The 72,089-nt window shown below is 35.8% G+C and overlaps 1 protein-coding gene across 1 annotated transcript; it reads left to right on the plus strand.

Annotated features, from left to right (window-relative positions):
• Window positions 1-21,989: 21,989 nt before the first annotated feature.
• LOC114256368 (GDSL esterase/lipase 1) lies at window positions 21,990-48,184 on the plus strand. Its single transcript, XM_082907198.1, has 5 exons — window positions 21,990-22,534; window positions 23,305-23,423; window positions 44,746-44,976; window positions 46,231-46,492; window positions 47,428-48,184. The coding sequence occupies exons 1-5, from the start codon at window positions 22,222-22,224 to the stop codon at window positions 47,724-47,726; spliced, it is 1,224 nt and encodes a 407-aa protein (XP_082763324.1). The 5' UTR covers window positions 21,990-22,221; the 3' UTR covers window positions 47,727-48,184.
• Window positions 48,185-72,089: the final 23,905 nt, after the last annotated feature.

The following is a 72,089-nucleotide window of genomic DNA, read 5'->3' on the forward strand; positions in this document are numbered from 1 at the left end:
TGGCAAATCATCTTGTTTTCTAAGCCCACCTAAGGGTGGCAAATCCATATTTTTGCCTACTTTCGAGTAGCAAACCGTTTTCAAAACAAACATGAGATGTTTCGTTCCAATTCAGACGATCCAGTCTATACTTGTATGCTGTGCGCATCACATAGTAAATCTAGGCTAATAACCGGAATAAGAACGCATAATGTTTTCAAAACTAGATATCATGGTTAGTAGAGGCCGATCTTTGATCGGGCGAGCGGGGGTGCTCATGAAGTGACCTTTCCCAATCGTACCCAAGTTCCCGAGCCGAGGCAACTTTGGTGATGACGGACACGTGACCTTAGGCAACGAGTCAGGGTTTCCTAAATTTCTCCAAAAAATAAAATATTTAGGTGGCGACTCTGTATCTGGCAAAGCAGTCCATGTTTGGCACTTCTTTCAAAAAAATCTGTTTTCCAAAAACGATTTGCCGGATTTGGACTCTTTGACGATGCATCGGTCTTGCATTGTACTCTGCGAGATTAGATACAAGACCGTGACTTTGAGTCTTGAACTGTAGTGAGCCTCAAATGAACAAAACGGGGGATTTCCCTCCCGGGACGTTCGGGGACGTCTACATCATGCTGCAGTTTTACCCTTAGAAGTGATAGTAAAGTTTAGTAAGGTGGCTAAGCACTATGACATTGATGAATATTTAAAGGCCATGTTCATGGAATTACAGGATGTAGAATGCAAAAGGATTGATGCCTTTGATTGTATGATGGCTTAAAAGAAAAAGATTGAGAGAGTTTATAACAAGAAGGTTAAATTGAAAATCTTTAGAGTAGGTGATTTGGTGTGGAAAACCATTTTGTCATTGGGAACAAAAGACCCTGAATTTGGCAGGTTATCACTGTAGCTTGCTTTTTCGTGCTCCTTTCGAATATGATAGCCCTACAGTTCAGACTCCCGTGGTTCTGAATCTGATTTCACAACTGCAATGTGAAATAGATAAACACAAATGAGCCTAAATTCGGCAAATTCTTTTAGAAAATCAATTTTGAATAAAAAATGCCAAAAATGGACTACATTGCCAGATTTTAGAGTTGCCATCTAAATATTTTGAAAAATTTAGGAAACCTATGACTCATGCCAAAGGCCACGTGTCCGTCATCACCAAAGTGTCTCGGCTCGGGAACTTAGGTATGAGAGAGGAAAGTCATGAATTGAGCACCCTACTCACTCGATCAAAGATCTGCCTCTACTAATCATGATGTGATCCTTATATATAATATATGCTCTTGTTCTGATTATTAGGCTAATTTTACTATGTGATGCACACAAGTATAGACTAGTGTGCTCAATTTAGAACGTTTTGATTTTATGTTTGTTTGGAAAGAGTTTGTGAATGCACCATTTGAAAAAGTGGGCTCGTATATACATTAATCAAATCATCTCAATTTAAGCAATTAGCCTTCATCCACAGGCATTCAAACAGGTATATCACTTAAGCACTTAGTTACATGGTAATCATGCTTGACATGGCAACAATTGCACGCATGAAATATGCTAAAGCGAAAAATGCTCACGTAGTACTCCATGGCAAGCCAAAGAGAATAAAATAATTAGAAAAAATGCATGCTCCTAATCAATGCGACATGACTGATGCAACACATACAATATGCAAATAATAAGCTTAGCTAGTAACATGGTATGTGAATTGATTTGATAGTATGCAGTTAAGCACGTTTTCCTGGATAATAAACAACCACAAGGTTAGAATGATGCGCCGAACCAAATGTATGCAAAAATGGATACGGTAAGCATGGCAATGATATGAAAAATGTAAAGCATGATGCTACCATTATAAGCGGTTAAATAAAAGACAGAAAGAAGTGGGGGTTGGAAGACATACGTAACACAATATTACATATTTGCCCTCACGCAGGAGGGTCCGAATAAATGTCCTAGCTAATTGCCGAATTAACTAACTACTACAATACCAAAATGAATTAACTACACTAGCTAATTATTACAAACTAGAATTGAACTAACTAATTAGTTACAATACGAAATTAATTAACTAAGTAATTAATTATTACAAAATTATTACAAGTTCACTACTTTAAGTACGACATAGTACTATTAAACATAATTTTAACGGGCCCCGAGAAACAAGGGATGGTTCATGCATGAATGCGAATTTCCACCTAAAAATGCCTCTGTTCTGTTGCCAGAATGGTTCTGTTATGCAGTCAAATACTGAACTGTTTTTACTCCAGCGTCTGCTTTGTTCTGCCATGAAAATGGCATTGCTAGCCTAAAAAAGAGCTGGCAGATTGGCCATTAAAAGTGGTCGGCCGTAGAAAGAGGTGGCTAGCTGGCCACTAGTTTTTGTCACTACCCTACTGCAATAGACATGAAACAGAGCACAAACAAAGTATTTTTAGGAGATGTTTGTCCACCCTGCCTCTCCTTATCATCAAACAGATCAAATGAGGGGTAAGCTTGATTCACAAGCCATCAATCGACGCAAACTCATTTTGTGATGACTTATGAATCATGGGACACAAGCTCAATAAATGACATTGAAAGACCCACAAACCTCCTCTCTATCATGGAATTGATCAAGGAAAGTGGTAGACCTTGAATCTTGAACCATTTTCATCACTAAAAGTATGAAATGACTCAAGACTTAATGGGTTCAATTAACATCCGATTGAACCCAAACCATTTTTATTATCTTGTTTCATTCTGCAATCCAATTTTATTGCCTCTTTTAATTACCTTTCCATTCATTAGTTCTTTAGTCCAAAAATGAGAATTAAATCCACTAAATGGAAAGAGTGTCAAACAAGAAGTTGTTTTGGGCATTGAGAGATGTAATGCCTTGGTAATGAACCTTCGAAGAGATTAAGCCATTAAGCATGGAAGGGTCTCTTTCTCAAGCTTAAACAACACTCAGTTAAAACAACTCTCAAAGAAATAAAAAGTCAAGAAATGAGGGAGGTTACAGAGGTAATTATATGTGAACACAAATATGAAAAGCATGAAATAAATGCTATCAACTCAAATAGGTTGGTGGCTAAAGCCTAAACCACCAAACCTATGAGGACCACTATACTACAAGCCTACTATACAAAGAATAAACCAAATGAACAACCTAAAACAGTCCTAAAATAGTTAAAAACAGTACTGGAATTTACATGAAAATGCTAGAAAAAGTTAGCTACAATAATAAGGAAATGAGGCTAGTAAATAAGCATAAGGAGGAGTGGCTAACCCCTCCATTTTTGGGACCTCAAAACAACATTTTCAGTCTCTGAAAACCTCTGAAAATCAATGGTAAAAAGTTGAGAAAAAGATGGGAAACACAAGGGCAAAAGCTTGGGAAACGAGGTTCAAAGAAGGGTGATTAACTATCTACCTTTAATAGCTTTAAGCCACAAGTTTCAGCCCATAAAAAATTGTTGAGAAATAGTCCAAAAACAGCAAGAAAGGATAGGAAAGAAGTAGTGTAAAAGAGCTAGGAGTTATACCTCTTGAAGAGGAGTAACACTTTGATTTTCAAACCAACAAATTCCCACCCTCAAGAGTTGAAATTCAAGCTCAATAACCTCAACAAAGAGCCCTAAAAATTTGGTTTAGGGAGTCTATGTAATGTATATATAGGTTGCAAGATAGAGAGAGAGAGAGAGAGAGAGAGAGAGAGAAATATTTTCAAGAATTTTGCTTCACAAAATTTTTCTAACCTAATTTCAAGAGGGATGCTCAAGTATTTATAGAAAAATATGTTACTATCTCGGAAATATCAATATAGAGACAGCCGGTACAATGTATGCACCTGTGGGAACAATTGGCAACAAAATATCTGTTCTACCAGAACAACTAGCCGGCCAGCCACTCATTTCTGGCCAGCTGGCCACTAGTTGGCCTGTAGGCCTCTGAGTGGTCAGGCTTGAAAAAATACTATTTTGGTCCAAAAGTGGTGCAAGTTTTGTAAGCTTCTGAGACTCCAAACTAAGGCTTCTTGCTGAGGAAATTGGGCGTTTGTACAGCTTATAAATTCATCATTGGGTGATCAATCAGAGGCGCCCAAGTCTTAAGAGCGGTTAAAAATGGGGTGTCTACAATAACCCAATTGTGAAGGCCCCTTTAGGATTCATAAAGTCCTCAAGGGAGGTGCATATCAATTGGAGTCCTTGGAAGGGCAGCCACGTAGGAGGAATATAAATTGGAAATACCTTAAGAGATATTATCTAACTATGTAGGAAGCTTTTAAGGAGAATTTATTAATACATACATGACAAAGCAATGCACAAAGAAAGAAAATTAGCACAAGAGTACAATAGGCCATTCAAGACAATTTTGTTGTATTTTGTATTTTTTTTTTCTATTATATTTATCTTTATATTGTTGCAGAGTGTATATTATGCTGCTATAGAAACCATAGTTTTGTTTTTTCAAATCTTTTTGTATTTTGACTTCTATACATTTTTTTAAGCCTCTTAAACATAAATACTATTCTAGGTCCTATTCTTAAGTCTCCCCTTATATTTACTTCTCTTGTGACTATTCTCGCTGGTAAAGTTGTATAATAGATTGACCATTGATTCTCTATTTCTCTTCTTAGTTCTCTAGGTAACTTTCTAAAATATTTATTCCCTATTTCTTCATCAAAACTTGTTCCTGTCCTGGCTGCTATGGCTAGATATTCTTTACTAAAAGATACAATATATTTCCAACTCCCTAGTGTTATCTAATTTAGTTCAGTTAATGCTATGCTTTGAGTATAATCATTTCTTCTAGAGGGATCATATCCTATAAGCATTTCTTTTATAAAACTAGTAAAACTCTATGGATTATCTCCTAATCCTTTAAGTTGTCTAATGGTGTCCTCATATTTTCCTTTAAAATTTAAATATATATTAAAAGCTGAATCTCCTAAAAGTGTTTCGATGTATTCTCATATATCATTTCCTTCAAAGGGATTATTCATCCATGTTTTTACTGCGTCTTTTTCCCATTTTTCTATCAATTTTTGCTATATCTATGGGTCGAAGCTAAGTCTAAAAGGGTTAGTTAGTAGCTGGTTGTAATTTTATGCTCATATCTGGTTGTCTACGTTTTCCATGAAACCTGTACTGTTTACTGGGATCTGCTTTACTACGTCTTATATTGGTTAGTGGTCGTCTTCCTCTTACTTCATATTACATTGGTTCTGCTAGATCTTCTACTGTAGGCTATGGATTGCTAGTTCATGTGCTTTATGTTGTTTAAGTGAATGTTTGAGTACTCATATAAAAGGTGTCTTCTATTTTAGACTGTTTAGGTGTTTTAAATATTTTACTAGGATGTATCTTATCTTCTAAAATATCATCTACATATTTGGTATGAAATTCTTGGTCTAAAAATGAAACTGCTTCATCATAGGTATCTCCCCTAGCTATATATTCATAATATTTGCTATCTAATATTTTATTCATATCCATTAGAGTAAAATTATCCAAGTCTATCTCATTGATATTAGATATCTTATTTTGTGATGTCGTTTTTTCTTCTGTAATTACATAAAGCTGATTTATGCTACTATGATTATCTTGATTTTTTTCCTTATCTATGTTACTGAATTCATCTTCTTCGAATCTTTTAGGAGCTACTTATGTATAATGAGTAAATCTTACTACATAACTACCGTCTGCTTTTTGATATAGTAAGCTATCTTAAGGGGCTAACCTCTTTTATCATAAGAAATCTCCTAAATTCCAATCCAGGGTTGCATTATCTTATAAACAATATTTTTTGATTGGAAGTGACCTTATTCTTTTTGCTCCTAATAATATAATTATTTGATCAAAAACCCTGTACAAATTAATAAATTCTTTGCTCAATTTTTCATTTTATATCCTCTACTTTTTATTCGTATTTTTATCTTATTATAATAGGTTGAGGTTGGTAAAAGAAAATCTGGTGTGAAATAAACTATTCCTCTTTTCGAATTCATAACTTCCTAATATACTTTGTCTTACATCATTAAACCTATCATCATAAAGACATACAAAGACCTTAGCTCCTAAATTTTCTCTGGTTAAAGTCTTAACTTCTGTTACAACTAGTCCTAAATGGGTCATCTTGAGATGTTCATTTACAGTATAATTGTAGCTTTCTCTATTTATTAAATTTAACTATATTTTTTCATCTTCTTGGGTTACGCTAATCATTTGTTTGCCATAATGTTTAAATAAATATTGTTTCTTATGAATTTTTCCTAACTTATATACATACTTAGCTGGAATTAACTCTAATTTTTCCTTTTTAAATTTCTCAGCTTGGTGTTCGACATCTATGAACTCTTCTAGCTTAACATCTTCATCTTCATTATGTTTTTTACTGCTACTTCATTTTACTAGCTGTTTGAACATTTTTATTTTCTATAAGTTCTATAAACAGGATTTCTTATTGATAATCCTAATGGTAATTTAAGCTTTTCAAAATATTTAGCTATATTTTCTTCATTTATTTGAGAATGAATCTTACTTGCTTGTCCTTCAACCTTTTTCATTTTGATGTACTAATCTTTTTAAAGAAGCTATACGATTTTCCAAACTATGTAGCTGTTTTGATAATTCCTCAAATTTTTCACACAACCTAATAAGAAATAAAATTTCTATATTATTTTGTCTTACAAATATTTTATCTAACTAATTTATTCTTTGATGGCTATTAATTCCTTCTGGGTTATTATGAAAATCTTTTGCTTGTTTTAAAATGGCCAAATAATCTCTGTTAGGTTTCTTATCACTGCTCATAAATTATGATCTTATTAGTTGCTCTAATTCTTCTAGCTCTTGTTTTAAATTATCTTGAACTTGATTGACCTGTTCAATTTGTCTAGTTATTTGATTTATCTGAAATGGGTTTTTTCTATTAATTGCTTAGATTCTAATTCTTTTTTTCTTATTTCTAGATTAGTAGGAACTTTTTCTAAATCTAATCTTTTATGTAAAATCGAGCTACACTGATCTTGAATATAATCTAATTTTTTTTATCTTACTCCTTAATTATATTGTGAGTATTCCGAAGATGGTCTATGAACAAGTTAATGAGATTATTTATTTTACCTACGTCTTTTTTAATATTTTCTGTAAAATTAATCTGATGGTCTATAATACTATTTAGCTGAAAATTATGTTCACTATAAAGCTGATGTGTAAAAGTACATTCAAAATTACAACGAAATCTATTTTTATCTATATTAAGGCGATGGTTATTATAATTGCCGAGGTCTAAATCTAAGTATTCAACTTTTTTTCATACACAAAATTAAATCTTAGTTTAAAATTACTAAAAGCTACCATAACATGAAACTTATAACTAAATTTTTCAATAATAAAAACTACTCTATTTCCGTAAGCAAAATGCATACACTAACTTAAACTGTCATAAAATCGAACACTGCTCTGATACCAATTTTGAGTAGGAGTGTTAGTGGTTTACCACTATTTTGGTGTTTGGGCTAAGAATTATCTAGTTAATTCAACAGTTATTCTACTTATTCTACTATTAAGTTCTTAAGCTGTTGTATTAATTGTTCTAAATCTTCTTGTTTTATTGTTAGCTGTATGTCAATTTGTGTGATTCTCAAACTATAGTGTGCTAGAGATCTACCTGTAGCTAATTATAGCAGAAATTGATGTCTTTGTTTCTGATCTTCTAATTCTTGTATATGTTCAGTATTGTATTTAATTTTAACTCTAAGTTCTTCCAAAAGCATGAAAATTTGGCTTTAAAAGATATTATATTGAAAATATTCCTTCGGTATTTCTACTTAGGTTACTCTCTTTTTATTCTAAAATTCTTTTCTTTACTTTGAAAAACTACTTTTAAGAGTGTTTGTTTCCATTATATGTACTCTTACCTTGAGACTAAGCCTTATTTGACATAGTATATTTTTATTTTCCTATTACTTACCTTTCCCTTTCTACTTACAATTTCCCTCTAATGCCTGATCACGGCTCACATAGGTTCTTCAACTAAGGTCACTCAGTAATGGAATAAATAAATAAATAAATAAACAATAGATACTATGAAGTTCAAAGCAAGTAATATTAATGAGCAAGCAAGCATTTCATAAACTTAGTTTTTCAAGAAAAAAAAATAAATTTTAGAACAGAGGAGTGACCCTTTCTAAATACCCAAGGAAAAAGAGAAATTATTCACACTTCATATTAATATAACAAAATACTTACAAGGATTATGTTACAGACTCTGGGATACTTAGAAACTTGGAAGACAAAAGTTGAGACACTTGAAATTGGACAAAGATAAGTACTTGAGTATTTTTTCTTGTTTTCCTTTGTGAAGAGTGTTCTCTATTTATAGTGGTGAATACCCTTAAAGACCGACTACCGAAAGAATCAGTCAAGGAGTAAGATAATGATGTCGGGTACTACTCTGGGCCCCATCACACATCATTCAATCCTTCCTCTCTTGGTTTTTTGTTTACAAAATATTACAAAAAGAAAAGAAAAAATAAAATAAAACACATGTAAGGATTCTCACAGCTTTTCTTTAATGGAGTAGAGTAGGGGTCGTCTGCTCTATTAAAGTAGTGAATGAAGGAGAAGCTTTACTATTGACAGATGCTAATAATTACAATAGTTTTTGTCATTTCTTGGCGTGAATTCTGACACATATTTTCAGGCATGAAGGAGAAGCCTTATCTCTCAAACAATTATGCTAGTTGTTGTCATTTTTGGGCTAAGTCCTTCTTGGAAAAGCTCCCTGTAGATGTCTATTGATGTAGATGCTTGATGGTAATCTTGGATGCTCTAGACACTTGGCTTTTTTCTTTTTCTTTTTCTTTTTCTTTTTTTTTTTTTTTTTTTGACCTTCACCCAAACATTCTATTCGAAAGGTCATCAAGGTGTGCTGCTGAAAGTTGATGATAAAAATCTACTTCATTATCTGGTTCATCCTCCCATTGATCATCATCTTAAGATATTGTGACTCATGGGAAATACTATGCTGATAGTTAGAATACTGACTTTTATTGACAAATGTCTTTTTGCTGAAGGGAAAACCTCGAATAGCCAGGTTACAATAGATCTTATGGCTTTTATCTTCATAGACAAGGTGTCCATAGTTTCCATTATAAGCTAATAGAGGGTTATTAGCAAATTTCCTCCATTTGTTAAGTTGTTCTTTAAGTTAAAATTTCTTGCATGGCCAAGGTCTGGGTATCCTGGAAAAGTTGAGGTTCTTTTGAGTTACATTTCATATTTGGCGGGAATGCACCTTATTTCTTTCTATTTTGGTAGCTTCCTATCAATCAATACTTCAGCAAATCAATGATGTTCTTTCATTATGCAAAATACGGAATGAGCAAGTTTACTTCCAAAACTATTAGTTTGGGCTGGTTCTGAAAAAATCATTATGGAAACAAAACCATAATCCAACAATTGTGCAGCTATTAGACTACAAGTTTTGCCTTTTCACTCTATCTCTAATGGCTCAAAAGTGGATAAATTTATCTAACAAAGACAGATGCAGAAGTTGAGATTACACTGGCATCTTCCAAAACATTTTGGCCTTTCTCTACATCGTCTTTCTTGTGTGCATGGTTGTTCTTCAGCATCGTAGAGATAAGTCCATCGACAACCCATACCAGGGCACTGAACTCCTGCTATAGAACAGTCCTTGAGAAACTATTGTATAGTAATTAGCTCATTATTTCTACTATCTTCGACTAGGGTATATATAAGGCTTAATATCCTCAATTTTTTGGCTTTTCTCACAAAAAGATTGAATGATAAAATGCTTGAAGAAATACATTCTTGCACTCAATTGATCAAATTCGTCATTGGTAAGTTGCTTGATTTCTTGGATTTGAACGGGAGTGGGTGATTTATCTAGAGTTAATATTTTAAGATGGTTGGTTAGGGTTCAAATGGTTGCTCTCAATTCTTTTTCTTCGTTTTGGAGCTGGTCTAGCTCTTCACTAACTTTTTTGCCCTTATCCCTAATTTTCTTGAAGTTTCTAGTAAGGCCTTCGCAATGTTTGCATAATTGAAGAGAACTTTGTGATTCTGTATTAAGATGTGTGTTAGTACTACAACTTCATGTTATCTGATTAATTGGAACTCCACTTGTAGCAAGAACAGATGACTGCATCTTGCCCAATGTGTCCAGATAATCTTTGGCTGCCTGACTAATTATATAACCGGTTCCTATTTGTTTGAGAGAATATGTACTAGATTACTCAAATCATAAAATTCTTTAAACTGGGGTGAAGGAAAATTTTTGACCAAAGGTTCAATTTTCTATCTAGTCATAGTAAATACCAAGTTTAGCTCCTTAAGCTACTACATACAAGGATAAACTTTTAGACAAGGTTTTATTCTGGATTTTTGAAAAGTATATACTGAGAAAATTTAGGACTGACAGACGTTTAGCTAGGTGATTAAGGTTATTCCAAAGGTTATCTAAAAGACACTATTGAATCGGATCTAGCTGGATTCTTGTTAAAGGTTTGAACTTGGCTCTGCCATCATATATAGGAAATGCGCATCCTCTAAAATTCATTGTCTTGTTGTTTTCCATTATCTGCACAAAAATTAAACTGGTTATCTTCTTTGTCTAAATATATTTTCTTACTTAGCCAATCTGTTAAATTATTATCACTCTCCTTAATATATTCAAATTCTACTTTATATCCATGTCCTACTATACAATCTAAAAAAATTTCCCATCTTCTACTAGTAAGTTTATGCTCATTAAGTTTGTTGTGAAATTTGAATATGACCTTGCAATCAGTTCTAATTGTGAAAGGCTTGTGTAAGAACAATCTGAATTTATTTATTGCATATACTACCCCCAATATTTCAGAGTCTAAACTAGTCATAGTTGCATCTTTTTCTTTAAATTTTCTAGAACTGTATCTACAAATACGTTCTTTATTCTTACTATCATATTTACTAGGTTTAACTAGTAGTACTATTCCCCATCCTTTCATCTTAGGACTTAATTTTATACTCAGTCTACAAGGTGGCATGTTCATCAGCCATAATAGCATTAGTTTCCTCAAACGAATAGTGCATACACTCACAACTTATGCCCTTAGCACCATCACCCATTCATCAGAGTTGCATGCGAAGCTTGGTGGTACAGTAGAAGTAGATTCAGTTCCTACTAGTCTTTTATTTCCTAGTAGAAATATTTTTCCTGAGTTAGTCTAGAAGTATATACCAGGTGAGGAGATAGCTAATAATTATTTAGAAGGAGAAGATCTAGAATTAGAAGTTTTGGGACAAATTGACTCTTGGAGCTTCGAAGAATTTAATCAAATTGTTAATTTATAATTAATTTTCGCAAAAATAGAAAAGCTGAAGAAAAAATCAGTATACAAAAGAACAGAAAAAGATTTAGATGAAATAATAAGATTAGTTGAAACAACAAAAAGTTTGGGAGAACAGCCCATGAAATATTGGAAAAGAAATAAGTGTTAGCTAGTTTAGATACAAAAAATAAAGACTACAGGATTGCATCAGCACAAATAGATCATACACCAGCAGATATAGGAGAATTTAGAATACAGATTAAAGAATTATTAGATCTAGGTGTAATTCGATCTAGTAATAGCTCTCGTCGAAGTGCCATATTTATGGTAAGAAATCATGTAGAGATAAAAAGAAGGAAAGTTCGAATGGTTATAAATTACAAAAACAATAATACAGAAGATGATAAGTACAATATACCAGATAAAGATTAACTTATAAATAGAATATAGACAGCTAAAATATTTAGTAAATTTAATTGTAAGACAGTATTTTGGCAAAGAAAAATGGATAAGGAAAGCATACATTGGACAACCTTTTGTTGCCCACAAGGATAATATGAATGGCTAGTCATGCCTTTTGGACTTGAAAATGCACGTTCCATATTTCAGTGTAAGATGGATAGTATATTTAATAAATATAAGTTTGTGCATAAGATGGATAGTATATTTAATAAATATAAGTTTGTGTTGGTATACATAAATGATAAATTAGTATTTAGCCTAGATAAAAATAGTTATATAGATCATTTATATATAGTATTAGCAGAGTTTATAAACAATGGAATCATAATTAGTAAAAGAAAAATGGTCTTAAATAAACCTCATATCGAATTTTTTGGAATGGAGTTAGGAGATAAAAAAATAAGACTACAACTACACATCGTGAAGAAAATTTTAGAATATCCAGATAAATTAGAAGATAAAAAACAACTTCAGTCATTTTTGGGAATTTTAAATTATGCAAAAATGTACATATCTAACCTAAGTAAGATAATAGGACCGTTATATATCAAGACCACACCAACAGGACAAAAAGTATTTTAACCAACAAGATATATCTTTGGTAAGAAAAATTAAAAATATATGTAGGAAGCTACCCGACTTACAACTCCTATTCGAATCAGAGTATATAGTCGTAGAAACAGATGCAAGGCCAGTTAGGATGGGGAACAGTACTATTAGCTAGAGCTAGTAAATATAATAGTAAGAATAAAGAGCGTATTTGTAGACATAGTTTTGGAAAATTTAAAGAAAAAGATACAACTATAACTAGTTTAGACTTTGAAATATTAAGGGTAGTATATGCAATAAATAAATTCATATTATTCTTACACAAGTTTTTCACAATTAGAACTAATTGCGAGGCTATAGTCAAATTTCACAATAAACTTAATGAGCGTAAACTTAGTAGTAGAAGATGGACCAAATTCTTAGATTGTATAGTAGGACAATGATATAAAATAGAATTTGAACATATTAAAGAGAGTGACAATAAGTTAACGGATTGGCTAAGTAGGAAAATATATTTAGACAAAGAAGATAACTAGTTTAATTTTTGTGTAGAAAATGGAAAACAACAAGACAATGAATTTTGGAGGATTTGCTCTTCCTATCTATGAGGGCAAAGCCAAGTTCAAACCTTTAACAGAAATCTAGTTAGACCCGATTCAACAGTGTCTTTTAGGCAATCTTTGAAATAACCTTAATCACCCAGCTAAACATCTATCAGTCCCAAATTCTCTCAATATATACTTTTCAAAAATCCAGAATAAACCCTTGTCTAAAAGTTTCTTCTCATGGTAGCTAAAGGAGCTAAACCTAGTATTTACCATGACTGGATAAAAGTTGAACCTTTGGTAAAAAAATTTCCTTCACTCCAGTTTAAAGGATTTTATGATTTTGAGTCAGTCAGTACATATCCCTCTGACAACTAAGAATCAATTATATAATTAGCCAGGTAACCAAAGATTATCTAGACACAATGGACAAGATGTAGTCATCTATTCTTGCTACAAGTGGACTTCTAAGCAGTCAGATAATAGGAAGTTGTAGTACTAACCTGTAGCTTAATACAAAATCATAAAGTTCTCTCCAATTGTGCAGACATTGTGAAGGCCTTATTAGAAATTTCAAAAAAATTAGGGATAAGGGCAAAAGAGTCAGTGAAGAGCTAGACCAACTCCGAGACAAAGAAAAACAATTGAGAGCAACCATTTGAACCCTAACTAGCCAACTTAAAATATTAACTCCAGATAAATCATCCACTCCCGTTCAAATCCAAGAAATCAATCAACTCAGCAGTGAGGAATTTGATCAATTGAGTGCTAAAATGTATTTTTTCAAGCATTCTATCATTCAATCTTTTTGTGAAAAAAGCTAGGAATTCGAGAATATTAAGCCTTCTATATATACCTAGTCGAAGATAGTGGAAATAATGAGCTAATTACTATACAATAGTTTCTCCAAAACCTTTCTATAGCAGGAGTTCAGTGCCCCGACATGGCTTATCAATGGACTTATCTCTACCATGATGAAGAACAACCGTGCACACAAGAAAGACAATGTAGAGAAAGGCCAGAATGTTTTGGAAGATGCCAGTGTAATCTCAACTCCAACACATGTCTATGTCAAATAAATTTAGCCACTTTTGAGCCATTAGAGATAAAGATAAAAAGTAAAACTCGTAGTCTAACAGCTGCCCAATTGTTGGATTATGGTTTTGTTTCCAAAATGATTTTTTTCAGAACCAGACCAAACTGATAGTTTTGGAAATAAACTTGTTCATTCAGTACTTTGCATAATGAAAAAACATCATCCATTTGTTGAAGTATTGATTGATAGCAAGCTACCAGAATGGAAAGGAATAAAGTGTATTCCCGCCAAGCATAAAATGTACCTTAGAGGAAACTCAACTTTTCCAAGGTACCCAAGACTTCTCAACCGAAGACCTTGTTCATGCAAGAAATTTTCACTCAAAGAACAGCTTAACATATAGAGGAAATTTGCTAATAACCCTCTATTAGCTTATAATGGAAACTATGGACACCTCATCTATGAAGATAAAAACTAGAATATCTATTGTAACTTGGCTATTCTAGGTTTTCCCTTCAGCAAAGAGACATTTGTCGATGAATGTAAGGTCCTGGTGTCCCACATCGGGAATAAAAGGGGAGTTCCTAGGCTATGAAAGTAAAAATCTGGACCCTTACACAGTGTCAAGGCCTTTTCCTGAGTGGTGAAATCCCTAGCAGAACTCTCCAGTTAAGCGTGCTTAGACTGGAGTAATTCTGGGATGGATGACCTACTGGGAAGAACAAATCCGTGCGGACGTAGCCCAAAGCGGACATTATCGATAACATGTGAAGGGTTGGGGCATTACAAATGGTATCAAAGCTGACTCCTCAAAGTACCGAGTGTGGGCCCCTGGCGTCTCTCGGTACATGTGGACAGGCTTGTGAGCTGGATGGCTACTACAAGGGAACGTGCAGCCTTAAGGGAGGTGGATTGTAAGGTCCTGGTGTCCCACATTGTGAATGAAGGGGGAGTTCTTGGGCTATAAAAATAAAAACCTGGACCCTTATATAGTATCAAAGCCTTTTCCCGAGTGGTGAAATCCTTAGCAGAACTCCCCAGTTAAGCATGCTTAGGTTGGAGTAGTTCTGGGATGGATGACTCACTGGGAAGAACAAATCCGTGAAAGTGTGACCCAAAGCGAACAATATCGATGACGTGTGAAGGGTTAGGGCGTTACAATGAAAGTCAGTATTCTAACTATCAGCATAGTGTTTCTCATGAGTCACCAATACTTCAAGATGATAATCAATGAGAGGATGAACCAGGCAGACTTTTATGATTAGCTTTTAGCAGCAGACCTTGATGACCTTTCGGATAAAATGTTTGGGTGAAGGTCAAACAAACCAAAAAAAAAAGGACAAGGCCAAGTGTCTAGAGCATCCAAGATTACCCTCAAGCATCTACATCAGCAAGCATCTATATCAGTAAGCATCTACAGAAAGCTTCACCAAAAAGGACATAGCCCGAAAACGACAGCGGCTAGCATAATTGTTTGAGTGATAATGCTTCTGCTTCACGCTTGAAAATATGTGTCAGAATTCATGCCAAAAAATGACAAAACTATTGTAATTATTTGCATCTGTCAGTAATAAGGCTTCTCCTTCACTCGCTACTTTAATAGAGCAAACGACCCTTACTTTGCTCCATTAAAGAAAAGTTATGAGAATCTATTTTATTTTTTCTTTTCTTTTCTTTTTGTAATATTTTGTAAACAAAGAACCAAGAAAGAGAGGATTGAATGATATGCGATAGGGGGCCTAAAGTAGTACCCGACATCATTATCTTACTCCTTAACTGATTCTTTCGGTAGTCGGTCTTTAGGAGTATTCACCATTATAAATAGAGAACACTCTTCAAAAAGGAGAATAAGAAAAAATACTCAAGTCTTTGTCTTTATCCAACTTTTAAGTGTCTCAACTTTTGTTTTCCAAGTTTCTAAATGTTCCAGAATCTGTAACATAATCCTTGTAAGTATTTTGTTATATATTAATATGAAGTGTGAGTAATTTCTTTTTTTTCTTGGGTATTTAGAAAGGGTAACTCCTCTGTTCTAAAATTTATTTTCTTTTTAAAAAACTAAGTTTATGAAATGCTTGCTTACTCATTAATATTACATGCTTTGAACTTCCATAGTATTTATTGTTTTTTTGTTTATTCCATTAATTAGTGACCTTAGCTAAAAAACACGTGTGAGTCGAGATCATGTATTAGAGGAAAATTGTAGGCAAAAAGGAAAAGGTAAGTAATAGGAAAATAAAAATATTCTATGTCAAAAGAGGCTTAGTCTCAAGGTAGGAGTACATGTAATGAAAGCAAGCACTCTTAAAAGTAGTTTTTCAAAGTAAAGGAAAAAATTTTAGAATAAAAAGAGAGTAACCTAAGTAGAAATACCGAAGGAATATTTTCAATATAATATCTTTTAAAGCCAAATTTTCATGCTTTTGGAAGAACTTAGAGTTAAAATTAAATGCAATACTGAACATATACAATAATTAGAAGATCAGAAACAAAGACATAAATTTCTGCTATCATTAGTAACGGGTAAATCTTTAGCACACCATAGTTTGAGAATCACACAAATTGACAAACAACTAACAATAAAATAAGAAACTTTAGAGTAATTAATACAACAATTTAAAAACTTAATAGTAAAATAAATAGAATAATTATAAAATTAACTAGATAATTCTCAACCCAAACCCTAAAATAGTGATAAACCACTAAGCCTTTTCAAAATCCGTAAGTATAAAGTCTACAGTCCTTTTAGTGTGAACGATATTGCTCTTTCCGTTATTGTCCTCATGTACGTGCCTTATTTAACTGGCAAAATACCCCCTCACATCTAACTGCTTTAAAAATTGTCATAATTTGTCTAATTATTCCACACACGTAGTGGGTGTTTGGAAAGTAGATTTTTTTGTAGGTTTTTTTAATTATAAAATATTATTGGATAATTTTTTTTTTTTATGTTTGGGAAGATAATTGAGTTTTTTTGTGATTGGATATGATGTTTGTGAGATAAAAAATGAAATGATTATGGGACTTGATGTGATATTTTATTTGGATTAGTTTTTTTAGTTTTATAACCAATTTGTCTTTTAGTGAAAAAAAAAAAACCAAAAATCAAACGTCCCAAATAGCGCTGTAATATAGTATGTGCCTACAAAGTTTTAATACTCTATATATAAAATTTTGTAACTCAAATAAGTATTGTTTGGTGTAGTTTTAGAATCGTGATTTTAATAAAAAAAAATTAAGATGTGGTTTGAGATGATCTAAATAAGTGTATTTTTTGATTTTTTATGAAATATGGGTTATGTATGGATTGGGTTTGAAGTGATGTGATAGAGAAGTGATGTGACTTAAACAAGATGATGTGACTTAAATAGGATAGTGACTTTTTGACTTTTTTAGGAGATGTCGAACAAGGCCTAAATTTTTTTTCAAAACTCATAACCAAACATATAATTGAAAACTCAATTCAAAAATTATTTTCAAAATTCATAATCAAACACACAACTCAAAACTCAATTCAAAACTTTATTTTTAAAAAAAAAATTCAAAACTTTTTTTTTTATTTTGTTCTTTCAAAATATTTTTTATTTTATATTTTTTTTGAAAAAAAATTAAAATTTCAGAAAATATTTTTTTTATTTTTATTTTTGAAGAAAAATATTTTTTATTTTTTTTAAAAAAATATTTTGTTATTTTTTTAAGTATTGACCAAATAATTTGTTATGATTTTATCAAGCTGGTTTTGGCTTCTTGACTTTTTTCGATAACATCACCTATCTGCTTTTTTTACACCCAAAAAAAAAATTACAAAAAAAAAAAAAACCAAAAAGTTAATTTTTTACTATCTTTCCAAAACACCACTTAGATATATATATATATATATATATATAGGTGATTCAAAAATTTCTACAATTAAAAAAAAAAGTAAAAAAAAATATTTAGAAGCTAGTTTTAAAACTCATTTTAAACTAATTCAAAACTCATATTCCATCCGTCCCAAAATATTAGTCCGTTATTCTATTTTTTATTGTCCCAAAATATTAGCCTCTCTTAAAAAATCAAGTACAAAAATAATATAAATTTTCTATTTTGCCCTTCTTTTAAATTCATAAACAATATAAAAAGTACAATAATGACATCAATATTCCCCAAAAAATGTACCATCAAAGGGTAATTTTAGAAAATTAACTTTTTTAAAGTACAATAATTGTACTATAAAAAAAAGTTAGATTCCTCAAAATAAACCATTATTTTGGAACAGAGGGAGTAACTCAAAACACAACTCTAAACTCAAATTATTGTTCTAAAACTAAACCAAACGGAACATTTATCGACTATATCTCACTTATCATCTCTCGTGCCATGTTTGTTACCAATATAATAGTAACACGTGACATAATAAATAAATACGATTATCATAGCATTAATAATATATTTTTTGTTATAAATTTTTACACCACACTATAAGTTTAGGAATACAGAATCGAAAACAGCAAATTTAAAAACACAGATCATGTCCATCAACAGTGCAGATCATTGAAATCCACCATAATATAGAATTGGATTTTGCCTCAGGTGAGAAATACTCATGGCAACCAAAGCAAGAGAGCAAAGTAGTCCCTGAAGGCTTCTTTGCTGATAAAGTAGCCATCTTAGTTCTACCTTCTTGATCTAATCTTCTATTTCTCAACTCTTCGTTACCATTTTCAACGGACGCTACTGAATCCATTTTTAGTTCCTTCAACTCAAGATGAAAATGATGAGAACACACACCCCCAAATTCAAAGGTGTTTCTAAGCTATTAAATAATTCACTTTTAATTGTGTTTTTTGATTGAAACATTGGTCCAACTTATTTATATTCTATTTTTATCATTTATTCTCTCGAACTGTCAACTGAAAACTGATGTGAATAACTAATTCCATTGAGAAGAATACAGTGGGAAGCATATGTGGTGTAAAATGCTTTTTATGTGGTGTAATTATTTGCAAGTGACAAAGCCAATAGATTTCAAAATTAACTTGTCTTTAGGCCCAATTACTAAAAAATACCCAATCTAAAACATGCACAAACATTGATTTGTAGCTTAGAATAACAAGAATAATATATATAATATGTATATTATTTCCTACCAAAAATTCTTGGACCTCCCTTCTCATGTGGTCTTTTTGGCTCTTGCATTTTGGAGTTTTGTGTTGTTTTTTTGGTCTTTGTTGGTATTTTGCCAACAAATGTGTAGTAGTTTCAGAATTGGTCTCTTGGGTGTTTATGTGTTCTCACAATGATCAACAAATTTGTTTTTGCTCATAAAAATAAAAATAAAAATTCTTGGACGTGGATGGCAGTCGATAAGATGATAATCGCAGTCGACAACCTCTAACCGACCGACCACTTGGTCATCTGTCCGGCCGTTTGAATGAACAATTTTTTTGTTTAATTCTATGTTTAATCCTCTGTGTGTGTAGGCATTACTGATTGCTTCCATGGCATTCTAAAATGGTAATTTCTTGAACATTTTAAAAGCTCAATGAAATTATTTGTTGACGAAAACATTAAACCAAAATAATAATAATAAAAAATAATGGTGAATTCAGAGATACAACATCAAATTATTTATTGATCAATAAGAAAAATCAAGTGAAGAAATTATAATCATAGTTTTATAAATATTAATATTTTTCATAAAAAAAATGAAAGTTCTATTTTAAAATTATAGTTATCATTCATTTTTTTAAAAGAAAAATCAGATGAAATTATATATAATTACAATTATTGGATCAATCTTATATATATATATATATATACAAAAAATAACTTACAAAATACATAAATCAAGCCACCATGATAGAGCCAAGAGTATCGAATTGGACTTCTCTTTTGGATTTTAGGGTTTTTTTTTTTGGGGGGGGGGAGGGGTGTGTGTGTAGTAGGGGTGGGCGAGGGTCAGTTGCGGCTACAAAACTTCCAATCCGCCATCCGTCCGTCAAATTGGCGGATTGGCAAAAATCAATCCGCATCCGTCCGCCAATTCGGCAGATGTGGATTGAGCGGATTGGCAGATTGACAAATTAATGGATGCGAATCGGTTTGGCGGTTTAAAATTTTATAAATTTTCAACATAATTCAACTTGTGTATTTCCTAAAAAAAAAAAAAAGTATTACAGTTAAAGACATAAAAAAGTATTACAACCACTGCACGTATGCCTCTGTATTGTTACATCTATATTTGTTTTTAAAAATAAAAACAACCAGCATATATCATCTTTTTTACTTATTATTTTTAGAGTTAGATTTAAAAATTAAAAAATATAGATAAATAATACGTTTATTTTTTTCAATTCAAAAAATATATTCAAGTTGAAAACTTTTTTTCAACAAAATATTTAATTTTTTTTCAATTGAAAACACAAACAAAATATCTAAACAAATTGAAAACACAAAGTTTTACAAATTACTAGAGGTGCTCGCGATTTGGCGGTTCAGTTGCGGCCAAAGAAATCTCAAATCCATCATCCGTTCAAAATTAGGCGGATTGCAAAAAATCAATCCGCAACCGTCCGCTCGTCATCATACATCCGTCTAAATTGCGGCGGATCAGTTCGATTCGATCGATTTACGTGGATCAGTATATCCGCTGTTCACCCTAGTGTGTAGGGCTACTACTCATTTGATTGACTATTCCATTGAAGAGGAAGAGTTTAGTTCTCATCTCCCAAACAAACCCTGGCAAAACTGAAAAGCCCGTATTCTCCATCATACTTTACCTTGGCAAGTTCAAAGAGAATCCATAATATATGGTGCATGCAATAATGGGCCCAACCCAAAACTCCCAATACCCATACCATAAATGTCCACCGTCCAACAAATCTGGGCCCAAACACCTTGCTGGATTTAGGCCCACACCGGCATAGCCGGCCTGTCCAGTCACTGTTATGGACACAAACACCACAAGTGTCATAGCCCCAGCCACCACTGCTCAAACCAAAGCCAAGCCCAACTCTTTGCACCTCTTGTCAAATATTAAGAGAAATTTATTCCTTAAATGTTGTTAATCAATAAGGTTAAGAATGAAAATGAGATTCGTTATTTTTTAATCCAACAAGAATCGGTGGGACACTTAGATGTTAGCATTCTCCCATAGTAATCTCAGAATCCTTCTAATCTAAGAACATATTTTAAAAAAAGAACAAAACAAAACATAAGTAAGGTGGGTTTTTTTTTTGGTTATATCTTCAAAAAAAAAAAAAAAATCATTTTTTTAAGACAAGATTCCTAAATTATGAGATTATCCAAATATCATAACTAGAAATGAGATTGCTAAAAATGAAATATTGAGTCGTGAACAATCATCCAAACCAAACATACCCTAGTACTCCGTTTGGATTGATATTTTAAGAGGAAAAGTGAAAGATTTGAGAGGAAGAAAAAAAAAAGTTGGTTAATGTTATGTTTGGATTGTTAAAGAGAGAACGTAAGCATATGGAAGAGTTACGAGGGGAGAGACTACAAACAATTTAGGTACTTCACTTCCCTTACGAAATTGGGAGAAAACATAATGGAAATCAAATACTTCTCATAATAATATATTAAAGTACATAATTAAACATATCTGTATTTATTAAGTATTGTCTAACAGTAAAAATTTGAGAACAAAATTTAATGTCTCGAATTGGAGTCTCCTAAAAGATTATTGAAGGTTTGTTGATAGTTAATTTGAGGACCTCTATAAATTAATTCTCAGTTGTTCAGATATTGTCTAACAAAACGTAAGAGAATAGATTGCCCCTCATTTTCCTTCTCCTTCATGTAAATAACTGAACTTAAATAACTTAATTTTTTGAATAGAAATTATCATTCAGTGGTAATTTGAGATAATTATTACAAATTTAAGAAAAAAATTATAACTATAATTATTAATATTTATAAAATTTACCACTTATTTATAATTATTTTGCAAAACTTACAGTCAACTAAATTTTTTTCATTATTTATATATATACATATATTAAACAAATTATTAAAAACAAAAGTACACATCAAATAAATTGATTGGTTTTACACATCAATAAAAAAACACCCGAGGAATCAGTCGGCCAAGGTGGATCATATGAATGGCATAAAACCAAAGGAAAACCAAAACTTGAGTAAACGATTATAACAAAGCACTCTCTCTCTCTCTCTATCTGTCTTTTCTCTTCTCTCTCCTAGTGAATAAAAATAGCATATCTTTGGAAAATGCGTTTGGGGAGTAGTTATATATGTAAGAATAAATAAAGAAGTAAGTAGAGTTGTTATTAGTATCAAAGGTCAGTAGTGTGTGTATAGCAATGGGGAGGCTGTTGAATTACTTGCTTCTTCTTCTTCTTGTTCTACTGGTGGTGGTGTTACAAGTAAACTTGACATGTGCTGGTGGTGAAGGTAGTAGTAGTAGTAGTAGTAGTAGTAGTAGTAGTAGTAGTAGTAGTAGTAGTGCTTTGTTTATCTTTGGAGACTCAACTGTGGATCCAGGGAACAATAACTACATAGAGACAGTACCAGAAAATAGAGCAAACCACAAGCCTTATGGTCAGAATGGCTTCTTTCAGCAATCCCCTCCTACCGGTCGCTTCTCCGATGGCCGGGTCATCGTTGACTTTATTGGTTTGTACTCATTTTAATTAATCAAATTATTAATTCATTAATCAATATTAATATCTGCTCCTTCCTTCATTTACTTGCAAATATTAAAGATATGTTTGATTGTGTTTTCGTTTTCTTTGTTTTTCCTGTTTTTGAAAACAAAATTTATGTAAAATACCAACATGACAATCGGTTTTGTGTTACTTTTATTCTTGTCTAAAATCAGTTCTTTTTTTTTTTTCTTTTCTTTTTTTTTTTTTTGGAAAACTATGATTGGATCATCAATTTGTATAGGAATTTGAAGAGAAAAAGTAAATGAAGTAGAATTTCTTGTTTTACTTTTCCTTTTCATTTTCCTTTTACTTCACATATCCTTTTTTTCAAATTTCAGATAAAAAAACAGCCAAAAAGTTAGTTGTTTAAAATTAAAAAAAAAAAATTCAGGAAAATAACAGTTTGTTAAACAAATTTTGTGTTTAAAAAAAATAATTAATGATAAAGCACAATCAAAGAGGCCAAAAAATACTTTAAAACTATACTTTAATTAATTTTACTTTTTACGGGGTGAATTCTTTATAATATCTCTCGAAAATCATGCTTAATTTGAATACATCTCCATAGCATGACTACTATATATGCTCATTTAATTATAAATTATTGATTATTTTATATTCTTGTTCATGATTAATTAGTTATTAGCACTGATTCCTTGCTAGAGTAATATCTTTCTTCTCATTAATTTCTTCCAACTCATCATAACACTTTATTTTATGTTCACATAATTTCCACAGCTGAATATGCAAAGTTGCCCCTGATCCCTCCATTCTTGGAACCATCTGCGGAATATGTCAATGGTGTCAACTTTGGCTCTGGAGGTGCTGGCATCCTTTCTGAGACCAATCAGGGTTTGGTATGAATTTGACTATTTTTCACATCTTTATCTTATGTCTAAGAGTAATAGTATACAAATAATTTTTTTATATAAAATGATATAAGTTTGAAAAAATGACAGTTACCTCTTTTGAAATTTGGAGAAAATATAGTATAGGTCATAGTTTTAAGATAATTATATTGAGCTCTATTGTGTTTTAATTTTTATAACACTTAGTCCTATATTTTATCAATAATTTGTTAGTTATATAGATGAAAAAGTAATATCTGTATTAGTTTCTGTCTATTTAATTTTACATGAACATGTATACTGTACTTTTTTTTAATTGTATTTTTGCAACATCTGTGTTAGTTTCGGTCTATTTAATTTTACTTAAAGAGAAGTCAATGTAATTATGTCAAAATTGTGAAACCAATTGTATTTTTTTCAAACCTCAAGGTAAGCCAGTGTAATTTACCCTATAATTTTTTATGGTCTTTTTTATTTCAAATCAAAACATCTAGATAGCTCATAATATGAAAAATGATAAATTATATTGACCTCACTTGAAATTTGGTAAAATAATGACACATCCCACAATTTTAATATAATTGTACCAACCTCCTTTAAATTTCAAATTACCTAATATTTTATTTTAGTCTATTTAATGTCCGTCAATTTTTAACTATAACATTATTTTATTTAACTCTATTAGTTGACTAACTTTGACGGAAGTGCTAGTGTAACTATGTTAAGATTATGAGATTTACTATAATAGTTTCAAATCTCAAGAGATATTAGTGTAAGTTATTTATTTTATACATATAATTGCCATTACAAATTGTAGGAATATTTATACACAGCGGATTAGCAAATTCAATCCATATCTGAATATCTTGAATCCAAAAATAATGAACTTGATGAGTGAATTACGTGCTTTCGAATCACCAGTTGGAATCCCAACATTGGAGTGATACTACAATGCGAGCAACACCCACACAACTCACAATACAAAGGCCTGTTTTCTTCAATGGCAGAGAGTTTGAAAACACCTATACTTTTACCCACAATATTATGTTTTGCTTCCTCAACTCACTCTCATAATAATACGTATATTAATAGATTTAATATATAGAGATATGGGTAACCACCCATCCTTATCCCAGATAAGATGGGATGGTAAGCTATCCTTATCTCTTAGGATAGCTTTGAATTTAAATTCAAATTAAATTCAGATGAGTCTTACATGGGTCATGCATCATGCCACCATGAGCGCCCCAAACTTGGGTTCGAAACTTGACCCGTTTACCAACATCTCCCACTCACACATGGATTGGCATAACATTGTTGTATCTCTATCTCAATCTGTCCAAATTTAACAAACTCATACTGGCCAATGGACCATGCCACCGCTGAGAACACTTCCATGGACATCAATCCAAAGATAACAAAAATAGTGTCTCATGTTCCCCAGACCCATTTAGTTACACTGGTCCAAAACATCTCTAATTCTTTAAAGAGCATATTTGACCCTCTCAAATCTTGCAGTATATTTACACTCAATCGCATCCCATATAAATTGATGTGAATTATCGACAGTGAATATATAGTCGAGGTGTAGAACTAAATGATCTTCCCTTTGCCCTCATGCCACTTAATTCAGAACTGACCGTTTTTCCAATGATGTTCCTTAAGGCCGAATCATACATGACCGCAAGTAACACACCAAAGTAGCAGAACATCAATTCCTCACCTCATGACATAGTCAAAAGTCACAAAGGGCACATTGTAAGGTCATTGTGAAATGGCCTTTAGGACTCACACGGTAAGGAAGCAAGGATCCATTCTCTCACCTCACTAACTGGTTGGCAAGCACATGCGGTATGAACGCATGCTACAGTGGAGTAACTCTTCTAAAGAGTGATGTTAGACTCTATACACCGTACATATTTTAGTCTAGTCACTTCTAAGCACACAGGTCACTTTAAGCGCCTAACCCAAATTCTCTATTTGTTCGCTTCCAAAGTGACGAATGAGATCTCGCTTCTGGCTATACATAACAGGCACACTGTGGGCTATGTGGGTAATACTTTCCAACGTTGATCCTTAATAAGACCTTATCTTGGCTCCAACCAAGGCGACATAAATTGTGGATGACTTTGAGCTCCTCTCAGCTCCAATCTATAAGCCACTAGTCTCGTCATTACTCGTTATCAAGTGCCAAAGGTGATTGCTCATGTGAGTGAGCCAATCTCGCCTACTAACATCTAATTTATTTATTCTGTGTGCTAACAAATATATGGTATAAATATCCCATAAAGTCAAATACATAAATTAATTGTTCAACTGAAACCACATAAATCACCACCTATGAAAACCTAAAGCCCCATCATGAGTAATATAAACATCTCTAGCAATAGACTTAGTTAAAGGGTCCGCAACCATGCGATTCGTAAAAATGTGTTCTAAAATCACCTCATTTTGCGCCACAACATCTCTGATGAAGCTAAACCTCACATCAATATGTTTGGTTCTACAGTGGTACTTAGGATCTTTAGCATAAGCAAGTGCAACCATGCTGTCACAATAGATAGTCACTTGGTCTGAAGCATGTGTGACAACATCCAAATGTTGTAAGAACCTCCTCAATCAAACGACCTCCTGAACAGCAGTAGAACAAGCCACAAACTCTGCCTCCATTGTTGATAAGGCAATGTAGGATTGCCTCTTACTGTTTCAAGATATAGTACCATTATTGAATGAGAAAGCATATCTAAAAGTAGACTTGAGCTCGTCCAAGTCTCCAACCTAGTCAGCATCACAATGGCCAACCAAACGTAGATAAGAACTTTGGTAGCACAGCACGTAATCTGTAGTCCCCTTAAGATATCACAGTATTCTCTTGACCGCTTTCCAATGAGCTGGTCCTGGATTGAATTGATAACGACTCACCAATCCGACTGCAAAACAAATGTCTGGTCATGTACACATCATAGCATACATCAAGCTTTCAACAACATTAGAATTGGGTACACGGGCCATCTATCTTTTCTCTTCTGGAGTCTTTGAACCCATATGAAGGTTTAGGCTCTCGCCTTTCGCTAGGGGTGTTCGCGGATCGGTTTTGTGCGGTTTGCGGTTCGGTTTTGACCCGCCCGCATCTATGCGGTTTGGGAAAAAGTCAACCCGCAACCGCCCGCAGCGCGGTTTGCGGTTTGTGCGGATAGGGTTTGCAAATGTACGGGCGGTTGCGGGCGGTTTGCGGTTTACACTTTTTTCTTTAAAAATTAATTTTCGAGTTTTTTTTTTCTAGCGAATTTAGGCATCAAATTCTTTTTATATATTTGTGATAACAATTTTTTGATGAGTTTACAAATAAAAATTGAATATCAATGCATTAAATGAAAGTACCCAAAACAAAGAGACCCTACACTAGCATTTTTGCTATGAAAAAAATGTATATCAATGCATTAAAGGTTTTCAGTAATCAATAATCAAACTATAAGTTCTATCGACCATTAGAAGAAAAATTTTATTAGGAAAAAGTAGATGAATCACCAATGAAAATCATATAAGAAACCAAGTTTAGGACTTGATAATTCTACGGCATTAAGAAAGTTGAGAAATACTTAAAAATAAGGATCCTAGTGTCATAGAGAATATAATGGTGCTCCTGTAAAAGTTACAAAGTTGGTATATAAAAAAAAATAATAATAATAATTAAAGTGCGGGCGGTTTTTGCGGTTTGCGGGTTTAAACCGCGACCCGCCCGCAACCCGCAAGTTTGTCATATTTCAAACCGCATCCGCCCGCATTATGTTTGCGAAACCGCCCACTTATATGCGGGTTGGGCGGATTGGGCGGTTCGAGCGGTTCGGATAAACCGTTGCCCACCTCGCAACAGTAGTGTCAATGGGTTTGCAACTCTGTATTTGGAATCGCTCTAGGATATTCTTAATGTAAGTCTCTTGACACAAACTGAAAAGTCTTCTAGGGTGATCCCTAAGGATCTTAACTCTGAACACGTAGCTTGCTTCACCCATGTCCTTCATCTCAAAAGTAGAGGACAACCGATTTTTAGTTGTGACAATCATTTCCATGTTGTTCCCAGCTAATAGTATGTATGTCATCCACATATAATGACAATATGAGAAAAGTATCCTTATAACGTTTGACAGGCACACAATGATCTTCATCGATCATCATAAACCCATTGGAAATAATGGCTCGATAAAATCTCAAATTCCACTATCTGGATGACTGATTTAGGCCGTAAATAGATCGCTGAAGCTTACAAACTTTGTGCTTCTAACGCACTACCATAAAGCCCTCTGGTTGATCCATATAGATCTCTTCATCAAATTCTCCATTGAGGAATGCAGTTTTAATGTCCATCTGATACAACTCTAAGTCCAACTAAGCTACTATGGCCAGAATAAGGCGAATAAAGGCAAACCTCACAACAAGTCACACCCCAAATCCGGGTATGACCAGCCGTGGCCCACAAGGCCTTAGCCCAAGGCACACGTAAGCCTAAACACGAATCTATAAACACATTGAATAACTATACAATAGTCCAGTAATAAATAACCAAAACTCAATCCAGTGACATGCCACAACTATAAACGGCAAAATCAACCGTAATCAAAACCATCCAAACTTATGGGGTATAAACAGCCCACATATCAAAATAATCATAAACGAACCTCAATAAAAATAAAAAGAAATATGCACAAATTGGACATGACAATCTAAAACAAAATAAATGAATGTCCTAGAGGTCCATGCAATTGAGTCCTCGCTACGCCATAAATCCACTCTAAGTCCTTCTAATACCTGGAAGTGATAAAAAAAAACTAAGTCAGCTGATAGCTCAGTGAGTAGCAACATGGATAGTAAATACAGTTTTGAAAACAGGGATAAATTCCAAAATAAGATATATATCACAGAAACTAGATTGGCATACAGTTTGGTAAATACAATCTGTTTCAAAAAGAAGGTTCCACAATTCAACAGTTAAAATACTCATGTCTCGCAAGAACATGATAAATGACATTTTCCACTTAAAACAGATTACAACATGAACACCAATAATTTTCTGGGTACCAAGAAAATAACAAGTAATATGCCACACAGTTCTCAAGGCTATAAGTCCCGTTGGATCCAATATCGAACTAAGAGTCATCCTCAGGGTGGCAACCTGAGCCTTTTCTCTAAGACGATCCGATTGAAGGTCACCTAGCTTTTTTTTAAGGTCTTTTCCTTACAATCGTTGAGCACTAGAGTCATCACGGCCCAACCCAGATCTGTTCCCTAGTGGCCAGAGTCACCACACACAATGGAATAATTTTCTTGGACTAAATACACATATGGTCCCAATAATCAATACACATCAGTTTCGCAAAACATGGTAGTTCATCATTATAAACATGAGACCAAAACAAATAGTTTACAGTGTGCCAAGTTCACACATGTTTCAAAAATAATTTGATTCCATTGATAATATAATAATTTATCAAAGCAGTTTAGTCATGAAACAACAATTTAATTTTCCAATAGTTCAGGGTAGAGGAACATTTATAAAAATATGTAGCATGAAACTACTCACCTGAAAACAAAATAATATAATCCTCGAATAAAGTATGAAAGTCCAACTAGTGCCCTGAGCAAAGTATTAAAATTACACGTCACCACTAATTCAAACATACTAAAAGGAATAATAAACTAAGTAACCCCAAACTAAAGCGCACTAACACGACTCAACCCAACTCACCGTTACTCTTAAATATTACCTAAATTCATGTTCTTCAAGGTCTAAAATCACCCAAGACATAGGTTCCGATCGAACCTTAACTAAAAATAACTTTAAGATAAAACAGAGTTTTAAACAAGTTTTCCAAATCTATTCGCTAACTTTGAAAATTACAAAACCCAATCCACGCTATTCGAAAAATTTCAAAAACCTCCAGATATCAACTAATATATCCTAAGTTTCAAACCCAATTGGTTTCACTTGATTTTCTTATCAAAATAATTATCTACAATTTATTATATCCAAATAGGTTGTTTTATGCAGCACTTTAAAGAAATTGACGGTTCTCTTAATATACATGAGCAATCAATGCAAGGAAAAAAATGTAAGAAACTAGACTCGTAACCGGTTCTAATGACGCTGATTTGATAATTTTTAAATTTATACCCAAAGAGAACAACACTCCCGAATTTACTATTTAAAACCAGTTTTCTGGACAGATTTGAACGCATCAGTTTATATAGATTTTGACTCCCAAAAATTATGAAAAAATTTAGATATGCAATTCAATATATAATTAATCTACTGTAAAAATTTCAGTTCAAAATTCATTCATTTGATATGTTTCTTGATTTTTAAAGTTTGTGATTCTGTGCAGAATTCTTATCTAACGAATTTAGCTCCTTAATTCGCTTTAAAATTTTGTATGATAATAATATACACAGAATACTAAGAGAATCAGCCAATCCATTCCTTTTTCTTCCAATCAATACACCGAAACATCTATACACAATAATCATAGATATAATATATTATAGAAGAACAATACATTAAAGTTGTAGAACCACAAGATGCTAGAAATTTCTCTCTCTCTCTCTCTCTCTCTCCCCCTCGCAATGACTCACGGCTGCTAAGAAACCTAAAGTGGCTACTGTTGTGTTGTGAAAATAATAAGAGAGTTAGTGTTTTTCTTTTGTTTTTTATTTTATACTAATGGTTGGGTACACCTAAAGCATGTGTAGGTCAAATAAATAGATAAATATACAAAATATATGTATAAGTTATATGCAACTCAAATGGTAAGAGCCTTATTTATAAATTTTGTGGTTTAGAGTTCAAGTCACACCCTCTTCTCTATTTTTTATTTATTTATAATAAACCTTGCCTCTAAATTAAAGACTTTCACCATAAATTTATTTTAGGTTTTAAAATTAATTAAAAGACCTTCCAAATATTTAATTTGCACTTTAGGATTCACCACCAAAATATTTGAGATTGTAATATTATTATTATTTAACTATTTACTTGATTTTTATATTCGGGTTCTCACAGTGAGAATGTTTCCTTATAGTCTGCACCCTCTAATTAGGTATAACCCTTTGCCACTAGGCAAGCCTTATACTTCTCTATGGAACCATCCGCCTTGCGCTTGATTTTAAGAACCCGTTTGTTCCCAATAGTCTTGGGCCCTAGCAGCAAATCAACCAAGTCCCAGACATGATTTTCTTCATAGACTTCATCTCTTCATTCATTACAACATTCCATTCTTTACTAGCAAGAAATGAGAGAGCCTTATTTAGATTCTTAGGCTCCATCCCATCACTCGAATTAATCATGAATACTTCCCCTTCAATCTCAAAATAATGACGGGGAATGGCTCTACGCCTACTTCCATGCAGTTGAGGATCTTGAGAATCATCTTCCATTGGATCCAATCCATGGACAGGAAAATCGCTCCCACTGTCCTTAGGAGCTTAAGGAATTTCTTCCTCATTCTTTACCTAGCTATTCGGTGCGTCATCCTGTAGATCCTCCATCTCACAGAGATTCACATCTGTAGTTACTTCACCTCTACTAGGGAAATCCTCCTCTGGGAAATCCACATCTTGTGACTCAGTTTCAATCACACTTCCATTCGGCTGCTCCCCAACAAACACATAGCCCTTAGAATGCTTATTATAGCGAATGATGATACACTTCTTTCCTCTAGGGTCCAACTTCCCAAACTTATGAGAAGCATTGTGTATGTAAGTTGTCGACCCCCACAGATGCAAATTTCCCAAATCAAGTTGTTCTCCAATCCACATCTCATATGGGGTAGAAGGTACTGATTTGGAGGGCACACGATTAAGGATGTAGGCCGCAGTCAATAAAGGATCTCCTCAATAAGAAATGAGAAGATTAACTTACACCATCATCAATTTAACCATGTCTAGCAATGTGCGATTCCTTCGCTCCACTACACCATTTTGCTGCGGAGTGTCAGGAATTATTAATTGCCTAATAATTCCTTTTTCTTCACAAAGCATTTTAAATTGCTTAGATAGATACTCGCGCCCACGGTTAATCCTTAGAGTCTTAATGCTCTTGTCTAATTGATTCTCAACTTCATGAACATACTGTCTAAAGCAATCCAATGCTTCTGACTTATGAGAAATCAAATAGACATAGCCATAGCCATAGCGCATACAATCATCTATAAATGTGATGAAATGAGGGGTTTCATGCCTTGCCCTCACATTTATTGGTCCACAGATGTATGAATGAATAAGTTGTAATAAGATAGATGGCCTTTTGGCTTTCCCAAATGGTTTCCTTGTTGATTTTCCAACAAGATAGTGCTCACACATGGGTAAAGTGACTCTAGCGAGTGGACCTAAAAGGCCTCCTCTAGCCAATCTAGTTATCTTGTCTTGCGCAATGTAGCCTAATCTAGCATCCATCTCATATAATCATTGTCACAAACATATGCAATACAAGAAACAACCGCTAGCATTATTATCAAAACTAGAATCATCCGCATCTAAAATCAATAAACCGTCTGCAAGATAACCAGAACCATAAAAAACTGTGCCCAAATAAATACTAACATTTTTATTCTCAAAATGAAAGCTAAAGCCTAAGCTCATCATGCTAACAACTAAAACTGAGTTTCGACGAACATCTGGAGCATAAAGAACATTATGAAGATACAAGGTGCGCCCATATTGCATCTCCAGTTTGTATGTGCCAATGCCAAGCACCTCTACAATGGACTCATTCCCTATGAAAAATTTTCTGTTTCCAGCAGGCACACAACGATAATCCACAAACCCTACTCTGCTCCTCACAACATGGTTTGTTGCTCCTAAGTCTACAACCCACAAATAAGGAGAATGGGCAATTAAATCTTGACTAGATACAAAGCATTCAATGCGAGAACACAAGTAAGAGAGTACCTTCTTCTGCTTAGGACAATTTCAAGCAAAGTGTCCTCTTTATTACAGTTAAAGCACATCACCATAGAATTTACTTTCTTGCCACCTCTCTTACTCTTGCGCTTAAAAACTTTAGCGCCATTGTGCTTCAGTGCAACAACTCCTGATTTCATATGAGCGTTTGGCTTTTCCAAAGCGGCAACACCACAATTTTGTTTGAGAGCTTCCCACATATGAAATGCAATTCGTTTACACACAAACTCACTAATCAAGTCGTTGTGCATGCTGCTTGACATGGTAAAGCGGGCACATTGATCTTTCTCACGTCAAACTTGGTAAGCGTCAAGATCATAATGATATTGAGTTGTGTTTCCTTCTTCAGGTTCAACCATCATTTGGTCAAGTGTGTGCAGAACCTCTTGTTCATTGAGGAGACATTGGATCTTATGGCGCCAAATGTCAAAGTTATCGTCGTCCAATTTCTCTTCCTCAGTCAAATATGCCAAAACTGCCTTAGTTGCAATGCCTGAATATCTAGGAAAAAATGCGCAAGGGATATTAAATATATCAACACATAATTATTTTGCAGCAAAAGAATACAAATTAAACAATAATAACATTACACAAGTTACAAGATTGAAAATTTGCTATGCTCGTAATCATCTCTTGTGCCACTAGTAACAATTATCAATATTTAATTTAACTCTATGCGCAAAATTGGGCTATCGTAGAGAATTCATAAATTCTCTCTCAAAAAAAAAAAACTACCACTACTTATGGCATGTTAAAAAGCAACATACTATTATGTTTAATCATGGAATTAAAATAATTAGAATATAGCATTCAACATCTTGAATCTAAACATTCTATTAATTCTCTTCATAAATAAAGAACTAAACATGCTATTTTAACTTTCAAAATATGCCATAAAAGTGTTTAATTATTTCTATAATTTTCTTGATTTTTTTTCTAAAATTTTAAGTAATTAAAACTACACAGAAAATCAAAAATAAATAATATAGCATCTGAAACAATACATAATTCATACCAAAAAATAAAACATTATTCCAATAGTGTACTGTAAAAATTTCAAATCCAAAATCCAAGTCATGCTATTACGAGTCTAACGATACCAGCCATGCTTCAATCAGAATTATAACGAATAATATACAAGCAATTAACGTAGTTTTTAAATTAAAAACAAACAAATTGAGCCAAAACAGTCCCATCGTGTGCATCAACACTTACCTGAGCAGCTTGCATCAGCAGATTGTATCAATGCAAATGTCAGCGCGCGTCAGGTCACGCATCAATGCTTAGAAGAGCGTGATGGTGACTTTGAGCGCATGGGGCCCACGCGCCACCTCCCGAACTCCGTTTTGGCTCTATTTTGGCACTATCTGACTCGATTTTTCAAGAGGAATCCAATGGCGGTCTCGATTTTTTATTTTGACAAGTGTAAAATAGGTAGTGTAATCCACTCTCTCTCTAGTGAGAGTGGGATGCGCTTCATCATCTATAATGAACCAGCAAACATAAAAATGAACCTAAATTAGAGTTTACGATTTCTTTCATACCGTAAGTCGAAAACATGCAAATAATATATGGTTTTGAAGGTCTCGAGACAAGGAATCCAAATATACAAGTTTCATATCATGAAAACGAAGCATGAAAAACCAAAATGTAATCAAAGTTTCAAAAATATAAAATAGGTCTCCATTTTTCTCCAAATCTGATCGTTCAATTTTAATGAAACTTTGTAGATATCCTTTATATGATATGAACTATAACATATATGAATTTCTAGGTGATTGAAGATAGTTTGAAAATCATTAATTTTCTTGCATGAAACATACATGTACATATTTAATGATACATATATATATATATATATATATAATGACAAAAACACTCATATTTCATGCATAAAAAATTATGAAAACACTCAAGAATATTTATACACAGCGGATTAGCGGATTCAATCCATATTTGAATATCTTGAATCTGAAAATAATGAACCTGATGAGTGAATCACGTGCCTCCGAATCACCAGTTGGAATTCTAGCAGTGGAGTGATACTACCATGCAAGTAACACTCACACAACTCACAATACAAAGGCTTGTGTTCTTCAATGGCAGAGAGATTGAAAGAACATATATTTTTACCCACAATATTACGTTTTGCTTCGTCAATTCACTCACATAATAATAGGTATATTAATAGGTTTAATATATAGAGATATGGATAACCACCCATCCTTATCCCAGATAAGATGGGACGGTAAGCTATCTTTATCTCTTAGGATAGCGTTGAATTTATATTCAAATTAAATTCAGATGGGTCTTACATGGGTCATGCCACTATGGGCACCTAAAACCGAGTCTGAAACCCGACCTGTTTACCAACACAAACAAACCAAATCAAATTACACCAAACTAAACACTTATCTCCCACTTAAATAGGATCCATTGCACAAATCTTTTTTTTTTTTTTTTTTTTGCTATTCTGCTCCATCAAGGACTATATCAGCTAAATTAGATAAAATTATTTACGCTTTAAAGGGCAACACCAAGTTAGATAGAATAGTGGGCACCATAGGATAAGATGGTGGCAACTAAAAATGGATAAACTATAAATATTTAATAATAGAATGGATGAAGAAAGTACTTGGGACTTAGAGGATGATGCCAACACTATATAGAACTTGATGGTCAATTGTACGAAGAAAATCTCAAGGGAAGTCCTTGAAGAGTCGAAAGGAAAGTGACCTAACTCTAAGAAAACTTGGTGGTGGAGGGATTTGGTTCAACCAGTAGTAATGTCACGACCCAAACCCGCCCCTGTAGGTTTAGAATCGTAACCGGCCAGTAATCCTTGGATTACCAAAGGCCTCTTGACAAATTAGCAAATAATAAGGGGCTGCGGAAGCAAATATACGAAATAGACAAGGTCCAATGAGCTGTGATAACATACATGGGACATAATATTTCAAAACTTATATATATACATAAGTGTGTCGGTCGAAGGACATCAATATTTACAAAACATTTACAAAAGTGTAATTCCCAGGACCCGACTTTACCAAACAGACAGAGACTAACATAAGTATAAAAATAGCCATGTAACTAGACTTCGATCGGAACCTCCTCGGGAGGCACAACGGTTGGCTGACAAAAACAGAAATGAAGGCCGTCAACTCTGGCCCTGATCACGCGCCGGCTCACCTACATACATAATATAAACTGTGAGCGAAAGCTCAGTGAACAATAACAGAGTAAAGGGGTTTCAATGAATAAGTCTGTACAGATTCAGAAGTCATAATTTAGTTTCGTATCAAATTCATAATTTGTCCAGATCATACATAGAAATCATGAGGTATGCTTAAGTATACGTGATACATCCATTAGCATTAACAGAACAGATACAGAACAGATGCAGACACGTGAGGGTTACGAATAACCAGTTCCATAAAGGAACTTCCGAATCCGGGTAACAGAGAATAAACACGCTGAGCCTCATGATGGAGCCTCCGGTACGGGTAACAGAGTGCAGATAGATTAAGTCCCATGATGGAACCTTCGATACTAGGTAACAACCAACAGATATCACAAGATGTAAGGATATCACAAATACATATCAAAAATTGGACAATCATTCATTGTACATAACATATCATTTCAGAAAACAGATCTTAATTCATCACACAGAAAATAAATAAAGTTGAACATAGCTTTACTATGTTATTACTCACAGTTGGCCTTGAGACAGACAGACGGTGTAGATTGGTCAAACGGTACGCGGCGCGTGACCTACATAACACATAACAGATACATACTTGAAACACACGTTCAAATTGTATATAACTTATGTCGTTTGCTCTTAGTATGTCTCTAACCTTTAATCCTCATTATGGAGTCTTAGACATGGCCTAGGAATGCCTAAGATAGGATAAGGATGCAAGAATGCATTGGAAAGTATTTCTTAAAACTTGCTGAAAATAAGGTCCATGCTCGAGCGTGGCTTTCCCCACTCGAGCGGACATGCAGACAATGAAGATCCGCTCGAGCGTGACTTTCTACGCTCGAGCGGACTGTAAACTCTTGAAAAGTATTTGATGCGTGATTTTCACGCTCGACGGGCGCTCGACCTACGCTCGAGCGTGAGACTCAGAATCTCGCTCGATCGTGAATTCCCTCGCTTGAGCGGACTGTAAAACACACAAACTTCTGGGTATATGCATTTCACGCTCGAGCGTAAACCTCGACACTCGAGCAGAGTGCATGTACTCAGAGTTCACGCTCGAGCGTGGATCAAATTTCTGGAATTTCCAGATTTGATCACCAAGCTCAAGTTCGACCTTTGAAGCATCAAACTCGATTTTCTGGGCCTATAATTTGAGGAAATACATGAAAACTCATAATACAACATGTTTAAAGAATCATTTCAAGAAATCATGGCCCAAGAGCAAACCAATTATGCACAAACTCAACTTAAATTTTGTACGTGGCCCAAAACATGACATGCATGAAATGATTTAAGCTTCAAGCCTCCAAATCATGATCAAATGTTACCAAATAACATGAAAATAATTGTTTTCCCAAAGTTAAAGTGAAATCAGAACATGCATGAGGGAATCCTTTGAAAATTAAACTCAAAACATGGAAATTTATGCATGCATGCATGGATTGACTTAGTTCCCTCCAATCCTAGCTCAAACCTTACATGAATTCAATTAATTTGCTTGAAATCTCACAAAATCTAGTTCAATTACACAACCAAGAGCTTGTTGCCTTACCTAGTGACGTGAATTCTCAAGGGTTGAAGTTAAAGTCCACTAGTTCTTCATAATTCACCAACCATTCTGGCAATTCCCCTCTTGTTGAATTCAAATCTTGAACTTAAGGCTTCAATTCTCTCACTCTCTCACGTTTTTGGGTCTTAGAGAACTCAAAGGTGCATGTAAGATGGAGAAAGGAGTGAGTGGAGTGTCAAAGTGGCTTGTAGGGTAGCAATTAATCCAAAAGTAAGCTAATTGATCAAAAGTAAGCACATAGCATTAATTAAATCTAATTTAATTGTTCCAAATCGAATTTTAATTAAACCTACCATAAAATTCTATAAATCCTAACTAGCACATAAATCAAGTCAATTTCTGATTCGGACGCCGATAAGGCTTTCAATTCGTAAACCGAAACTAAAACGTGAATAAATCTTTCTACGCCTAACAGATATAGACACAAACAATGCATCACACACATGCAGTTTAATGCAGAATTCACCTCAATTGCTAAGTAGGCATAATTAATCATGGATTAACGTTAATCAGAGGTTGGGGTTGTTACAAGTAAAGACAAAAAAAAGTGTTTTAAAAAGTGGCAGAATGATAGGATTGAGGAAAACCTTAAGAGATATAGATTGGCTAATAAAGAGGTTCAAAATGTAGTGAGAAAGGCTAAATTGAAAGCCTATGATAACCTATACACTAGACTAGATAGTAAGGAGGCACAGAAGTGAATATACAAATTTGCTAAGATAAAAGAGAGAAAAATAAGAAATTTTAATCAGGTTAAGTGTAACAAGAGTGAGGACTTTGAGGTGTCGATGAAATATGAAGAGATTAAGGATAGGTGAAAGAGTTATTTTGAGAAGTTATTAAATGAAGAACATGGAGGAAGGTCAAAATGGAAGGAAGTAGCTAGCAATAAGGAAAACTAAGACTACAGGTTTTATCGCAGGATTAGAAACTTTGAAGTGGAAATTGCACTTACGAAGATGAAATCGAATAAGACTTTAGGACCCGATGATATCCTTATTAAAACTTGGAAATGTTTGGGTAAGAAGGGGATTGCTTGGTTAACTAGGTTTTTTTAGGTGGGTAGGTTAACCAGGTTATTTAGTAAGATTTTGTTGATTAGGAAAATGCCAGATGAGTGGAGGAAGAATATTTTAGTGTCAATCTACATAAATAAAGGAGATGTCCAAAATTACAACAACTATAGAGAAATTCAGCTGATGTGTCATATAATGAAAGTGTGAGAGAGAGTGATGGAATGTCGTTTGCGAGATATAACAGAGGTGTCAGAGAATCAATTTGGATTAAAGCCCCAAGGTCAACAATGGCAACGATTTATCTTTTGAGGAGAGTAATAGAAAAGTATAGAGAGAAAAAAAGAGACATTCGTATGATTTTTATCGATCATGAGAAAACATATGATAGAGTGTCTAGAAATATAATCTTTTGGGTGTTAGAGAAGAAATGGGTGACAAAAGACTACATTGACGTGATTAGGAACGTGTATGAAGGTGTGGTGATGTTGAGAATACTGATCTTGATGCTAAAGCCACAACTAAAACCACACCTCAAGCATTATCCATAGCTCAAGCTGCAGTTAGAGCCTCAACATGTGCTCAAGCCATATCCAACTCATCAAGGCATTTAGAAGGCGGTTATAACCAATTGATTAGAGTACGTATATAAAATAAATATATTGCATAATCATCTAGAATGTATTGGAGTGTATGAAGTGTTGTATATATATAGAAGAGATGATGTATCATTGTAATCAAGATTGAAAGTTCAATAAAGGAAATAGATTGAATCATGGTTTTCTTCATGGTATAAGAGCTTAATTCTCTTGCGATTTGATCCCTGGCTTCTTCTTCTTCTTCGTCTATTCCTCTAAATCTATCTCTGTTGATCTCCAATTTATCTTCGTTTATCATAGTCAAGCTTGACTCCTCGAATTTCTTGATCTGGAATAATCGAACAAAGAACATTTTACAAGCAACAGATCTTCTTAGCATTGTTAATGGATCTTCACCATGTCCTGTAGTGAAGATTAGAGATAAAACAGGTACAGAAATTGGCAATCCTGCATATTTACAATGGAAAATCATTAATGCACATTTACTTAGTTGTATCACTGCAACTTTAACTCTAGCAATTTACTCAACTATTCTTTATCTTCATAGTTGTTCTGAGGTTTGGTTTGCATTACATAAGCGATTTACTACTCTTTCTCGCTCTCTATGTTCATCAATTAAAGAACAAATTGAATAACATTGCAAAGAAGACTGATTCCATGGATGATTATCTTTCTAAAATCAAAGAACTAGTCAGTTAATTTTCTCTTGCCTCAGTGCTAATGAATGATGAAGATCTGGTTCTCCTTACCTTAAATGGCCTTCTGAATGAGTATGATGCATTCAAAACAACAATTAGAGCTCGATCAGAATCCATCTCCATGGGTAAACTATCTTCTTTGTTAAGTTCTGAACCCATACATATTGAGTCCAAGCATCGCAAAGATCACACTGAACCAACTATGGTTTTCTCCTCTATCAAAGACCAGAACCAGAATTATTCTAGAGGTTATGGAGCAAGAGGCAGATTTTCCAGAGAAGGTAGATGTGGAAGATCACATCAAAATTTTTCACATAATTCTTCTCATAATTTTTTAGCCTCTCAAAATACTTCTAGTTTTTCCAGAAATTATAATACTTGTGGTTGTTTCAGAGGCAGAGGTCGATTCTCTTTATCTTTGGCTTGTCAAATTTGTGGAGGACATGGTCACTCTGTCTTGGACTGTTGGCATCGTATCGATCCAGAGTTTTGATCCTCCACCACCTCATCTCAACCAAACTCACAGAACTCTAAAGCTTTTGTTGCCTCTTCAGTTCCTTTTTCTTCTCCAGTTCCATGGTACCTAGATTCTGCTGCAATTGATCATATTACTCATGATCTGAGTAACCTCAGTTGTTCTCAGCCTTATTAAGGATCTGATCATGTTACTATAAGCAATAGCAACACAGTTCCTGTTCATAATACGGGTAAAGGATTGCTTCCAACACCTCATTTCACTTTTAAAATGAATCATATCTTGCATTCTCCATCTATTTCATCTAATCTGGTTTTGTTCACAAATTAGCTAAAGATAATAATTGTCTTATCACTTTTGATGCCTCTAATTTTGTGATTCAAGACAAGGATTCGAAGCGAATTCTTCATTAGGGTACTAATATGAATGGATTGTACCAATTTCATCCTACTTCTGTTGCTGCTATCTCACCTCATCTGCATGCTTATTACAACTTTTCACATGCTTCCACATCTGTATCTGCGTCTGTTTGGCATAATAGATTAGGCCATCCATTAGTAATAAAATTCAATCATTTGAAATCATTGTTGTCTGTTCCTAACAAAACATCAATTCCTATTTGTACTAATTGTTGCATTGCTAAAAGTCATCGACTTCCATTTTAGTTGTCAAATTGTACTGTAAATGCGCTACTTTCTTTAATCCACAATGATGTTTGGGGGCCTTATGCTTCCAGTTCTGGTTACAAGTATTATGTTCCATTTGTTGATGATTATAGTAGTTTTACTTGGCTTTACCCCTTATCATATAAAAGTGAAGTGTATGACAAATTCATTGAATTTAATGCATATGTTGAAAAGCAATTCAACAATTCTTTGCAAATCTTGAGAACTGATGAAGGTATAGAATTCTTCAATTCTAAAATGAAGAAATTCCTGAGTATTCAAGGAATTGTTCATCAAAGCTCTTGTCCATACACTCTCTCTCAAAATGGAATTGCTGAGAGGAAACATAGTCACATTACTGAGACTGCTGTTGCATTAATTCATCACTCCTCTCTGCCATTGCATTATTGGTTTGACGCCATAGTTGTTGCTACTTTCCTTATCAATAAACTGCCATCAGCTAAACTTGAGCATAATTCACCATTTGAAATTCTATTTCACTCAACCACCTAATTACTCCTTTTTTTGAGACCTTTGGGTGTCAATGTTTCCCTTGGCTAAAACCTTACAATTCTAAAAACTTCAGCCTAAATCTATTTCATTTGTGTTTCTGGGGTACCATCCATTTGTCAAGGATTATAGATGTCTTAACCCTCTTATATGTCGGATTTATTTTTCTAGACATATAGTATTCAATGAAAGTATTTTTTCTTTTTGCCCAGTCTTCTTCCCAATCTTCCTCTTACACTTCTTTTTCTACCCTACTTGTCATTCAATCCTTCTTCTGGTCTTCTGCAACTCCTAATCAGTCCCTCTATTCTTCATCTCCTTCAACACCATCTTTATCTCTTTATGCTCCAGCTTAGAATTCTTCTCCTCATGTTCCTAATCACCATTCTAACTCTCCAATTACTTCTAGTTCCTCTCCTTCACCTCTTGTTACTCCCTTTTCTCTAGGCTTTAATATCCCTATTCAGTCTATTGCTATTCATTTACCTTTGTCGCCACCTCACCTAGTTTCTTTTAATATATATCTCATGATCACTAGGTCCAAATTTCTCACTTCTTCATAATGTCTAGCTATTGTCTCCTCTTCTCTTTCTCTTTACTCAGACACAGAACCTCCTTCTTATAAAGAAGCTATATTGTCTCCTATCAGGCATAAAGCTATGTTAGAAGAATTCAGTGCTCTTCAGAAGCAACACACTTGGGCCTTAGTTCCTCTACCACCTGCTAAGAATACCATTGGATGTAGGTGGGCTTTCAAGGTTAAAAAGAATTATGATGGAACAATTGCTAGGCATAAAAGCTTGGTTACTGGCTAAAGGTTACCTACAACAAGAGGGTGTGGATTTTCAGGATACTTTTAGTCTTGTGGCCAAATAGCCTACAATTAGAATTTTGCTTTGTCTTGCTTTTCAACATGCTTGGCTTCTTAAACAATTGGACATTTCTAATGCATTTCTTCATGGCCTTCTTGAAGAAGAGGTGTTCATGCTTCAACCTCCTATTTTTTTGGTTTCTTCTTCACCTACTCATGTTTGCAAACTTCAAAAAGCTTTATATGGCCTGAAACAACCTCCCAAAGCTTGGTATTCTACTTTTTCCACTTTTTTGCTCTCTCAAGATTTCAAGAATAGCAAGTGTGACTCTTCCATGTTCATTCACAGAACGTTACCTCTGTGACTTATCTCCTTATCTATGTTGATGATATCTTGCTTACTAGAAGTAATTCTTCGCACATTCAAGCTCTCATTACTCAAATGCATAGTGTTTTTTCAATGAAGGAGTTAGGGGATATTTCATATTTTTTGGGTATTTCAGTTCAGTCTACAACAATAGGGTATTTTTTTGTCTCGGGAGAAATATGCCACAGAAATTCTTCGTAAAGCTGGGTTGTCTAATTGTAAACCATGTTCTTCACCTATTTCTGTTAAACCTAGTATTCCTCATAATCCTTCCCTTCCATTTGATAATCCTAATCTCTATCGAAGCATTGTTGGCGCCTTACAATATCTTACCATCACTCAACCTGATCTGTCCCTAGCTGTTAATCAAGCATGCCAACATATGCATGCTCCTACCATTGGGAATTTCGTTGCAGTAAAAAGGCTTCTCAGATTTGTGCAGGGTACTCTCACACATGGTTTGACATTTACTCCTAGCACCTTTGATGTTCATGGTTTCTCAAGTGTTAATTAGGATGGAGACATTTATGTAAAAAAAATCTACTTATGGGTTTTGTATTTTTCTTGGCTAAAACCTGGTGTCTTGGTCAGCCAAGAAACAAGCCACTGTCTCAAGGTACTCCAAGGACGGAGGTTGAATATCGAGCTTTAGCTCATACTGCTACAAAGTTAAGTTGGATTTCTGTGTTACTTATTGAGCTTGGTATCTCTTCTCCTACCACTCCTATTCTTTGGTGTGACAATCTTTCCGCAATAATCTTGGCCTCAAATCTTGTGTTTCACTCTCATTCTAACATATTGAAATCGATTATCACTTTGTGCGTGATAAAGTGTTCGTCAAACACCTTACCCTCAAATACATTCCTACTATTGAACAACTAGCTAATATGTTCACCAAGCCTTTGGCTGTCTACAGATTTCAGTATCTCAAACACAAGCTCATGGTCTTCAATCTGCCCATCAGCTTGAAGGGGAATGTTAAAGATACTAATCCTGATGCTAAAGCCACAGCTAAAGCCATAGCTCAAGCTATAGTTAGAGCATCAGCATGTGCTCAAGCCATATCCAGCTTATCAAGGCAGTTAAAAGGCGGTTATAACCAACTAATTAAAGCACGTGTATAAAATAGAGATATAGCATAATCATCTAAAATGTACTGGAGTGTATGAAGTGTTGTATACATATAGAAGAGATGTTGTATCATTGAAATCAAGATTGAAAGATCAGTAAAGGAAATGGATTGAATCATGGTTTTCTTCAAGTGACCACTATTAGATCGTTGACTGGAGAGACAAGTGAATTTTCAATTACGATGGGGATACACCAAAAATGAACCTTAAGTCCTTATCTTTTTGCTTTAGGTATGGATGGGTTGACGAGAAATATTCAGGATGATGTGCCATGGTGTATACTTTTTTCATATGATATTGTGTTAGTGGATGAGACTAGAAAATGAGTTAACTCTAAGTTGGAGACTTGAAGACGAGCATTTGAATCTCAAGGATTTAGAATTTAGGATAAGCAGAATTAAGGTGGAATACATGGAGTGTAATTTTAATAATAATAACAACGGAAACAAAGAAGAAGTGAAAATTGAGAATAAAAAACTACGTAAGAGTGAACTTTTTCATTATTTAAGATCAATTATCACAACAGCTGGGGAGATTAGAGCAGATGTGGTTTATAGAATTAAGACAGGGTGGCTTAAGTAGAAGAGTGCATCTGGGGTACTGTGTGATAAACGAGTACCTACTAGATTAAAAAGGAAGTTCTATAGAACGACTATTAGACCAGCGATGTTATATGGGACGGGATGTTGGGCAATTAAAAAACATGTAGATAAGATGAGTGTTGCTAAGATAAGAATGCTAAGGTGGATGTGTGACAAAACTAGAAAAGACAGAGTTAAGAATGAGTATTTCATGAATGGGTAGGAGTAGCACCGATAGAAGATAAGTTAAGAGAGAATAAATTGAGATGATTTGGTCATATACAACGAAGACCAATAGAGGCAGTAGTGAAGTGATGCAATATAGTGACGGTAAAGGAAAGTATTAGAGGAAAGGACTGACCTAGATTAACGTGGGCTACTGTAATAAATAGAGATATGACATGGGCTAACCAAATGGCTTTTGATAGAATTGAATGGAGAAGAAAGATTCATGTAGCCGACCCCATTTGATAGGACTTAAAACTTGGTTTCATTTGGTTTGGTTTTTTTATCCTATGTCCGTTTATATCTTCCCCTTGCTTAACATTTTCATTTATGAAGATCATAATATTGTGGATAAGTTTTATGTACAAAAATTACGTTGCAAATCATTTTCTTGTCATCTTTCATAACATCTAACTTTCTACTTGTAATAATATAATTTATTTTACAAATTAATCCTCGCAAATAATTTACAATTTTTTAATTTTTTGAAATTAAAATGTAATTGTTGGTGGTGTGGCTAGTAGGTGATTGATCTGAAGACACAGTTGAAGAATTTTGAAGCGGTGGAAAAAGCATTAACAGAGAAGTTAGGAGAAAAGGGAGCTAAGAAGTTGATATCAGAAGCTGTTTATTTCATTAGCATTGGAAGTAATGATTATATGGGTGGTTACTTGGTCAATCCAACAATGCAACAACTACATCACCCTGAAGAATATGTTGGGATGGTCATTGGGAACTTGACACAAGCAATCCAGGTCAGCATTCACGCTTACAAGAAACCATATTTGTCATCGAATTTATTTTATTGTGAGATAATAAAGCAATACAGATCAAAATAGAAATAATCCTTCAAAACAATTGCCTATTCTAGTCTAAATATTCAAATGAAGAAAAAGAATTTAGTATTTTCTGAACCCATAGTTTCATATATATATATACTATTATACAAAGTCTACACATGAGTTGGTGTAAATTGTCACTTTTTTTTTTTGGTTTTCTCAAACTATCCTGTGTAAATTGTCACTTTTTTTGGTTTTCTCAAGCTATCCTCATGTAAGTGTCTAACTTCTTGCCTCATGTAATTACTCATATCAAAATTTATAACTCCTTTACAGTTTCAATAGCCCACCCATCAAGTGTGCACACATCACTAATATATTATATAAAATCTATAACTGAGTTGATATAGATATATCACTTTTTTTTTTCTTTTTTTTCTTTTTAATTTCTAAAAATAACCACAAGCGAAGTTACATAAATATAAGGGCGATGATACCATAGATTGAATCTTTAACTACTTTGATTGTAGATTTCATAACACGATATTTTCAAGAGTAAATTATAGTAAACTTCTTAAACTATGATCCATTTGTATTCTGCTTCTATGAATTTCAAAACTCAACAATTAATAATAATTAATTAACTTGAAGTATTATCTTGTTACACGTAACCACTTCTATTAAGATTCTATTAGAGGTTGAAACGAAATCAGATCATGTATGAAGTAAATGACACACTTGTTGAATTTTTAAATGTCCTTATTTAATGATCCCATTTACACTTTACTACTAAGATAAAGGAGACAAAATGCAAATGAGATCACCAGATTAGGACATTATTGTCCTAAAAATTGAAGGCGTCATGTGTTAAGATTCTATTTAAATCCCTAACAAAATCTTAACAGAAAGGGTTAAGTGTAACTATTAAAGTTTAGGAGGACAAAGTGCAAATGAATCAAAACTTAAGAGGGTTTATTGTAATTTACCCTATTTTCATTTGTACAAGATAGTGTACTTCCCATTCTAGTATATATAACTCAAGCATTGTACAGCTTTATTTGTTTATGGGCCATGCCATGCCATGCCATGCCATTTCATTAAATTTTTATTTTTATTTTTGGTGAAGTAACATGAAGTATTTTGATGGTATATAACAGTTCTCATCTTACTAATTGACTGTGAGATTAATACATTGCTGAGGCTATAATATGATTATTGGCAATGATTCAGGAATTGTATGAGAAAGGGGGTAGAAAATTTGGGTTTCTAAGCCTATCACCTTTGGGTTGCTTACCAGCACTGAGAGCAGCAAACCCTAAAGGCAATGAAGAAGGAGGTTGTTTTGAAGAAGCCTGTGCCCTAGCACTAGCACATAATAATGCTCTCAAAGCTGTCCTCACCAGCCTTGAACATCTATTTAAAGGTTTCAAGTATTGCAACTCCAATTTCTATGTCTGGCTTGAAGATAGAATTAATAATCCTTCTAAGTATGGTATGTATATATTCCCTATATCTCAATTCCTCAAATTCATCCTTTATTCTATAATGTTACATAAATTAATAAATTTACAATTTTTATTACTTGCATGAATTGTCTTTATCACATATAAACATGGTAAAGATCTTAAAGTTGAAAATGTCATGTGCAATTTAGATAATTGGGTTTTATTTAGAAATGTCGAGTATTTAGAGAAAAAAAAATACTCAGAAAAAGTACGCAGAATTTGAATGTATATTGTACATTTAAACTTGGATCACAACGAGAATAAATCTGGTTTACATAATTTAAATTTTAGAACTTTTCTAAATACATTTTCTCAATATGTAACAGAGTTTCATTGATACTTCTATCTAGTAAAATTGTTATAAAAACTAGACAATTAAATCTAGCTATTTGAGTTGTAATGCACTGTGGAGCCTATAATCATGTAATTATATGATTAAATGATGTGCATTCTTGCAAAGCATTATTATGATCATAATGAACCTTTGTAATACATTTAGTTGGAAACAGCATTGCATGTACCTCAAATTTTTTTTTTTAGAAAAGTACATAATTTAATTTGAACACGTCAACTTTAAATCTACACTATTAAAACCTTAGTAGCCAATGTCAACTGCAAGAAGATCCCACACTCTTCGTCTTTCATCGTACTTGATTTCTTTCCCCAAAGAGGCTGGGGGCGAATTGTAATTTTTTTACTAACTCAAATTTCCTTCAGATTTCCATTAAATCTTAGTCTAATTTAAAATGTTGTTTTTAATCTAACTACCAAATTTGAAATGATTTGAAAACTTTTTGACTATTTTTTCTGTATATTTTTTTTTTATTTGCAAAAATGATAGATACAAAAGGGCATATCTTTCCTGGTCATGTAGCTAATTCAAGCCACATATGTTTATTTATTTATTTATTTTATTGTGAAGGGTTCAAGGAAGGGATGAATGCATGTTGTGGAACAGGACCCTTTAGGGGTTTATTCACATGTGGAGGAACAAACAAGGTGACAGATTACCAATTATGTGATAATGCAGATGATTATGTATGGTGGGATTCTTTTCATCCAACAGAGAGGATCCATGAGCAATTTGCAAAGGCTCTCTGGGATGGACCCCTTGACTATGTTGGACCATACAACCTTCAACAACTCTTCTTCTTCAACAAGCTCACCAGTATTGCTGACTTGGTTGATGATCCTGAATCAGATACTCAGCAGATTTACTAATACATAATTAGCAACATGTAACCCCTAATGCCAAAGAGAATGTTACCACTTTGAACTTGTTTAAATAAAATATTTCTATGGTCAAATATGTGTTTTGTGTTGGTTTGGTTCTCAAAGTTTTGACTTTGTCAATTTAGTCCTAAAAAAGTTTTAGTTTGAGTCAAATTGATTCAATTTCAAACAGTGCATAAAAATTGTTAATGAAATGGTACTATACAACATTTTATTACTAATTTTATCAGCTTGTTTGAAATTGGGTCGATTTGACTCAAATTAAAAATTTATGAAATAAATTGACAAAATTGTAACTTGAAGGATCAAAATGACACGTAACGTATGGCTTAAGGACTATATGTGTATTTTACACTTTTGTATTATTATGGAAATGTTGTTTGTGACCTAGGGTCATGGGTTCGAAACACAAAAGTTTGTATACATGTGTGGGATAAGATTGCAAACATCTAATCCTTCTCAGGCCTTACAGTAGCAGGCATTGGGCTTCATTTTAAGCCATGCTTGATTGTGTAGTAAATAAATCTATGAGTTCATGATACGCATATTGGTAGTCAGCTTATCTACTGCAAATGCCTTTTTTCATGGGTATTTATGTTTCGAAGGGAAAGAAAAATCCTGAACACCACTAATGCGTTCTCAAACATAGTTGTGGATCCAGGATAGTTGGCTCTATGATATAACTCCTTATGTTGTAATGTTGTTTTGTTTAATAAATCAGATTCTTATTTTTGCCGCCAAAAAAAATATATATTAGCACTCTTTTGTGGCAAAATAAACACAATTATTACATGTTAAGATTTCAGTGACTCACTCATTGCATTGTATTTGGCTAAAGCATAATGATGATCTATGTTTGTCAATGAATAACATTTATTGCATAACTCTTGTGAATGGAACTGAAGTAATATTTTTTTTCGTATGATGTGTTTTAAATATTTAAAATTACTTATCACATGTTAAGGTATCAGTGGATAAACATAATTTCAAAGAGAGAGTTGAGGATAGAATAATTCTTCTAAAAATGCAGACAGAGACATGCACACTTGAATTGAATTGCAAATAAGCCATATGGTAAGTGAGGTAAGTCATACTAATAGTACAAAGCTAAAAAAGGCAATAATATTATTAAGTACTAATTAGTGAGAAGAATCTAACAAGCTTTCATATGAATATGCTATGCTACCACATTTTAGTGACTATTTAACATGACCAAAAAAAAAAAAAAATACATTGACTAGACAAAATTTTAGTGGCTATTTACCATGGAGTGAAAAAAACCAATAAAAAGGGAAGGAGATTCACCCTCTCTCACTTGAATGAATAAATTTATTTTTCATTGAACAGGTCTTGTAGTATGTGATGTGGAATTCACTTTGTGAGTAATTTAGGCAAAAACTTTGTTGGTGTCTATAAGTTTTTTTTTTTTTGGGTAATTACATATCAATGGAATTTTTTTACAAATATGATGAAAAACTCTATAATTTTAATTATTAGTATTTATATAAAAAAAATTACTAATTTGTAATTATTTTTTCAATAGTCAATTGATTTGATTTTTTTTTTTTCTGAGTTTAGATATGAACACTTTCTTAATTATAGTTAAATATAATTTTATTTCTTAATTTTAAAATTATACATTTGTATTACTCTCCTATTGATTGAAAATAAAATAAAAATAAAAAGATAAGGGAGGGCCGAAAATGTTCTTTTACCCTCTAATCTGGAGGAGAATTTAGAGTGCTGCTAAATGTCCCTACCTTCTATTTTGGACCCTCCCACTTCTTTGACCTCCCATGTTCTAAAAGTGTTATCTCCCTATATTTCGAGTAATTCTATTTTCACACACTAATTTATCACTGTGTACACACTTAATGAAACATGATTTTAATGACAATTATACCCTAAAACAAAATGGCCATAATAGATATCAAAACACAATCTTAATATTAAATCAAAGTTTTCTTTATACATATATTTTAAAAACAAAAAATCTCAGTGCACATTTTTTGATTAAAAAAAAATTAAACCCTAATTTCTCCATTGTTTCTCACTTACTCTATTGTCTGTCGCTTGCTGCACACTCTATTGCCCTCTATTACTGGCAAAGCAATACTCTCATAACAACGCTATCTACGTTCATACTTCATTGGTTATATCATTTTCTCATTAGAATCCACCATCATTCTTGATTTTTGTGATGAAAGATTTGCAAACCAATAGAAGTTCAAATTCAAGTAAAAATATGTCTGGTTACAACAATACAGTGATAAAAAAACGAGTTTTTTTTTTTTTTTTTCATTTGCAATTTTTCATTAGAAGAAGGTGTAATTGAATGGTGGTGGTGGTTAAGAGGGCTTGTTGTTCTTGACAAAAATGCTTGGGTTTGTATCGATGAGTGTCAGGTGTTTGATATTTGAGAGAGTTTGTCATTATTTTGGTTTGGTGGGTTGGCTTCAATTTATACACACAATGATGTCCATGTCTAATCCCAATTAGGCGGGAATTGCAATTCTTGTACAACTGGGCAACTATCGTTCTAGAATGATAAGGCCTCATTTAGATAGAGGGTATTTTAGTTAAAAATTAAAAATGCAATGTAGGTAGAGGGTCTTTAATAGAGTCTTCAACAAAGGGTTTTCACTATGTCTTCAATGTGGGTGGAAGCGAAAATGGGTGTGTGGAAAATGGATTTGGAATTTTGAACATATATGTGGAAGAGGAGTTTAGGTGGTGTGTGCACAAAGATATGAGTTAAGGGTATAATTAGAACATTTGGTGTGTAGATTGAGAACAATAATATATAACCAAATTGATAAGTGTGCGTACTGAGAAATGATATACATAGAGATAAATAGGTGTATAGAATTAAAATTACCCTTATATTTCTTTAGACCCAAGTGTATTTCCAACTTTACCCATTTTCTATGCCCCCTCACCCTTTTCCCTTCTTCTTCCAGTAGCCTTCATTTCTTACTATTTTTCCACTATGAGATGGGCATAAAATTTAAGTTTGATGTTAAGACAAAAATTAAAATAAAATAAAATAAAATAATGGGGGGTCCAACGTAAACATGTAGAGACATTTAGCACTACTCAAGAATTTATCATACTCTTTTGTAGAGACATTTAGTATTACCTCCCCATGAGATACAATAGAGGGCTGCTAAATTGTAACAACCCGACCCTCATATATGCTTGTGATATATGTTTGTCCTTTATTCTGTGCTATTAAATGACTAAGATGAAGCTGTACAAGGGAATAAGTTCAAGTAACTATGTTGTAATGTCTTGTGGAATGAATTGTATCTGTTAGGAAAGAAATGTATCTGTTACTACTCGAACGATAAAGTTGAAATTGAGGGCCTTAGCGGCTTAATAAATCAAAATTGATCATATATTTGGAACCAGCATAATTTTTAGGTAATATTAAGCACTTCTGTGAAATTTCAATTTCGGATGTGTAAACGATAGATTTTCGTCTTATTCTCTCCTTATGGAAATATATGTATATGATCTTGGTCATTTGACAAACAAAAGAACTCATAACTCTAGACTTGAGAAGTGAAGGGATAGAGAAAGAAGGTCCTCAAGAAGGTTGAGATTTGGGCTTAAGGTATGTAAATGTTTGTCTAGTTTCCATCCACAACCCTTCTTGTCATAATTTATGTGAAGATGTTTCTATAATCTTGTTCCTAAGAGTTGGAATTGTAGTGATGTGAGTATGAGAAGTAGTAAATTAGCAAGCTGATCTTACCTTGCATGTTTTGACTCAATTTGAAGTATCTATGAGAAACTTTATTCTATTTCTTCAATTGACTTGTTTGAATTCAAGTATGTGGCATGATTTTATGTTTATGAGTTGAGATGTGAGAACAAGTAAGAACCTTGTGAATGGGAGTGAAGTTAAGTTGTGGATTCATGATTTGATTTTTATTCAAATGAAATATGTAATTTGATCCTTGTTCACATGAATTCATATGCTTTGAGCTTATATATATATTTGTAATTTAAAGCTGGATTTGGAAGCCCTAAACATGTCTACTAGGGGAAGAAATTATGTAGAATTTTGGACTTTTGGTGCAGAATCGCCGCACGTGCGGGGCCTAAGGCCGCACGTGCGGGAACCTCAGCCGCACGTACGGGAGTCACTGCCGCACGTGCGGGAAAATGGCAAAATTCTGGACTTCAACACTGCAAAAAAGGCACGTGCGGGGCCTCAATGCCGCACGTGCGGGAGATCCTAGCCGCACGTGCGGCTCAAGCCAGAAAAGTTGGGATGCTCCATTTTGCGTGTTGGGTCCTCTAATGTTGTCAAAACCTGCAATTTATATCGTTTGAATGTTCGTTAATTCAATCAAAGTAAGTGAACCGAATGTTGATTTAACAAGGATAAAAGAGACTAATGTGATTTTTCATGTGTGTAGGAAACACCTCAAAAGGAAGTGCACCGACACAACACAGTGAGTGATAGTACTTCAATGTATCTCTACTCAGTATTTATGTTTATTGACGTTGTGACCCTTGTTGAAAGTTTTATCATATTATGTATTGACGTTATATCTTGACGTTACGAACCTCATTATCAAACTTGTGTTGGTATGAAATGATATATTTGCTATAAGTGATTCAATACAAAATTGTGGAAACATTGAAAAGGGTTGTGAAGTTGTACACATCTTATGTGGAAGCTTGTGACTAATGGAATGTATCAAGGCAATTGTGAATTTGTGAACCAATGTGGCTTAGAGCCATTTGTGAACCAATGTGGCTTAGAGCCATTTGTGAACCAATGTGGCTTAGAGCCATTTATGAATCAATGTGGCTTAGAGCCATTTGTGAGTCAATGTGGCTACGAGCCTAATGTGAAACTACGTGACCAAGGGTCATTTGTGAATTGTGAACCAATGTGGCCAAGGGCCGTTTGTGAATGATGAATTTATGAGGTCAAGGACCGATGTGTGAAATATGAATTTATACTATTGTAAGCTTGTGAATCAAAAAGAACCAAAGGTCTATGTGACGAATTGTAAATTATGAACCCAAGGACTCTTTTCTGAATGTGTGAAGTTCTTAGGCCAGGGGCCACATTATGACAATTATAAACCGATTATGTTGTCCCAACAAGCCGTACAGAGACAGACTAATTACATGATTTCAGCATTAAATATGTTTACAAGCATACTAGTACTATTGTTCACCGAGCTTGGCTCACCCTATGTTATGTCTGTTTCTGTAGGTAATCAACCAGGAGGTCGATCTTAGCTCGGCATCGTCGCACTTTTGTCAGCCTAGGCACAGCCAAGCTTGGAGTCGGGACCCTACTTTTGTGGAGTTGTTAGATGATGGCTCACACTTTTGCTATTGGCTTAAGTTGTCATGTACTTAATGATTTTGTTATATACCCCACCTCGGGGTTGGTTTTGTATATGCCTGTAAATAACTAACTCTTAATTGTATTTTGGCTTTTGATGTACTTGTCCTGTGAAATGTTTATGATCCTGGCATGACTTAGTAGCTCAATGGATGTCATATTTTCTGGTTTTTATCAATTATGTTTTACAGCTTCCGGGCAGGCCCCTCTATGGAACCAGGTTAAGTGTCCTTTTCTGTTAGGTCATGCCCGAACTTTTAGGGGCAAGTTAGGGGCGTGACAAGTGGTATCAAAGCACGAGTTGCTATCCCACACACAGATCCATTGAGCCTTAGGATGTCTAGAAAAGACTTAAGCATCATGCATGGCATCCTAAAAATGTATGAAAGATCGATGGCAACGTAGAATGTACTCTGCTAACGCTAACAATTTGAACTTTGTTTGCCGGATATAATTGAATGTTATGTAGGTTATGGTGAGAACAAGGGTGGAAGATTCGGACGAGGCTACCTCGGCACGGTTGGACCGAATGGAAAGAATGATTATGGACATGGCGGAGACCCTAAGGCAACAACAGCAACAACCGCCACCACCACCAGTACCTCCACCTGCAGTACAAGATGTTCATGTTGAGGACCGAACCATCACACTCACAAAGGAGTTTAAAAAGATGAAACCACCGTCATTTAAGGGGGGGATAGAACCTATGAAAGCTGAAGCATGGGTGCTGGGAATAGAGAAATTGTTCGAAGTATTTCCATGTACTAAAGCCCAGAAAGTGCAACTTGCCGCCTTTACTCTTGAAGATGAGGCGCGAAGATGGTGGATGCTTACAAGAACAGTGCATCGGGACTTAACATGAGGTAGATTTCTGGAGCTGTTCTATGATAAGTATTTTCTTCAAAGCATGCGAGATAAGAACGTGACGGAATTTGAGACTCTTAGACAAGGAAATAAGACTGTTGCAGAATATGAGGCCCAATTTGCTGAATTAGCTCGGTTTGCCCCTCATATGGTAGATACAGACTATAAGAAGGCACGAAAATTTGAAGGGGGATTACAGGGTGCCATTTTGGACCGGGTCAATATGCTAAAATTACCCACATATGTTGAGGTGCTAGAAAGGGCTGTTATCGCAGAAGGAAACCTTGCGGCCCAGAATCGGATTTCCGAGTGGAAAGGGAAGAGACAAAACAACCAATGGTCAAAGAGATCCGTTACTCCACCCGCTAAGAAGCACAATTCAGGGAACTTCAGCACCACTACTACGACTCAAAATTTCACTCCGGTGTGTCCAGACTGTGGAAGGCAACATCGAGGAACTTGTCACTGGAAGACTGGAGCATGTTTTAAATGTGGGAAGACGGGACATTTGGTAAGGGATTGCCCACAATTGGTTCAACAAAAAGGCAATAGACCCGCTACAAGTTCCGCGGGGTCTACACTAACCCCCAATGCGAAGGCGGCTGCCAAACCGAGTAATAACAAAGACACTGCAAGACAATGTAGGGTGTTCGCTTTGATTCCAGGTGATGTACAAAATACAGCAACAGTGGTGTCAGGTACATTTACTATTTGTGGTCAATCTGCGCATGTATTGTTTGATTCTGGCTCCACTCACTCTTTTGTGTCGAAATTCTTCGCTCCTAATTTAGATAAAATTGAAGAAAACTTATCTTGCATGTTGTGTGTGTCCTCCCCCTTGGGAGAGTCTATGATTTGTGCTACTATATACTTAGCTTGTGAACTTCAACTTGGGGATATTCGGGTGTATGCTAATTTAGTGCCTCTCGATATGACCTATTTTGATGTTATTTTGGGGATGGATTGGTTAAGTGCTTATGGTGCAACGATAAACTGTGTGACTAAGCAAATTAATTTCTATCCTCCGGGGCAATCAGAGTCTATAGTTCAAGGGCAGGAAGTAATTTCGCCACCTTATCTGATATCTGCCGTGAAGGCTCGTAACTTAATACGAAAAGGCTGTCAGGGGTATCTATGTAGCGTTTTAGAAGGGCAAGGGACGAATGGGATTATTGATGTGATCCCAGTGGTCCGTGAATTTCTGGATGTTTTTCCCGAAGAATTGCCGGGCCAACTAATAGACCGAGAAATCGAGTTTATAATTGAAGTGGCGCCTGGAACCCAACCCATTTTGAAGACACCCTATAGGATGTCACCAGCTGAAATGAAAGAGTTGAAGATTCAATTACAGGATCTGCTTGACAAGGGATTTATCCGCCCAAGTGTATCTCCTTGGGGTGCGCCAGTATTGTTTGTGAAAAAGAAGGACGGAACACTTCGGTTATGTATCGACTATAGGGAACTGAATAAGGTGACACTTAAAAATAAGTACCCCTTACCACGGATAGATGACTTATTTGATCAGTTACAAGGGGCACAAGTTTTCTCAAAAATTGATTTACGGTCTGGCTACCATCAATTGAAAGTTAAAGCCGATGATGTGGAGAAGACAGCTTTCCGAACCCGGTACGGCCATTATGAATTTTTGGTTATGCCCTTCGGGGTTACAAACGCACCAGCAGCATTTATGGATTTAATGAATCGCGTCTTCAAGCCCTATCTAGACGAATTTGTGGTGGTTTTTATTGATGACATTCTTATATACTTGAAGAGTGCAGAAGCTCATGAGGATCATCTTCGCTTAATTCTTCAAACACTCCGGGAGAAGAAACTGTATGCAAAGTTAAAGAAATGTGAATTTTGGCTACAAGAAGTGGCATTTTTGGGGCATGTGGTGACAAAGGAAGGAGTCTCTGTTGATCCACACAAAGTTGAAGCAATTGTGAACTGGCCAACTCCCACTAATGTAACTGAGATACGAAGTTTCATGGGATTAGCTGGATATTACAGAAGGTTTGTTCAAAATTTCTCCAAAATCGCTGTGCCACTTACCCAACTGACACGAAAAGGAGTTGCATTCGAATGGTTAGAGGAACGGGAATCCGCTTTCCAAGAATTAAAAACAAGATTGACGACAGCACCAGTTCTGGCTTTGCCATCTGGTACCGAAGGATTCGTAATTTACAGTGATGCTTCGCACAAGGGGCTTGGTTGTGTGCTAATGCAAAATGGAAGGGTTATTGCCTATGCTTCTCGGCAACTGAAACCCCACGAGAAGAATTATCCCACACACGATCTCGAATTAGCGGCAGTAGTTTTTGCTTTAAAAATATGGTGGCACTATCTTTATGGTACAACCTGCGAAGTTTACACTGATCATAAAAGCCTCAAGTACCTATTTACCCAGAAAGAGTTGAACATGCGACAACGGCGGTGGCTTGAGCTGATTAAGGATTATGACTTGCAGATCCAATATCATCCTGGTAAAGCTAACATGGTGGCAGATGCACTTAGTCGGAAGAATATGGGGGATTTGGCAAATCTGTTGATAGAAAGAAAGGAGTTGAGGAACGAACTGGATAAAATGAATATGGACCTGGTGGTACGTGAACAGGAGGCCATACTAGCAGCAGTAAGAGCTCAACCCACCTTGCTGGAAGAGATTAAGTTACATCAACTAGAAGATGAAACCTTAAGGAAAATCTATGAAGAGTTAGAGGCAAAACCAAAATCGGGATTCAGTTACATAGATTCGGCATTAAAGTTTCAAGGTCGAATATGTGTCCCCAATGTGTTAGAGCTTAAACAGAAATTGCTAGGAGAAGCACATGCCTCGAGATTATCGATACACCCAGGAAGTACTAAAATGTACCGAGACTTAAAACAAAATTTTTGGTGGCCAAATATGAAAAAGGAGATCGCGGAATTTGTTTCTAAGTGTCTACAATGTCAACAAGTTAAAGCGGAACATCAAAGACCAGCAGGATTATTACAACCCCTTCCAATCCCGGAATGGAAATAGGAGCATTTGACCATGGATTTTGTGGTGGGGTTACCGAGAACTCCTCGAGGTATGAATTCAATTTGGGTCATTGTGGACCAGTTAACCAAGTCTGCTCACTTCTTGTCTGTGAAGACTCAATATAATGCGGATAAGCTGGCAGTACTGTATATAAATGAAATTGTAAGGCTTCATGGTGTTCCAGTGTCAATTGTGTCAGATAGGGACCCCAAATTTGTTTCAAGATTTTGGCAAAGTTTACAGGAGGCTATGGGTACCGAACTTACGTTCAGCACCGCTTTTCACCCTCAAACTGATGGTCAATCCGAGAGAACTATACAAACTTTAGAAGATATGCTCCGACTGTGTGTATTGGATTTTCAAGAAAGCTGGGAAACCCATCTACCGTTGATAGAGTTCGCCTACAATAACAGTTACCATTCGAGCATTGAGATGGCACCTTATGAAGCTCTGTATGGAAGACCATGTCGTTCCCCTGTATGTTGGGCTGAAGTCAGGGATAGGGCATTGTTGGGTCCTGAAATTGTGCAGTTAACAACTGAAAAGGTTAAAATTATCCGGGAGAGGTTAAAAACGGCACAAAGCAGGCAGAAGAGCTATGCAGATAACAGACGAAGGGATTTGGAATTTGAAGTGGGTAATTATGTGTTCGTGAAAGTCACCCCGTTAAAGGGACATCCGAGATTTGGGAAGAAGGGTAAATTAACGCCACGGTATGTTGGCCCTTTCCAAATTCTAGAAAGAATGGGTTTGGTAGCTTACCGAGTAGCTCTTCCGCCGAGTATGAGTCAAATACTGTCACGCCCCCAAACCGCCCCTAGTAGTTTGGTGCCGTGATGGCCAGTAATCCGAGATTACCGAAGGCCGACTTACAAAATTCACACACAATCAGAGTATAGATATAGGGGGCTCACAAGTGCGGAAGCAATAATCTAAAATACAAGTGGTCCATAAGAGCAGTGCATAAGTCAAATGGAATGGCATACATCTTTACATAGCATTGAAACTTGAATACAAAAGTACATATTACATCTTGGCAAAAGGCTTCTCAAGCCGACATAAATATAACACATGAAATACAAAACATGGAACATGATCTTCAGGATTGTCGACATCCTTACAGCCGACCAAACAAGCATACAAAACACACATCTTGGCGAAGCCGACCTCTTGCTTATTACCTACATATATACATAGGGAGGGTGAGCTTGGATACTCAGTGAATGGTATAAGTAATAAAGGGGTTAAATGAATGATTTCCAAGGTCCTTGTCAAAACAATACATATATCATAGCTTGTTCAAAACATGGGATGAATCAAGTTCATCGATCAAATCTTGGTCTTTCAAATCTTGCTTGGGATGTTAAATAACATCTACATAATACATGGGGTGATGACATATCAAGACAAGAGTGCAGTTGCATTATAGTCCCCTGCAACTAAGGACTTTCAAGACAAGAGTGCAGTTGCATTATAGTCCCCTGCAACTAAGGACTTTCAAGACAAGAGTGCAGTTGCATTATAGTCCCCTGCAACTAAGGACTTTCAAGACAAGAGTGCAGTTGCATTATAGTCCCCTGCAACTAAGGACTTTCAAGACAAGAGTGCAGTTGCATTATAGTCCCCTGCAACTAAGGACTTTCAAGACATGTCATCAAAACAAGATAGTGTTTGATATACAAATAGGGATAATCATTCATACTTGATCAAATACTTTTCTAAAACGAAGCAAGGCTTTGCCAAAACTTTATAACATAACTTTATTAAAAATACCACTCACTTAGTTCTTGGGACGTCGGGATCAAGGCAAAGGTCCAAGTCCTACAAACACGTGGCAAAGTCTATTGAACGCACTCTTAAAACAAGCTTCACATGAATGCAAATGATCTAGGGAAAACATGCTGAAAATCATCTAGGGAAAACATGCTGAAAACATCTAGGGAAAACATGCTGAAAATACCTAGGGAAAACATGCTGAAAACATCTAGGGAAAACATGCTGAAAATACCTAGGGAAAACATGCTGAAAACATCTAGGGAAAACATGCTGAAAACACCTAGGGAAAACATGCTGAAAATACCTAGGGAAAACATGCTGGAAACACCTAGGGAAAACATGCTGGGTACCAACCAGGTCCTGGAATGGATGCACAGAGATGATCTAGGCTAAAACGACCTAGTTGGGTGAACTCAAGAGGTCTTGGCCGAGGTCCCACACCTCTTGGCCGAGGTGTGGTTACCTAGGCTTCAGTATGCAGCTGTCTGCCGAGGTGTTACAAGGTGCCGGCATGGGTGTACCATGGTCGGCCTAGGTGTGCAGAGGTTGGCCTAGGTGTGCATGCAAGATAAACTAACGTGCAAGTGATTATGCAAGGTAGGCCAAGGTGAGATACGATGCTTGGCCTAGGTGTGTGATCTAGGCAAGAGTGGTCTCGGTGATCACACCTAGGGGAATGAAGCCTGGAAAATCTGGGTTTCCTCTTTGAAGGACATGAAGAACATGAGCATGAAGAACATGAAGAACATGAATGCTAAAATCATAACTTGTTATTACAAGGTCTGGGATTTCATGCTATGAGTTCGAAAACATGGACCTGGGTACCCATACTTGAAAATCATGCAAGAACAAACACAAAAACATGGATCTAGGCATGAGCCTTCGGATCAAAACATGACTTTTCTTGAAGAACACATGAAAACCATTTTCTCTTTCTAAAACCGAACTTCAAAACAATGCATGGCTTACAAATCATTTTCAATCATGCAATGCAATAACATAAACATAAAGAACATCATGAGCAGATCAAGAATCTAACCTTAGAACGCGGATCTAACGGTTGGATCTCTAGGAATCAAGCTTGGAAATCTACTCTCTCTCAAGAACTTTTCTCCCTCTTCTAGAGCTTCTCTCTCTACTCTTCAAAACAATATACAACAAATGATGGGTTTCTCTCTCTGCCGGCTGACTTAACTCTCAGCTCGGACACGTGGCAACGGTTGGTTGGTTCTCTTCAAAAAGGTGATGGATTGACAAGACAAGGTTCTGACAAGGCGTATCTAGCAAGCTACTCAGAATGGCACTCCGGCAAGAGGTGACATCGGCTAACCACAAGACTTCGGCAACTAGGGTGACAATGACCTCGGCTAGGAAGGACAACACTTGACTAAGCTGTGCCACACCTCGGCCTAGATGTGCCACACCTCGGTCTAGGTCATTCCAGTCCCAGAACAAGATCACTAGGTGCAAGGATTAAGGATCTCGGACGCCTAGGTGATAACATCTCGACCAATATGCCTAGGTGACGGTGGAGGTCAACCAAAGGGGTTCCAAGATGGTCCAAGGTGTAAGAGGTTCAAAGGTGTGACCTAGGCTTAAGATGACCTCGGCTTGGCATGACCTAGGCTTAACATGACCTAGGCTTAACATGACCTAGGCTTGGCATGACCTAGGCTTGGCATGACCTAGGCTTAACATGACCTAGGCTTAACATGACCTAGGCTTAACATGACCTAGGCTTGACATGACCTAGGCTTAACATAGCAAGGAAGGAACAAAACATGCATACAACACTTAGGCAAATCACATAAGCACAAAACAAGACTGGTACCTTTACTTAGGCAAAACAAGTCAAAGTCTGCAAATGCAAGCTTAACATGACAAAATCATGCAATGTACATGATCATGACTAAGACATGAATGTGGGTTATTACAAATACATAATGTGTTCCATATTTCTATGTTTCGAGGATACCTATCAGATCCATCTCATGTCATAGACTATCACCAACTTGTGCTAGATGATAAGTTAAGCTATGAAGAAAGACCACTTCAAATTTTGGAGCAACAAGTAAAACAATTGCGCAATCGGGAAATTCCAATGGTAAAGGTAGAGTGGCAAGAACATTATGGCACTGAAGCTACTTGGGAAAAAGATGAGGATATGCAGCAACAGTATCCATATCTGTTTCCGTTTTGAGGTAAAAGCAAGTTTGAGGGACCAAACTTTTTTAAGGGGGGGAGAGCGTAACAACCCGACCCTCATATATGCTTGTGATATATGTTTGTCCTTTATTCTGTGCTGCTAAATGACTAAGATGAAGCTGTATAAGGGAATAAGTTCAAGTAACTATGTTGTAATGTCTTGTGGAATGAATTGTATCTGTTAGGAAAGAAATGTATCTGTTACTACTCGAACGATAAAGTTGAAATTGAGGGCCTTAGCGGCTTAATAAATCAAAATTGATCATATATTTGGAACCAGCATAATTTTTAGGTAATATTAAGCACTTCTGTGAAATTTCAATTTCGGATGTGTAAACGATAGATTTTCGTCTTATTCTCTCCTTATGGAAATATATGTATATGATCTTGGTCATTTGACAAACAAAAGAACTCATAACTCTAGACTTGAGAAGTGAAGGGATAGAGAAAGAAGGTCCTCAAGAAGGTTGAGATTTGGGCTTAAGGTATGTAAATGTTTGTCTAGTTTCCATCCACAACCCTTCTTGTCATAATTTATGTGAAGATGTTTCTATAATCTTGTTCCTAAGAGTTGGAATTGTAGTGATGTGAGTATGAGAAGTAGTAAATTAGCAAGATGATCTTACCTTGCATGTTTTGACTCAATTTGAAGTATCTATGAGAAACTTTATTCTATTTCTTCAATTGACTTGTTTGAATTCAAGTATGTGGCATGATTTTATGTTTATGAGTTGAGATGTGAGAACAAGTAGGAACCTTGTGAATGGGAGTGAAGTTAAGTTGTGGATTCATGATTTGATTTTTATTGAAATGAAATATGTAATTTGATCCTTGTTCACATGAATTCATATGCTTTGAGCTTATATATATATTTGTAATTTAAAGCTGGATTTGGAAGCCCTAAACATGTCTACTAGGGGAAGAAATTATGTAGAATTTCGGACTTTTGGTGCAGAATCGCCGCACGTGCGGGGCCTAAGGCCGCACGTGCGGGAACCTCAGCCGCACGTGCGGGAGTCACTGCCGCACGTGCGGGAAAATGGCAAAATTCTGGACTTCAACACTGCAAAAAAGGCACGTGCGGGGCCTCAATGCCGCACGTGCGGGAGGTGTGCCGCACGTGCGGGAGATCCTAGCCGCACGTGCGGCTCAAGCCAGAAAAGTTGGGATGCTGTAACAAGTCCGCAGGGGACCTCGCTACAGTTCGGACTCGATTCGTGTTACGGTTCTAAGTCTGAACCAAAGAGTCCAAATCCGGCAAATCGTTTTGAGAAAACAGATTTTTGAAAGAAGTGCCAAACATGGACTGCTTTGCCAGATACAGAGTCGCCACCTAAATATTTTGTTTTGGGAAATTTAGGAAACCCTGACTCGGTGCCAAAGGCCACGTGTCCGTCATCACCAAAGTTGCCTCGGCTCGGGAACTTGGGTACGATTGGGGAAGGTCACTTCGTGAGCACCCCCGCTCGCCCGATCAAAGATCGGCTTCTACTAACCATGATATCTATTTTTGAAAACTTTGTGTGTCCTTATTCCGGTTATTAGCCTAGGTTACTATGTGATGCACACAGCATACAAGTATAGACCAGGTCGCCTGGATTGGAACAAAACATCTCATGTTTGTTTATTTGAAAGGTGGTTTGCTACTCACAAGTAGGCTTAAAATGCAGATTTTGCCACCCTCGGGTGGGCTTAGAAAAGATGGTTTTGCCACTATCTAGTGGGCTTAAAACAAATAGTTGATGATTTATTCCAATCCAAATAACCCAACCTTCACCCACAGGCATTCAGGCAGTTATATCATATAAGCACATAGCCTCATGGTAAACATGCTATTCATGGTAGTCACTCACACGCATGCAAGGATGCTAAAGCATAAAGCTTACCGAGTATTCCAAGCCAAAACAGAAACTCATTAGAAATCATGCATGAATCCTAAGTATACAGAAATGCCTAATGCAACACATGCAAAAATGCAACTATAGCAGGCTCGGCTACTCTAAACATGGCATATGAAATGCTACAACTAACATGTATTCAATTTGGAATTGAAAGTACAATGCAGTTAGTATGATGCACCGAGCCCGGTGCATGCAATACAGATGAATGAATGCAAACATGCTATCATACTGTATGTTAATTGAAATATGCCCTAATCTAACCATCATAAGCAGGTAAATAAAAGGGAGAAAGACGTGGGGTTGGAAGACATACAACACACTCACGCACACTTATTACAGTTGTGCCCTCGCGCAGAGGGTCCGAATAAATAATACAGTCCCAAATAAAAGAACATTACAGTTCAAATATTACAGTCCAAATAATATACAAATTCCTAATTAATTAATTAATCAACTAAGAAAATAAATAAAACTGGCATGCAAGTCAGGGACTGCCTTGCTTCTGATGGATGATGCATGTTCGGGTTGCCTTTGCGCAGAAATCCATGACGATGCCCCAATTAGCCTCTGTTTACATCTTTTCTAGAAATGCGTGCCAAGCTCCGAAAAGTTGTCGATTCTTCATTTTGCTGCAACAGAGAGCAGGAAAGGGGCATGGCAATGTATTTTCACAGATATATGCATGCCTCGATCCCTGTGCCACCAATCACGCATACCGAGGCATGATGGCCGAGGAGTCGAAATGCACAATTCAATATAGGATGAATGCACATGAAAACACAGCTAAAACCTAACTCCATCATGGATAATCCGGAGTGTCGGTGACTGGGGAATTGAGACGCGTTCCTTCACTCGGAGTACGAAACGCACCCCGTTTCCCGTGCCCGGGCTAACCCCTATTTCGAACACGATGCAATATGCATGATATGCATGAATGCAACTAAGATACAGCCTAGCATGCACAATGCTATGAAAATGAGATGTCTCGAAATGCGTGCACACGGGCACGCAAATCGAGAAAATGCATAAATGTGATCTAAGATACAACCTAGTATGCACTATGCTGTGAAAATGAGATGCCTCGAAATGCGTGCACACGGGCACGCAAACCGAGGAAATGACATACGCAATGCAAATGACATGGAAATATGATATGGGCTTACACTAACATGAGATAGCCTCAGCCACACTCACATAAGAGGCCGATGGATGAAAATGAAGTGCCTCGAAATGCGTGCACACGGGCACGCAAACCGAGGCAATGGCATATGCAATGCAATAAGGCTAAAATGGCATATAGAATGCAATCATGGACTTACACTAACATGAGAGAGCCTCAGCTACACTCACATAAGAGGCCGATGGATGAAAATGAAGTGCCTCGAAATGCGTGCACACAGGCACGCAAACCGAGGCAATGGCATATGCAATGCAATAAGGCTAAAATGGCATATAGAATGCAATCATGGACTTACACTAACATGAGAGAGCCTCAGCTACACTCACATAAGAGGCCGATGGATGAAAATGAAGTGCCTCGAAATGCGTGCACACGAGCACGCAAACCGAGGCAATGGCATATGCAATGCAATAAGGCTAAAATGGCATATAGAATGCAATCATGGACTTACACTAACATGAGAGAGCCTCAGCTACACTCACATAAGAGGCCGATGGATGAAAATGAAGTGCCTCGAAATGCGTGCACACGGGCACGCAAACCGAGGCAATGGTATATGCAATGCAATGGCATGGAAATGACATGAAAACATGCTAATGGAATTCAGCACTGAAATATGGGGGAAAACATCCCCGAAATGAGGCGAAATGACACCCGATGCATGGAATCTCTCCCGAAATGCAAATTAGGCGCATAGAATGAACTACAGCTATACAAAGCATGCATAATTGGTACACGAGATGAAAATACAGAAGCAAGGCAGCCTCAAAATAAGCATTTTTACAGTACAAATCATGGCCAAACAGCAAGCAAAGATAGGGCAACAATGGCATGCAAAAATGGCCCTAAACATGAGATTATGAAGCAACTCACAGCTTCTAACTCCAAATAGGTTAGGGCCCTCAACAACATTTAAGAGGGGCCAAAAATAAGCCACTTTACAGAACTGTAAAAACCCTAAAAACAAACATAGATATGGCTAAGCTCATATGCAAGAAAAAGGGCCAAAAGGTGGCCAAAGAGGCAAGTGGTATATGCAAAGCCCAAACTGAAAAATTCCCTTCTACAACATTGAAGAGGGACCAAAAATATGCATATTTACAGAACTGTAAAAACCCCAAAACAGTATACAAACATGCTAGAAATGCAATGCAAAATGAGGCTCAAAAGTGGCTATAACACAAAGTATACAAAATATTCACCAAACAGCCAAAGACCCTTAATGAAACATGAAGAATGGGACAAAATAAGACTATTTTTAGTTCTGTAAAATGACCAAAAACCGAAGCATAATAGGCTTCCAAAGCATGCAAAAAATGGGGACCAAAGAGGGATATAAAGGCAAGTATAGCATGGAGGTTCCAAACAGTGTTGAGCCCTTCTTCAATGTTGAAGAGGGACTCAAAATAAGCCTATTTTTAGTTCTGTAAAATGCCCAAAAATGGAAGCGTAATGGGCTGCCAAAGCATGCAAGAAAATGGCATTCAAGGGAGATATTGAAGCAAGTGCAAGATGGGGGGCTCAAATAGGGTTGAGCCCTTAATGAAACAAGAAAATGAGCTCAAAAGAAGGCCACTTTCAGTTAGGGCCGGAGCTCAAAACAATAAGCATGTATGGCTAAGAAATGTTGCAAAATTAAGCTCAAAAGAGGGGAAATAGGACTTACCTTTGAAGACAAGTCTTGGATGCTCCTTGGCTTGAGTTTGCAGCACCCTTAGGCCTTGGAGAACACCTTCAAACTTCTGGAATGGAGGATGGAAGGGTGGGGGTTGGTGGTGTAAAAGAAATGGTGGTGTTGGACTTGGAGGTTTTCAAGGAAATGAGAGAGATGGAGGAGGATTTGTGTATCAAGGCTTGAAGACTAATTTTTCTAACCCCTAAAACCAATGCTTGCAGCTGGTTATAAGGACCAAAAGGAGAGGGAGTATGGAAGGAAAGGGTGGGGGAAAAAAGACCAAGGCTTTCCCCCACAAAATATCCCCCAGATTGAGATATTTTTTGGGGGAAACAGCTATACAGCTGTAAAGTCCCTTTTGAGAGGATCATGGCCGGCCACCTTTTGGGCTTGCAGGTGGCCGGCCGGCCACCCCCCCTAGCCGGCCAGCTAGGGGTCAAAAGGGTCAACTTGATTTAGTGGCCGGCCACCACAAAAAGGTGGCCTCCCAGGTCTCCTCTTCACAACCCAGTGGTTCGAATTTGGAAACTCTAAAACAGGAGAGAGAACAAGCCATTTTGAGGAGGGGTTCAAAAGGTTCAAATGGAATTAATGGCCAGCCATAAACTTTTAGGGTCCTCCCATGTGTGTACATCACAAATATGTGGTTTGGGGTTGAAGAAAATGACTCCAAGGTGTTCAACATTGGCTCGGAAGTGAGAAAAACGGGTGTCGGAGGGCGAAAATGGAATATAACTGGTTGCCAAGATAATTGCTGGCCTCCCACCCTCCAGTGACCTTCCTGGTGATGAAACAGAGGCACCTTCCAAAAATGAACGAAAACCGATGCAAAATGAATGCTCGGGGGCCGAAACACGCAGTTCGGGGTCCCGAAAATTGCCTGTTAAGCACCGAAAGTGGCGTTCGGCCACAAAGTGGGTTTCTCAGACCCCAGTGTCCCTTTAAAGGGAGTAAATAAGATGTATGCCAAAAATCAGAGCAAACGGAGATGGTTAGGCGGTCCCGAACCGAGGCACACGGCCAACGGTCCCGAAAAACCGGAAACCGGACTCCGAAATGGGCAAAATGGCCTGCGGCCACAAAATGTAGCCCACGGCCACTGAGAGATGGTCTACTGGACCTCCCCCTCCCCTTAGGAAAAGAAACAGAGAAAACCGAGTCTGGTTCGCAAACCGAGACAAGGCACAGAAGAGGGTTCGGAAGTCCGGAGGCAGGGCTCGCAGCCAAGACTCTGAAACTTCTGAACGAGCACATTATGCAATATCACCAAATGCTCAACTGGTGACGTCTGAGTCTCAAGGTCGGTCAAAAATGGGGTGTCTACAGATGCTCCGTTTTGCGTGTTGGGTCCTCTAATGTTGTCAAAACCTGCAATTTATATCGTTTGAATGTTCGTTAATTCAATCAAAGTAAGTGAACCGAATGTTGATTTAACAAGGATAAAAGGGACTAATGTGATTTTTCATGTGTGTAGGAAACGCCTCAAAAGGAAGTGCACCGACACAACACAGTGAGTGATAGTACTTCAATGTATCTCTACTCAGTAATTATGTTTATTGACGTTGTGACCCTTGTTGAAAGTTTTATCATATTATGTATTGACGTTATATCTTGACGTTACGAACCTCATTATCAAACTTGTGTTGGTATGAAATGATATATTTGCTATAAGTGATTCAATACAAAATTGTGGAAACATTGAAAAGGGTTGTGAAGTTGTACACATCTTATGTGGAAGCTTGTGACTAATGGAATGTATCAAGGCAATTGTGAATTTGTGAACCAATGTGGCTTAGAGCCATTTTTGAACCAATGTGGCTTAGAGCCATTTGTGAACCAATGTGGCTTAGAGCCATTTATGAATCAATGTGGCTTAGAGCCATTTGTGAGTCAATGTGGCTACGAGCCTAATGTGAAACTACGTGACCAAGGGTCATTTGTGAATTGTGAACCAATGTGGCCAAGGGCCGTTTGTGAATGATGAATTTATGAGGTCAAGGACCGATGTGTGAAATATGAATTTATACTATTGTAAGCTTGTGAATCAAAAAGAACCAAAGGTCTATGTGACGAATTGTAAATTATGAACCCAAGGACTCTTTTCTGAATGTGTGAAGTTCTTAGGCCAGGGGCCACATTATGACAATTATAAACCGATTATGTTGTCCCAACAAGCCGTACAGAGACAGACTAATTACATGATTTCAGCATTAAATATGTTTACAAGCATACTGGTACTATTGTTCACTGAGCTTGGCTCACCCTATGTTATGTCTGTTTCTGTAGGTAATTAACCAGGAGGTCGATCTTAGCTCGATATCGTCACACTTTTGTCAGCCTAGGCACAGCCAAGCTTGGAGTCGAGACCCTACTTTTGTGGAGTTGTTAGATGATGGCTCACACTTTTGCTATTGGCTTAAGTTGTCATGTACTTAATGATTTTGTTATATACCCCACCTCGGGGTTGGTTTTGTATATGCCTGTAAATAACTAACTCTTAATTGTATTTTGGCTTTTGATGTACTTGTCCTGTGAAATGTTTATGATCCTGGCATGACTTAGTAGCTCAATGGATGTCATATTTTCTGGTTTTTATCAATTATGTTTTACAGTTTCCGGGCAGGCCCCTCTATGGAACCAGGTTAAGTGTCCTTTTCTGTTAGGTCATGCCCGAACTTTTAGGGGCAAGTTAGGGGCGTGACATAAATATCCCTATCTTTCTTCTTAGGAACCCCCACTTCTTTGAACCCCTACCACCAAAATTGCTACCTTCATCATTTTTCTTCATACCCCTACCATAATCCCAAATATATCCTCACCTTAAAAAATTTTCATTTTTCAACCAGCAACCTCTCCCTCAACTCTGGCGACCCCTTCCACAGCACTCAGCCTAATTTTTTTTCATTTTTCTAATCCCCATCACTGTCTTCATTTTCCTCGCCAGAAAAGACCTTTGGAGAAAATCCCAAATTCATCACCCAGAATATCCAATGTTTCTTATCAAAAATCTGAAACTAGCACTACCATTTTCAATCAATTGGCTTACAAGAAGAATTCTAGATCCCATCACTATCTTCATTGTCCTCCCCGGAAAGATCTTTGAGGAAAACCCAACATTCACCAACTAGAATATCAAATGTTTCGAACCCATATTCGGAAACACTTCAAACCCCCATCCCTCACTAGTAATCAACCATCACCACCCCGGCAGTTAACCACGGCAGCGCAGCGACAACGTGGCGTTCCTCGCTTATGCTCTTGCTCAAGATCTAGGTTTGCATTCTTAGCACCGATTACAAGTTGGTCCGTCGGTGGGAGGGTGGTCGTCGGTGGGGTTGGTCCATCGCCGGCTTCGACGCTTTGGTGGAGGTTACTGCACATACAGAGCGCAGGTTAACCTGATAATGAGGAACTGACTGAAGACACAGTTGTGGATAAGGCAACGATGACGACGTATCGCCAGCTAAGAAGCTCCAAAACACACCTAGTGAAACCACTATTTTTGGACCCTTCTTCACTGATATTTCTCTTTCTCTCTAGAAAACAATGTAAAGCAATGCTTAGAGCGAGATGATAAGAGTTTCGAAATGGTTTTTTGTGTCTCTGTTGAATTGAACCTTGTCTTCGGTGGGAGGGAGGTCATCGGCTGTAGTGGTGAGAGGTGGTGTGAGGGTGATCGCCGGTGAGGTGGAGATGGAGATGGAGATGGGAATGGGGTTGGGGGTTAGGGTTTGAGTTGAAAGAATAGAGATGGGGTCAAAAATGTAAATTGACGTTAGGATAAAATTGTAATAAAAAACAATTAGAAGAGATGGGGGTCCAAAGAAAAAAGGTAGGGGCATTTAGCAGCTCTCATACAATAGTCTTACAAATAAGGAATTGATAGTCCTGTTGGACAATCAAGCCGACCTACATTTTTTGAACAAAACAACGAACTACTTTATATATCGAACATAGAGTTCTATCCTACTTTCTAATTCCCTCAAACAAGCAAGGCCTTTGATTTTTCAATTTCAAAATAAAATCACTTTCCTTCATTCAAATGGGTTTTTTAATTTTATTATTTTTATTAATGAAAATGTATAATTTTAAAGCTTGAAAAAACAAAATAAATCATTGCTATTCAAGATAAAAAAAAAATTGGGCAAACTTCACTTTACCTCCATGTGGTTTGGGCCAGGTACGAATTACCTCCCTGACATTTAAATATCACCACATAACCCCCATGTGGTTAATGGATTGAAGTGCACAGTTAACATCGTTAACGGCAGAGGTAAAAAGATTATTTTGCCCTTATATATAATCCTTGTTTACTATTTCTCATTCAACAGTTAATAAGGGTTGTGTGAGAGAGCCTAGAGTTTTAACCCTTTCAAATCCGACGATCAAAACCCCTCTCCTCTATCCCAACCCTCTGCGCCTTCCTATGATCGATGAGCCTATGTATCCAATCACGGTTCTCATCGACGAGCTCAAGAACGAAGACAGTGATGGTTGAGGAGAAGGAGGAGGGGCGAGGAAGGCAGTGGTTTTTGACGTAGATCTCTTTCAGATCTCTTCTCCTACATACGGGTTTTCAGATCACCAAGAAGAAGAGAAGGAGGAAGGGTCATGCTAGTAGTGGTGCGAATCGACGGCATAAGCAGGATAAGGAGGAAGAGGGGTAGCACGGCTGGTACAAGGGTGGACGATGACGTAAGAAAAAGAGTAGTTGTATTACTGGGAAGGGTTGTCCCAAGGCCAACTCTGCTTTTGGGCAACCTAGAAAACATAAGAAACTTAGTTATTTAGATCACCAAGAAGAAGGGGAAGAGAAGGGGTTGCGCTAGCAGTGGTGCAAGTCGATGGCATAGGAATGATAAGAAGGAAACGGAGTGGCGCAGCTAGGTGGGTTTGACGTGCTAGCGGTGGTATGAGGGTGGACGACAGCGTAGGAGGAGGAGTAGTTGCATCGCTGGGAAGGGTTGTCCCAAGGCCAACTTTGCTTCTGGGAAACCAAAAAAATATAGGAAAGTTAGTTATTCATTAATGGCTTTAATTTGTTTAAATTGAAATTTGCACTGTTGGTTCAACATTCAATAATCTGACAACTAATTTTTTGTGCGTGATTCACATTGAACAAAGTCTTCACTTTGTGTTGTGAAAGAATTGTTTTCTATCTATTAAATACATATATATATATATATATAGACTGTTAAAATCAAAGCAAAATAGATAGAAAAAGAAAGAAAGAGAGTGAGAAATTGATGTGTCACTGGAGGAGTGGAAGACCAAATCTGGGTATTGGCCCTTTAAAAGTTGTAATTGATTGAACATTTGTTGAACTAGAGAAGAAGAAAAATAGAAATGCAGAAGAATAAAGAAAAATTTCACCAAATTTCATGGTGTGGCAGTTGTTTAATAGCTTTTCATGTATAATTTTTGTTCCTTTACTTTTTTCCATTACCATATCTTGATATTGTCTCTTTAAAGAGTTTGTAATTGATTAAACATTTGTTAAGCTAGAAAAGAAGAAACAGAAAAATGTAAAAGAAGAAACAAAATTTTTGCTGGAACCCATGGAGCTACCGATGGGAGTTGGTAATTTTTCTCTTTTTTTTTTTTGGTAGAAGTTTCTAGATTTGGATATTGATGACAAAGATAAGAGTAGACTTTGGAAATTGATGATGAAGATGAGGGTATTTTAGTTATTTAATTCAGAAGGAAAATTATATTTTCATGCCCATTTACACATTAGGCGCGTATTATACACGGGCTGTTATGTTAGATAGAAATGCTAACACTGTATTTCAATCCATTAACCACAAGGGATTATGTGGTGACATTCGAATGTCAGGAGGATAATTCGCACTCTACCAAAACCACAGGGGATAAAGTGAAATTTTCCCTAAAAAATTAGACCCAATTTTCAAGCCTAGTAATATGACAATCAATTAAGATATTGAAGGTAAAACTCTCTCTTATATTAACATTCTCTTTTATATCTTCTCTAATCATTAACCAATCATATCACTTACACATCATTAGATCTAAAAAGTGAGCTTGTATATTGTTTTTTAATAAAATAATATAGTTAAGGGCATCTGTGCAATTAACCATTTTTTGGGACGTAATTGCAATTTGCAACGCTATTATACATGAGGCTTTTCCCATATTAAGCCAAATTGCCATCTTAATTCCCAAACTAGGCCTAATTTGGACGGAATTCCCAAACTAGGCTAAAGCACTATTACAAATCACGTTTTCACTGTTTGGAGCAGAAAATTTGTGAAATAGTAAAGGCGCTATTACAAACCACGCTTTTAATCACGCTTTTAAGATAAATTTGTTTTCTTCATAAAACGTGGTTTCAAA

This window comes from Camellia sinensis, chromosome 14 (assembly GCF_055761805.1).
Source record: "Camellia sinensis isolate YWXY chromosome 14, ASM5576180v1, whole genome shotgun sequence".
NCBI lineage: Eukaryota > Viridiplantae > Streptophyta > Magnoliopsida > Ericales > Theaceae > Camellia > Camellia sinensis.

Coding starts and splice junctions, on each gene's coding strand:
- LOC114256368 (XM_082907198.1), top strand. CDS start 22,222: ATGGGGAGGCTGTTGAATTACTTGCTTCTTCTTCTTCTTGTTCTACTG. Junction 22,535..23,304: donor GGTCATCGTTGACTTTATTG/GTTTGTACTCAT, acceptor TAATTTCCACAG/CTGAATATGCAAAGTTGCCC. Junction 23,424..44,745: donor CTGAGACCAATCAGGGTTTG/GTATGAATTTGA, acceptor TGTGGCTAGTAG/GTGATTGATCTGAAGACACA.